The sequence below is a fragment of the Leopardus geoffroyi genome, chromosome C2 (assembly GCF_018350155.1).
Source record: "Leopardus geoffroyi isolate Oge1 chromosome C2, O.geoffroyi_Oge1_pat1.0, whole genome shotgun sequence".
NCBI lineage: Eukaryota > Metazoa > Chordata > Mammalia > Carnivora > Felidae > Leopardus > Leopardus geoffroyi.
The window spans coordinates 36,554,476-36,612,431 of record NC_059333.1 but is presented as its reverse complement, the minus strand read 5'-3'; the positions used below and the strand labels follow the sequence as shown (position 1 = coordinate 36,612,431).

The following is a 57,956-nucleotide window of genomic DNA, read 5'->3' as shown; positions in this document are numbered from 1 at the left end:
TGTGTTGGAACTTATTTAGAAATAATCATAGATGATAAGTATAAATGTTACTGATTCTAATATTCGTTTATTTTTCCTGGACACTTCTTATGCAAATATACACATGAAATATTCACTTTTAACATACACATTTCAAATGATAAGATAACAAAATTATGTAGCAAAAGTTGAAGTAATCCACAACTATCTAAACACATGTGCCACAAGTATTGTACCATAGATGTTATTCTGTGCTCCCTTTCCAATGAATTGTTATTTAATATTTTAGATTTTAAACAAAACTAAAATTGTGGAACAATAAGCAATTTTATTTAATGCCAGTACAGTTTTCCACAGAGATTGATTCACATCTCTGTTATAAATCTAAAGCAAAGTTGATCTTCACATTTTATTTTAATTTAAAAAAATCAATATTTTTGCCACCTTTATTTATTACAAAAGAATACTTATACATGAGTTAAAAAATTAAAATTTACAGCTTTCTAAAACAATAAAAATGAAACACAGTAAGAACAAGACATGATCTTGAGTCAGGTCATGATTCCAAGGGTGTGGGGTCGAGCTCTGCATTAGGCTCCGTGCGGAACATGGAGTCTGCTCGGGATTTTCTCTTTATCTCCCTTTGCCCCTCTCCCCCACTCATGCGTGTTCTCTCTCTTTCTAGAATAAAATAAAACAAAACAAAATAAACCATGAAGTCTTGCCCACAAGAGACTCATTTCGAGCCTAAAGACATCTGCAGATTAAAAGTGAGGGAGTGCAGCAACATTTATCATACAATGTCAAAAGAAATCCAGAGGAGTGATACTTATATAGGATGAACTAGACTTTAAAACAAAGACTATACAAACAGACCAAAAAAATGGCATTATGTAATCATAAAGGGGACAATCCAACAAGAAGATAGAACAATTGTTGGGGCGCCTGGGTGGCTCAGTCAGTTGAGTCACTGACTTCAGCTCAGGTCATGATCTCGCAGTCCGTGAGTTCGAGCCCCACATCAGGTTCTGTGCTGACAGGTCAGAGCCTGGAGCGTGTTTCAGATTCTGTGTCTCCTTCTCTCTGACCCTCCCCCATTGAAGCTCTGTCTCTCTCTATCTCAAAAATAAAAATAAACGTGAAAAAAATTTAAAAAAAGAACAGTTGTAAGTATTTACGCACCCAATATGAAACACCCAAAAATATGAAACAATTAATAGCAAACATAGACGAACTAATGTATAAATAACAAATAGTAGGGTACTTTAACACCCCACTTACATCAATAGACAGATCATCTAAATAGAAAATAAACAAGGAAACAAGCTTTGAATGACACATGGAATCAGATAGATCTAGCAGATATATTCAGAAAATTCTATCTTTAAGAAACAGAATATACATTCAAGTGCACATGGAATATTTTCCAGAATAGATTACATATTAGGTCACAAAACAGACTTCAACAAATTATAAAAATATTGAAATTATATCGTGCATCTTTTCTGACCACAGTGCCATGAAAATAGATGTCAATCAAAAGAAAAAATTTGGAAAGACCACAAAAACATAGAGCTTAAACAACATGCTACTAAAGAATGAATGGGTCAACCTGAAAATCAAAGAGGAAATAAGAAAACACATGGAAACAAATGAAAATGAAAACACAATGGTCCAAAACCTGTGGGATGCAGCAAAAGCACTCCTAAGAAGGAAGTTCATAGCAATACAGGCCTACTCAAGAAGCAAGAAAAATCTCAAATAAACATCTTACCCTTACATCTAAGGAAGTCAGAAAAAGAAAAACATATGAAGCCTACAGCCAGTAGAAGGAAGGAAATAATAAAGATTAAAGGAAAGATAAATAATATAGAAGCTAAAAAAACAAACAGTGAAATAGATCAATGATTCCAGGAGCTGGTTCTTCAAAAAAATATTAAAACTAATGAACTTCTTGCTGGACTTATCAAATAGACAAGAAAAAGGACCAAAAGAAATAAAATCACAAATGAGAAAGGAAAAATAACAACCAACACCACAGAAATACAAACAATTATAAGAGAAGATTATGAAAAAAATATTTGCCAACAAATTGGACAACCTGGAAGAAATGGACAAATTTCTAGAAACATGTAAACTATCAAAATGGAAACAGGAAGAAATACAAAACTTGAACGGATGGATAACCAGCAAAGAAAATGAATCAGTAATCAAAACACTCCTAACAAAATAGAGTCCAGGGCCATATGGCTTCACAAACAAATTCTACCAACAATTAAAAAATTTTTTAAGGTTTATTCACTTTTCAGAGACAGAGAGACAGAGCATGAGCAGGGCAGGGGCATAGAGAGAGGGAGACACAGAATCCGAAAACAGGCTCCAGGTTCTGAGTTGTCAGCACAGAGCCCAACAAGGGGCCAAACTCACTGATGGTGAGATCATGACCTGAGCTGAAGTCAGACGCTCAACTGACTGAGCCACCCAGGCACCCCAAATTCTACCAACAATTTAAAGAAGAGTTAATACTTATTTTTCCTAAATTATTCCAGAAAATAGATAAGGAAGAAAAACTTACAGATACATTCTATGGGGCCAAATTACCCTGATATCAAAACCAAATTAAGACTCCACTGAAAAAGAGGACTATAAGGGCACCTGGTTGGCTTAGTCAGTTAAGCAGCCAACTCTTGATTTCAGCTCAGATCATGATCTTATGGTCTGTGTGAGTGAATCCTGCACTATCAGTGCAGAGCCTGCTTGGGATTCTCTCTCTCCCTCTTTCTCTGTCCCTCCCCTGCTTGTTCTCTCTCTCTCTGTCTCAAAAATAAATAAACTTAAAAAAAGAGAACTGCAGGCCAAGATCTCTGATGAACATGGATGCAAAAGTTCTCAATAAAATACTAGCAAACCAGATCCAACAATACATTAAAAAATCATTCACCACAATCAAGTGGAATTTATTCTGGGTTGCAAGCATGATTCAATATTCACAAATCAATTAATGTGATACACCACATTAACAAACAAACAAACAAAAAAGATAAGAACCATATTATCCTCTCAATAGATGCAGAAAAGGCATTTGACAAAGTACAAAATCCATTCATGATTAAACCTTCCACACAGTAGGCTTAGAGAAAACATACCTCAACATCATAAAGGCCATAAATGGAACACTCACAGCTAATATCATCTTTAATGGGAAAAAACTGATAACTTTCCTCTACAGTTAGAAACAAGAAAGGGATATCCACTCTCACCACTGTTATTTAACATGGTACTGCAAGTCCTAAGGACAGTAATCAGACAACAAAAATAAATAAAAAGCATCCAGATAGGCAAGGAAGAAGTCAAACTTTCACTATTTGTTGATGACACGATAATCTAAATAGAAAACCTGAAAAATTTCACCAAAAACAGAACTGATACATGAATTCACTAAAATCACAGGACACAAAATAAAAAGTTCAGAAATCTGTTGCATTTCTATACACCAATATTGAAACAGCAGAAAGAAATTAAGGAAAGAATCCTATTTACAATTGCACTAAAAATAAACAAACAAACAAACAAACACCTAAGATACTTAGGAATAAACCCAATCAAAAAGGTGAAAACCTCGTCCTCTGCAAACTATAAAACACTGATGAAAGAAATTGAAGAGGGCACAAAGAAATGGAAAGACATTTCATGATCATGAGTTGGAAGAACAAATATTGTTGAAATCTCTATACTACTCAAAGTAGTCTACACAATTAATGCAATCCCTATCAAAATACCAACAGCATTTTTTTCACAGAGCTAGAATAAACAATCCTAAAGTTTGTATGGAACCACAAAAGACCCCCAATGGTCAAAACAATCTTGAAAAAGGAAAACAAAGCTGGAGGTATTACAGTTCCTGACTTCAAATTATATATACACAATAATTATGTGGTGATCAAAACAGTATGGTACTGGCACTAAAAAAGACACTTAGTCAATACAACAGAATAGGAAACCCATAAGTTTCCTCAAGCATTCTTCAACAAAACAGGAAAAAAATATCCAATGAGAAAAGATAGTCTCTTCCACAAATGGTGTTGGGAAAACTGGACAGCAACCTGGAAAAGAATGAAACAAGAACACGTTTCTTATACCAAACACACATACACAAAAAAATACAAAATGGATAAGAGACCTCAATGTGAAAACTGAAACCATAAAAATACTACAGGAGAACACAGGCAGTAACTTCTTTGACATTGGCTGTAGCAACTTCTTACTAGGCATGTCTCCTGAGGTAAGGGAAACAAAAGCAAAAATAAACTATTGGGACTTCGCCAAAAACAGAACAAAACAAAACAAAAACAAACAAAGAAACAAAAAAAAAAAAAAAACTAAAAAAAAAAAAAAAAAAAGAACTAAAAACAAAATCTTCTGCATAGGGAAGAAACAATCAAAACTTAAAGACACCTTCCAAATGGGAGAAGATACTTGCAAATGACATATCTGGTAAAGGTTAATATCCAAAATATATAAAGAAGTTATAGAGGTGCCTGGGTAGCTCAATAAATTGAGCATCTGACTCTTGATTTTGGCTCAGGTCATGATCTCAAGGTCTCTGAGAATGAGCCCCACATCCAGCTCGGGTCTGACAATGGGGAGCCTGCTTAGGATTCTCTCTACCTCTCTCTCTGCTCCTCCCCTGGGCTCTCTCTCTCTCTCTCTCTCTCTCAAAAGTAAATAAACTTCTTTCAAAAAAGCATTAAAAAAGGTTATAAAACTTAACACCCCAAACCCAAATAATACAATTACAAAGTGTAAAAGACATGAATAGACATTTTTCCAAAGAAGACATACAGATGTCCAAAAGACACATGAAAAGATGCTCAACATCACTCATCATCAAGGAAATACAAATCAAAACTACAATGAAATATCACCTCACACTTGTTAGAATGGCTAAAATCAACAACAGAAGAAACAACCGGTGTTCGTGAAGATGTGTAGAAAGGGGAACACTTTTACACTGTTGGTGGGAATGAAAATTGATACAGCCACTCTGGAAAACAGTATAGAGGTTCCTCAGAAACTTAAAAATAGAACTTCCCTATGATTCAGCAATTGCACTACTAGGTATTTATCAAAAGAATACAAAATTACTAATTCAAAGGGATATGTTTATAGCAGCATTACCTCCAAAAGCCAAACTAGGAAAACAGCCGAAGTGTCTGTTGACTGCTGAAGGGATAAAGAAGAGGTGGTATGTATATTATTCCTCAGTCATAAAACAGAATGAAATATTGCCATTTGCAAGGATGTGGATGGAGCTAGATACAATTATCCTAAGCAAATCAGTCAGTCAGAGAAAAGCAAATATCATATGATTTTACTCATATGTGGAATTTAAGAAAACAAAACAAATGAGCAAAGGGGAAAAAGAGAAAGAGAGAGAGAGAGAGGCAAACCAAGAAAGATTCTTAACTATAGAGAACAAACTGAAGGTTACCAGAGGGGAGTTGGGTGGGGGGAATGGGTTAATAGTAGTAATAATAATAATAATAGGTAATGCAGATTAAGGAGTGCACTTGTGATGAACACCAGGCATTGTATGGAAGTGTTGAATCACTATATTATACATCTGAAATGAATATTATATTATACGTTAACTGGAATTTAAATTAAAAGTTTAAGAAAAACAGAAAGACAAATAAAGGCGAGAGAAAGAAAGAAAGAAAGAAGAAAGAAAAAGAAAAAGGGAGCGAGGGAGGGCAGGGGAGGAGAGGAAAGGAAAGAAATCCTGAGACTGAACAAGAGATCCACATTTATCTTCATTCCATGGTTTCCAAGAATTTATATTCTGATCCCAAGACTAAGACCATCCTCTTTGCATGCAATCCTGTTTTTTTTTTCTTTTTTTTTCAGCCAATCAAAACACAACTTCTTTTATATTTTACATAAACGTGCCCTTTGTCCCAGATCTAAAAACCCTGTCTTCCTTTGGTGAAAGACGACACTTCATGTTTTTCCCTTGCCAGAGCAATAATTAAATGGAGCTTTTGTTTTTAAGAATGGGTTGATTCATGATTTGACAATTTGGAGAGACTTTATAGATATTAATTTGAAAATCTTTCCCCAATAGGACCTTGTAATTTCCTATTTGAACAATATAAATTCTAGGTGTTTTTTTTTTTTTTGAGATTTTTTCATTCAATGTTTAACTTCCTTTTGTCCTTTCATGTCAAATAATTAATTTTAAAGGAATTTCAATACTAATCAATATTTATATCTCCATATACTAAATTTAGCAGAATTAATTTTGTTCACTGAGAGTGAATTGATAAATGGATACAGATGATGTGTACACACACACACACACACACAAGAATATTACTCAGCCATAGAGAAGAATGAAATCTTGCCATTTGCAATGATGTGGATGGAGCTAGACACTATTATGCTAAGTGAAATAAGCCAATTAAAGAAAGACAAATACCGTATGATTTCACTCATATGTGGAATTTAAAGAACAAAACAAAAGGAGAAAAGGAGTAAAAAAGGATTAAAAAAAAGGAGAAAAAAAGAAAGGAAGAAAGAAAGAAAGAAAAAGAAAGAAAGAAAGAAAGAAAGAAAGAAAGAAAGAAAGAAAGAAAGAGGCAAAGCAAGAAACAGATTCTTACCTATAGAGAACAAACTGATGGTTACCAGAGGGGAGGTGGGTGGGGAGATGGGTTAAATAGATGATGGGAACTAAGGTCGGCACTTGTGATGAGCACCCAGTTGTATGGAAGTGTTGTGTGACTACAGTGTACACCTGAAACTATTACACTGTATGTTAAGTGTCAGGAATTTAAATAAAAACTTAAAAGAAATAATAAAATAAAATTGTAGGATTAAAAAAAATAAAAAATACAATGTATGACCATAATGATAAATAAAATGAATAAAAACAATGAAAACTTAAAAACAAAGTATGTATTTACGGGGCACCTGGGCGGCTCAGTCAGCTAAGCATCTGACTTTAGCTCAGGTCATGATCTCAAGGTTCATGAGTTTGAGCCCACGTCAAGCTTTGTGCTGAAAGCTCAGAACCTGAAGCCTGCTTCAGATTCTGTGTCTCTCTGTTTCTGCCCCTCCCCCACTTATGCTCTGTTTCTGTCTCTCTCTCAAAAACAAAATTAAGAATTTAAAAAATGTATGTATTTAATATTCAGCTGAAATTTTTCAAGAGTTCCTAGAATAATTTGATTAGTATATTTCTGCTATATAGAATAACTTTTTAAATCATATATTCTTACAGGCTCCCTATGTTTCTTATAATTCTAAAGAAAAATTTCAACCTCTTGAGATTTTAGTGTTAAAAAAACATAAAATTTTGGGTTCTGTTAAAAAGCAGATCTTTGAAATGGGAAGTATAACAGTTTCTGAAAGTAATAGCTGAAGAGATTTTTAACAAACTCTGATGTTCTGGTTTGCCTTCTAATATTTTCATATCTATATTAATATCTTAAACTTTGTTATGCATCTGACTTTCAAATATTTGGTTAAGTTTTTATCTTTTCACAATTGTTCGCAACTCTGGTTCTGTGAGATTTCTATTACTTATACAATATATTGTTAAAATAATAAAAGTATGATTTTAAGGACACGTAAGGATGATTCTTAATTTCTACACCAATTCTTTTATTAAAAGCTCACTGTATCCTGTATTGAATTGAAAGCCAGAGAACTCAGAAAGAAAATTCCTAATAATGATTTTTTTAAGGGAATTGCAACATTTGGGCACTTTATTTGTTAACTGAAAGTTCACTGGTTAATAATAATGAATGCACAATAATAATGAATAATAATGAATAATAATAATGAATAATAATAATGAATAATAACGAATGCACAATAATAAATGCACATGCATATTAATGTGAAAAATGTTAGTCTTACTCTATTTAAAATTACAAAAAATTCACTCAGATTTTTATTTTCCTTCAAGCCAGTTTTTGACACAATCTTAATTTAGAGAGTTAAAAAAGATACTGGAAAATCTAAATATGACATAGAATTTATAGTTGTTATTAGTTTTAGATGTAATATTTATAGATAATTAAGATACTTAATTTATTAATGTTAATATTTTCTGAATGTAGAAAAAGTTGTTTTCTGTGTTATAAGGGGCACTTTTTAAATCCCTCATATTTTATAAGTACTTAACTAAAAGATAAGCTTATTTTATTTTGAAAGAAATACCCATTAATAATTATCTAAGAGATTATGATTATACTTGAAAATATTCAGCAAGATAGCTGGATGTAATGTAAAGCATAAATGAAGAATGCCCATGGTTAATTAAATTGCATTTCTCCAGCAAAACAGAAAGTATGCCAATCAGATATGAGGTTCCTACTCTATCTCAATGCTAAGCATTTAAGACTTCGAAAAAAATAAAGGAATAAGTTGGGTTTAGCATTATTAAAGATGTGAACCACATCACTAGGAGATAATACCATATTATTTTTCTGGAATGACAATGAGGACATTCACCTTAAGAGCCTCCCTTTGATGCAGTCTTTAAAGTCGCAAGTGAGGATGTGTCAGGAATAAAAGAGAACCACAGGTGGTGTTTTGGTTCTCAAGTCCCTAACGCTTCAAATAGAAAGAGTGAATTAACAGATGAAACACATAATCTGTATGAAGTCTGGAAGAAACTATTCAAATATTTAATTTGCCTATTTAGATCTTATTAACAACAACAAAACACTTTATCTCAAAAGTGAGCAGGGTTCAAGTAATTGCCATTTAGTATCATTATCATTTGTGTGCTATTAGTTTAATTTTGAGTTTTGTTTTTTTAGGATGAGTAAACTATTTTTTAATTTTTTTTTAATTTTTTTGAGAACTCACCAGGGAACACTGGTTTATAATCTTTTAATCACATTTTCTTTAGGCTGTTTTTTTTTTTTTTTTTCCCTCTAGAGTAAAATTTAACTGAGGGGATATTTTTGTTTCTCTTTCCTCACTATTAAGCTAATGTAGTTCTAGTAGCTAAGAAGTGTAGTAGGTTCACAAGGCTTCCAGAAAAGTGCCTCCCAGTCAATAACCTGTTTATTGTAGTGGCTGGTGAGGATTATCGGTTTGATAATCAGCACAAATGCTAAGTAGCTGAAGTCATGTTACAACAGTGCTGCTGCTTAGAAATTAATAAAGTGTGTATAATTGTAAGCTGATTGTTTTCATGAATAATGGGAACACTGCTTGGTTTTCTGGGAGACAATAATATATAATGCAAAGGATAAATAAAATAAAGGAAAACTTTGGAGAACCCCCCCCCCAGTAAATGAATGCCATTTCTAAATTTTTTTTAATGTTTATTTATTTTTGAGACAGAGAGACAGAGCATGAAAGGGGGAGGTTCAGAGAGAGAGGGAGACACAGAATCCAAAGCAGGCTCCAGGCTCTGAGCTGTCAGCACAGAGCCCGACACGGGGCTTGAACTCATGGACCGTGAGATCATGACCTAAGCTGAAATCAGACGCTTAACCAACTGAGCCACCCAGGCGCCCCATAATGAATGCCATTTCAAAAGTAACTAAAATTCATATAAACTTGAGAAAAATGAACATACAAATTGTAATGAATTTGCAGATAACTGCTCAAAAGATTGCAAAGCCATCACTAAAAAAGCATAGACTTGAGAGCTGTTTTTTATGAATGTGTAACAGTACTTTTTGTGATAAAAATTATTATTAAAATCAGGAACATTATGGTTTATTAAGACTTTTGTTTTGTAAACACACACAGGTGTCTTCTGGGACAAAGACAAAAATTTCAAAGATTACTTTCCACTGCTTCTTCAGTAAAATAATATGTACAAACTTATCAATGCTATGTCTTTATTAAAGCATCTAAGTAATTGGCAACATCGCTTGATTCTTGTCTAGCATATGGCTCTTTCTTCAGTTCTTTGGAGGTATGTTAAATATAACCTTTTGAATATTTAAAGAATTTAATATGTGTACTTTTTAAACGCTAACTATGTGATTTAAATAAGAAGAGACATTGTAAAATATATCACTGCTAATTTTTGAATAGTTGTGTTTTGGTCCTTCTGTAAACAAATACCATAGCAGAGATGGGGGTCCAAGACTGTAGGGTAAATTAGAGAAATTAGCTAATAGGTCAACAGTTGACCCTTGTTCTGTAAAAGAGGGGTAGCCTGAACGCAGGTCTAACATATTGTCCTGTGAAATGTGGGTCAGTGTTGCCAAATCTTATGATTTTTTTGAGAAAGAATTTGGAATTTAGTTTCTATGTCCAGTTTCTTGAGAGAAAATACAAGCAACAAATTCAAATGTTTTTGAACATTTTGTGCAAACCAAGAAATCACAGGTGAGATATGTGTTGGCCATGCATGCTTCTAATTCTTCTACTCAAGTTATTAAGACGAGATATAAAATGTTTATTTTCAGTGTGTCATTCTCCTCACTGAGATTATTTGTTCTTGAATATAATTCATTCAACATTTAAAAACATTTTGTTACATTCAGAAGACTCTATTGTTCAATGTCCTAAGAGTTGCAAACATAAATCACTTTTTGATGCTTATCTAGTCTTTAATGGTATACTGCCTGAGTGTATATAAATGCCATAATTTATAGATAAGTAGATTAAGAGTTTGGAAGAGATTGCACCTGTTTAGTGACACTGAAGAAGTTAACTTACATGAGGTACAACTTAAATTTGAACTTGAATATTCAACTTGATTGTAGCATTTAAACTTGAAAATTCTCTTCCATTTTAGTTAAACAATTTAGTTTTAACTAATACTATAGCACATCACTGAAATAAATAGGATAATGTTAATATTTGGAACAAGATTTCTAATTTTATCAATCAGTTAGTTTTAAGACTATGAATATTTATAAATTGTTATTTTGAAGTAAACTAGTTTGAGCACTGATTATTCTATTAAGCCCCTATACTCATTCAAATTTCTCACATGCTGCTTCTATTTACTAAATGTTATCCTGGTCTCACAAGTTCTAATGAATTTTTAATTGTGAAGTGATGATATGGCTTTCTGCTAACACTCGAAAGCCATCCATCATTAAATATATTTTACAAACCGATTCCCTTCAGCTCCTGATCACCTGAAGCTTACTACTCCTTTGACAACTTATCATTTGACTTTTTGAAATAAAACAAGAAATACATGATTTTGCTTTTGGATTTCTTCCTTATTATGGTAACTTAAATTGCTCATTTACATACAGTAACACCTTAATTGGATTGTTATCTTCCTTTCTCCTGAGAAATCCTCTCTGCACATGAAACTCTGCATTTTAGGCTCACTTTTGTTGATCCTGTTTATTTGTAAATATATATCTATTTATTATTCATTGAAAAACTGCCTGTTCATATTTTTGCATATTCTCATTTTTTGAGCTAAGAGAATCTTTGCAAATCATTTAAATATGTTTAAAATTCTGTCAATTTGCCAATTAAAAAAGAGCTGTTAGGTTACCTAAAAGATGCCATAAATTAGTTATGAATATAATTTTCTCACTTCTACATTTGAATAGTCTGCTTTATAAATGAACATAGCTAGCAGTGAAAACTACTTTGACAATCAGGGAATATATGCACTGTATAACTGAGATCAAATTCTTTTTATTATTGTGATGTTATGGATCACAAGATTTTCAGATTTTAATTAAGAACATTACTATAGGAAAAGGAAAAAGGTTGATTTAAGAAAAGGTAAAAAGTGAGAGAAATATTAAAATAAGAAGAGTTGCAGGGCATTGAAAGAGTCATGAGTAGAGAATCCTAAATTCAATAAATTGCTGTGCATCTTAGAGTTAGGTGACTTAGCCTTTTAATGTAAATTTCAGTGTCAGTGAATACTACTCCTTAGAAACAATTTCAATTAAAATTAACAATTTTTTTCGTAATCTTTAACCCTAAAAATGTATTGAATTTTAAATATGTAGGGGTGCCTGGGTGGCTCAGTCGGTTAAGCGTCTGACTTCAGCTCAGGTCATGATCTCGCAGTTTGTGAGTTCGAGCCCCGCGTCGGGCTCTGTGCTGACAGCTCAGAGCCTGGAGCCTGCTTCAGATTCTGTGTCTCCCCCTCTCTCTGCCCCATCCCTGCTCATGCTCTGTGTCTCTCTGTCTCTCAATAGTAAATAAATGTTAATAAATAAATAAATAAATAGGTAACTAGAGTGGAAAACAGAATTTTTTCCATGTTTATATGGATATTTATTAATCTCTTACTAGGGTTAGATATGACCCTCATTCAAATACTGCACTAGACACAGGAAATACTCTATAGAGCCATAACTCTGAAAGTAGGTGCACACAACACTATATAAGAAACAGTCTCACCCTTTTATTTTATCTATGTTTCCAATTCTTGTTTCAAAATCTACACTATGAACATATGAACCACTGCATTATTCCTAAATCATTTTTAAAGTTTATTTTTAGTTTATTTTTTAAGTTATTATTTTATTTATTTATTTATTTATTTAGAGAGCACAAATGGGGAATGGGCAGAGAGGGAGAAAAAGAGAGAGAGAGAGAGAGAGAGAATACCAAGCAGGCTCCGTTCTATCAGCACAGAACCCAATATGGGGCTCTATTTCATGAACCTCAAGATCATGACCTGAACTGAAATCAAGAGTTGAATACTAACCAGCTAAGCCACCCAGGCTCCTGGAACCACTGTTTTCTAATTAGAGCTTCTTCATGAATTGAGACCATGGTCCACTGTGTATAATCACAATCTCCAGAGCAAAGCTAGACTTCTGGTTGAAAGACTGAGCATCATGATTTCTCCCTGATATGCCTGCCAAATCCAATATGAATTTCTCTGGGTTAAGGTGTTGCCTATGGTTAGAAAACAAATTAAGGCACATTAGCTATTAGCCTCAGATCTGAGTTCTGGTTCCTCCCCTTGAGTTATGATTCCCTAAACATGTATCTGATTCACCTTGTTTCAAATAATGTTGAAAACATTAAACCAGTAGAAAATCATATAATCTAGTATTTTAGAAAAACAAGGTTTTGGAAGAGAAAGAAATTTTTAATTTTAACTGTTAGCTTTTCTATGTTTTTAATTTTTTTTATTAGTTTTCTTTATTTTTGAGAGGCAGAGAGAGACAGAGCATGTGTGGGGGAGGGACAGAGAGAGAGGGAGACACAAAATCTGAAGCAGGCTCCAGGCTCTGAGCTATCGGCACAGAGCCAGATACAGGGCTCGAACTCATGGACCATGAGATCATGACCTGAGCCGAAGTCAGACGCTCAAACCACTGAGCCACGCAGGCAACCCTAGGCCTTCTATTTATGTGTAATTTACTTACCTATCTAGCCATCATTGACCCATCTATAAAGCTAAGAATGTTATCTCACTTTGCAGGAGGATTGTGGAACTGAAGTCAAACAATATTTCCACCATGGGATCTGTCCTAAATCAATGGTGTTTGATTATTGATGTTGAAGAAAAAGGTCAGGCCATGCGGAGTTGAGTAGGAGACATATGTGGAGGTAGAGGGAGGTGTGAAAATAGGGGAAGAAAGAGCCAAACCTAACAAAATGAACAGGCAGCATATAAGATAAGCATGTAGAGATAAGATAATTTCTATGTTTTTTCCCTCTTTCATATTCCATTGCAGTAAGAATGAAAATCTATTGGGGCACCTGGGTAACTCAGTGGGTAAAGCATCTGACTTCAGCCTAGGTGATGATCTCACGGTTCATGAGTTCGAGCCCTGCGTCAGGCTGTATGCTGACAACTCAGAGCCTGGAGCCTACTTTGGATTCTGTCTCCCTCTTTCTTTGCCCCTCCCCCATTCACACTCTTTCTCTCTCTCAAAAATAAATAAACATTTAAAAAAAAGAATGAAAATTTTTTTTTCATTCTCTGATATCCTCCACCAATGTGTCTCTTCTTCTCTTATAAAGGTAATCCTGACAAATTTTGAATCTTTCCTAAATATTTTTAAAAGGAAAGAATGAAGATGGGACATTTGGTTGGCTCAGTCAGTTGAGCGTCCGGCTTCAGCTTAGGTCATCTCATGGTTTGTGGATTCAAGCCCCGCATCAGACTTTGTGCTGACAGCGCAGAGCCTGGATGAAGCCTATTTTGGATTCTGTTTCTCCCTTTCTTTCTGCCCTTCCCCTGCTTGTGCTCTGTCTCTCCTTTTCAAAAATAAACATTAAAACAATTTTTAAATAAAAGAATGAGAAAAGAAGATACGTTACTAATTTCCCAATTACTGGTTTCAGGGAGAAGGAGGGCTAAATGCCACAAGAACAAATTAATTTGGAAAATATTTGTGTTTTTAATACTCTTGCCCACAAATATCCCCAAAGTTCCTTTGCATTAATAAAACCAGCAATTGGCCCCAAGGAAAAAAGAGAAAAACTGCTTTGGCTTCTAGGCTACAAAATTTGTAGGTAATTCAAGGTAAGAAGCTTTTTAAAATATGTACTGTTCTTTTTCTGTCCTAGGCTCATCAGCAAATTATTTAGTCTCTAAACTTCACTAAACTCAGTAGCTAAAGGAGTGGTTTAAAAGAAATGATGTTACAATATTGTTATTATAGAGTTGGATATATCATAAGCACTTAATAAGGTAGATAATAATAACTGTTTCCTCCAAATAAATCATGTTTTAGGTGCTTACATGGATTAGTTTATTCTATCTGGTGCCAATTTGGTTAAACTATTTATAGTTAAATACCCAGAATATTCTTTGTTGCTTTGTTGTTAGGATCTGAGGATCAAACTATGAACAAATAGATTTTTCTGAATCTAATAAATGAATAGACTCTTTGAATTTCCCATTGAATTAATAGGTTGTCCACTCATGGATCAGTTGTTTACAAGGTAGGTCTTCACTGTTTTCCACTAAAACAATGCTGCATGGCTTCTGGTCATCATTCTAGTATAAGTAACTTTTATGTGTTTCAATTTCAATAGAGATATTTTTAGTCATTATTTTATTTAACCATTAGGGACACAAAAATGTGCTGTGCTTTTTCTTTGCTAAACTTCTCCTCATTTGGAGTTACTCCATAAATTTCCATAGCCATTCTCTGTGTCTGCAACCAGCTCATTCTCTTTGATCCACCTTGATATATTTTATTTCATAAAAGTCAAGTGCTTAGCTATTTTTTTCTGTGCAGTGTCTCTATCTCTCTCTAGGAAGGATTTGATTCATGCCTAGTTTCAGGAGATATGGAATGGTCTGTGTAACATTTCCATTTGGATGTCTTAAAAATACTGAAAAATCATGGCAAAAACTAGTCTACCTATCTTAACTGGGTTATTCCAAAAAACAGAAGTCAAGACAGGGATTTAGGAGCAGGTAGCCTATTGGGAAGAGTCTTCAGAAAATAAAGTGAAAAACTAGAGAGTGAGATGGTGAACAAAGACTGAAATGTGTGCCATCAAGCTGGTCCTGCAAGTGGGTTCCTCTTGTGACCTTTTAAGGACTATGTAGAATACATCAGTATAGGCCCTGTGCAGGATAAGACATTGAAAAAGCGAAAGAAAACTATTTCTGAATTGAAATTCTGCATTCTAAAAACACAGACTATAAAAGTTAAAGGATAGAAAAAATATTAAGGACTACATGTTGCCTGTTTTTTTATTAGGTTGGCCTATGAAGGATTACACTACTTTTTCTTAGGCAAAATTCTTCACAGGACCCCATGGGGGCTAAGGCTCTTTACAATCTTAAAAATGTATATATTAGGGGCACCCAGATGGCTCAGTTGATTAAGCATCCAACCCTTGATTTCAGCTTAGGTAATGGTCTCATAGTTTGTGAGATCAAGCCCCATGTCAGGCTGAGCCTTCTTGGGATTCTCTCTCTCCCTCTCTCTGCACCCCCCTCTTTCTCTCTCCCTCTCAAAATAAATAAATAAACTTTTAAAAAATATATACCTTGAAGCTATTTACTTTTAGACACTGGGTGATAATGTGCTTGCCACAAATGGATGTAACAAGTGGCCGTGGCCTTTCCTTGTGTACAAACAAAATATTCATAGTAGATTGGTCAGTGAAAAATGATCCTTTGTTGAACATTAGATTATAATCCTTTGCATGATATTAATAATTTGTTCATGGTTTCATCATGAGTAGATAACTATTTTTCCATTTCTCTCTTTTGTAAATCCATTAATAAATTAAAATTTTTAAAGGGTTATATTTTTATATAAAAGTGTTTTTTAAACTACTTTTTAATTCATTTCTGTAGAAAAATGCACAAAAACATAAATAAGCATAGCCTTTTTTCATGGTTAATTCTTATTGATGCACAATTTGAATGCCAAAATAAACATAATGTAAAAAAATGGTCAAACATTTTATCATTATAGCTGAAACACAGAAAAAATCTGATGTGACTAGATTTAAACTTTACTAAAATGAAATAGTGCAAATTTCATAGTTTTTCTTCCTGTCTTTTTTAACATGCCACTCGTTTAAAATAAAAGAGCAGATAAACCCCTTTAATTTACAGGAAAAAATTCAGGACCTTTGTTTGGCACCAAAAAACTACAGAAATGGGTTTTTAAGCTACATATTCATAATTTCTTTTAACCACTATACACATTACTGGATGCCATACATAGTCATGATGAAATTAAAACAAACAAAAATAGTCTATATAAATTTTTCTTCTTTGCCATTATGTATAATAATAATACAAGATACAAGTCTCAGATTTTTAATAAGGAAATACAGCAAGTATGTATTCAAGCAAAACAGAAAGGACAGTAAGTCTATATAACAACATATCACTATATTAAATGCTGCTTTCTACAACCATATACAATTAAATACTTCCCATACTCATATACGTTATTATACTACACAATTTTTAACAGTAGCAATTATAAAAAATATATTTAATTAAACAAATTTTCATAATACATTTTATTTATTTCAAAATATTTACTATCATAAATAATACTTTAAAGAATTACTTTTTGTATTTATTTTTGCAGACATTCTTTTATAATTTATTTACTAGTCTCTCTAAGCTTTGGAATTACAAACCTAATGAGCAAATGTACTTTTAGAAATGTTGATAAATAGACCATATTGCCCTCCAGAAAATTTTACCAATATTTATTTTGCAAGCTATACATTGAATATATATTTACCAAAAATTCTGCTAAGACAGAATATTTTGCTTTTTAATTATTGTCAGTTTAATAACCAAAAGACTGTATCTTTCCAATGTCTAAGTTTAAAGTTTTTGTATTAATAATTTGCAACGTTATCATGTTTTGATTAGCCATTCATAATTCTTTAGAGTTGAATTTCCAGGCCATTTTATTAACACGTGTACTTTAGTTTTCTAAATCTCATTTTCTAATTTATTTAGAGACTCCTCCTTTTATATATTAGTGGAGATCTGTTCTTTGATGTTAACTGTCAATTCCAAACATTTTGAAGGTTTGGAGCAACCAGATCCTATACATTATAGTGGGAGCCTAAGATAGCATAACAGCTTTGGAAATTTTTTTACCCGCTTCTTATTAAAATTAAGCACTTACCTAACATATGACTTATAAATTCCACTCCTAATCTCATCCCAGATAAATGAAAACACATGTCCACACAGCACATATTTATAATAACTTAATTCATAATACCTAAAAACTGGAAACAACACAGGTATCCATCAAAGGTGAATTCATAAATGAATTGAAGCATATTTCTTTTTTTCAAATGCTTATTTACTTATTTTTGAGAGAGAGTGAGAGTGAGCAGGGGAGGGGCAGAGAGAGAGGGAGACAGAAAAATCCAAGCAGGCTCCGTGCTGTCAGCACAAAGCTGGACATGGGGCTTGATCTCACAAACTGTGAGATCATGACCTGTACCAAAATCAGAAGCTGGACGCTTAACCTATTCAGCCACCCAGGTGCTCCCGAAGCATATTTCTATAACACAATACTATTCACCAATTTTTAAAAACTATTGAAACAGAAAAAAAAATAAATGAATCCCAAAAGCAGTATATTGGGTAAAAGAAGCTTCATACAAGTGATTATACACTATACACTGCTATATTTATGAAGTTACAGAAAGGAAAAAAACAATAATCCACTACAGAAAAATATATACAAATATATAATAGGGGTGAGGGAAGACTGGTAGAAAGAAAGAGGGAACTTTGGATGCAAAGGAACTATTCTATATCTCTGTATAATTTGTGTGCACACAGATGTATACATTTGTAACAACTCAGTAACTGTATATTAAATATTTTGCATTTTATGTGAACTTTGCCTCAAATCTATAACTGTAAACAAACATTGAAATATTGTTAATGATATTCATGATGAAAAATTTAGAAGAAAATATGCTTATTCCTGAAATTTATTGAAATTCTTCATAAAATAAGATATATTAATGGATAAATAGAGGAATGGCTAGATTAGTAGATATAAAGGAAACGTGATATGTTAACGGTCAAATTTATTTATTGATCACTATAAAATTCTGTATTTTATATATGTTGGTGTGCTGTTTGCTTTTATATGTGAACCTGATTAAACCACAGTACCCAGAGATTTGGTCAAGTAAGTCTGGATGTTGAGGTGAAGGTATTTCTTAAATGAGATTAATATTTAAATTACTAGACTTTGAGTAAAGCAGATTATCCTCCTTAATATGGATGGGCCTTATCCAATCACTTGAAGGTATTAAGAAGAAGATTGAATTCCCTTGAGGAAGAGGGAATTCTGTCAGTCCAGATTTGAACTGCAATGTAATTTCTTTCCTAGGTCTTCAAACTGCCCACCTATTCTGCAGATTTTAGACTTGCCAACCTTCCCATCCAATCATGTGAGCTAATTCCAAAATATAAATAAACAAAAAATAACCTATAAGAAAGTTTTAGCAAGGTTGCAAGTTGTGATTAATGTAAAATGTCAATTGGATATTAAGCTACTAGCAAAAGAAGTTTCCAAACATGAAATTAAGAAAGCAATCTTATTCACAATAGCATCAAAAATGATAAAATATTTAGGAACAATTTCAACAAAAGAAGTGCAAGACATATGCACTGAAAATTACAAGATATTGCTGAGGGAAATTATCTCTAAATTGAGAGGTATATCATGCTCATTGATTATAAGAATAAATATTGATAATATGACAATTTTTTCCAAACTGATCTACAGATTCAATGAAATTCCTGTCAAAATTCTTGTTTTGTAAATCAGCAAGCTGATCATAACATTTATGTAGAAAAGCAAAGGAGAGCTATAACAATATTGAAAAACAAGTACAAAACTGAAGGATGATCTGAATTCAAAACTTAGTATAAAATATATCTTATTAATAAAGTATATAAATTGTCATAAGGATAAACAAATAAATCAATGCAAAAGAATAGGAAGTCCAGAAAAACACCAGTATATTTATGGTCAACAGATTTTGGGTAAAATGTGCTGAAGAATTCAATGAAAAAGGGTCAGCTTCTCAATGCACAATGCTAGAAGAACTGGCTGTCCAAAAATATACACACATTCCATAGATGTAAAATGAACTTAAATCCTTACCTCACATCATGCAAAACAAAACAAAACAAAACAAAAACAAAAACAAAAACAAACAGAAACCCTCAAAATGAATGACAGACATATATAAAAACTAAAATTATAAATCTAATAGAGAAAACACAGGTAACATTTCGTGTGATCTTTACTTAGGCACAGATTTCGTATAGACGACACCAGATGTATAATTCATAAAAGACAACATTAAAAAATGCAACTTTCCTTGTGGAAAGTTTAATTTAATTTCCTTGTGACTAAGAGCTTCAATTTTTTGCTGAAAAAAAAAAAAAATGGAGCCTGCCCTCTTTCTTAGAGGCCACCTGTAGTTCCTAGCAATCACCTGCAGTTTGTAATTGCTGCCCTCATTTCCTTGCCATGAGGGCTTCTCCAGGATTTGCACTTAACTTCTTCAAGCCAACAATGAGAATCTCTGGAGCAAGCCTGTTAGCAATAGTCATGATGTGACACAATCATGCAAGTGTCATTCTATTAGCTTTGTGGTGTTCTATTGTTTAGAAGCAAGTAATAGGAATTGAAAGCCATTGGGGGCCACCCTAGAATCTGTCCATCACATATGGAGACCTATTAACTAAGTGAAATGACTGGCTACTTGAATTATTAATATGTATGGCTGAATGAGAAAAATAAATTTTGGTGTTGCATTGACTTTATACCTTAAACTAACATTCTTAACCTATTGTTCATATCATGATTACCTGTGGAGCTTTAAAATACAGAAATGCTTGAATTTAACCCCGAGGTTTCCATTATACAGTATTTATGTAAGGTAGATTTGGGGCCCCACATATGGATTTTAGAAAAAGTGTCACAATTCATTGTGACATATGCATCTCCACTTGCAAGCCACTACTAGACTATTTCCACAAATTGCTTCTGTATTGATGATTTCAAGGGAATAGTTTTAAATTTTAAATTGCCCTGATAATATGTTTTTCCTTTACGACATGTCTTTTTTTGTATTTCATTCTGTGTGTGTTTCTGTGTGTGTTCTTTTGGTTGATGCTTGTCTCCTCCCCTCTTCTCCCAATTCCCGCAGGAAACACCCTAGGAAATTTTAATGGTATTTAATGATTAGCTGCCCAAAACCATATATTTTAGAATATAGCTGCTGTGGTTCTAGATTATTTTTTCTTTGATCCATAGGTTGACTCAGAAGCCATGAATTTCTAATTTGTTTGCATATTGCAATGTTAACAAAGAAATGTACCTGGATATTTGTTAAATTTCCTGGAATTAGAGTTTGGCCCATAACTTTCTTCAAACTCTCAACAAGATCTACAACCAGGTAAGTATGACTCAACGGGCAGAGTAATCTAACCCTGAAGCACATTTTATTGAAGTATTATGAAAAAAGAAGGAAGGGAGGGATGGAGGAAGGAAGAAAGGAGAAGGTACAAGTAAAAATAGAATATAAATGCTTTCCAGGTCAAGACACTCAGCATCATTAGCAAACCAGAATCCTCATTGGTGACCACTCGTAGTTACTACTCCTTCCCTTCTCACCAAAGTAACCACTACCTGGCATTTAACATTAATGTTAATAAATTAATAAATTTAGTTATTAATAAATAAATAGTTTAACAAGTTGTCTGCTTTATATATATGAAATATACAATCAATATTACTTACATCTGATTTATTTCATCAGTTTAATGTACTATGAGATTCATCCATGTTATTTAGGTATATTAATTTGTTATTTTACATCACTGTAAGGTATTCATTACATGTATATAACACTTAGGAATACATCTGTGTTGATAAGGATTTGGGTTCCAGGATTATAGTTATAAATAATGTTGTTATGTTATTATGTAACTCCTTTTTGTAGGCAGTATATACTCATTTATGACAGTCCTGGCCAAGGAGTAGAGTTGCTGCATCAAAAGTTAGCATAAATTCAGTTCTTCTGGATACTGCAAAAGAGTTTACCAAAATCTGTATAACCAGTTTACATTCCACCAGCATGAATGAAGGCTTCTCATTATAGTATTAATTAGCGTTTGTCTGAAGACTAAAAAAGTAAACATCTTTCCATATGCTTCTTGTCCATTGGTTTTTTTTTTTAAATAAAGTGCCTCCCTACTTTGTCACTGATTGGAACAAGCAGTTCAAGGACTCTCAGCTGATTCATGAGCTGATAAGTAGAAGTGTTCTAGGGAATAAGTCTCTCTTCTCTCTTTACTCTTAGATATTGACTCTATCAGTCATTATTCACTATCACTTCTCTAATGCTATCAAAAAGGTTATTTTTTAGTAGTTTTCCAAGTTTTTCCTAATTCTTCTCAGTAGGAATCTGTTAGTCTGACTTACCTTGACCTCCTTTAATAGAAACAGAGAATACAATTCACTTTTCAGCAATGTCAAGTATTTTTGTTATTTCTAGAATCAATTATCTAGTCTAAAATTTTCACTTACCAACTTGCATGATTTGACAAGGAAGAGAATTGTGTTGAATTTTTTTTTAATTTCCAAATGTTATAATTTTGGATCCAGTGTAAGCCCTATTTTATTCATAAAATGGAATAAAATACTATTTTTCATCATTTTAAAGTTTATAGTTTTTGTTAATCCCTTACAGAAAGATAGAACTAAGTGAAATTTTAATTTATTAAGATGCCATTTCATTTAATATTAACTTTGTAATTTTGATGCTTTTAGAACAACTTCAACACATGGAAAAGTTAATAAGCTTAGTAGTTAAATAAGAACAGATTCTAAATGAAATATTGGTTGATTGATTGGGCAGAAGTTTACCTAGTAAATTAGATGCCACAACATACCATATTCTGTGCTATGCAGAAACCATCAGTCTAAGCAAATATTGATATTAATTTTTATACCAGAGTAGCATACTTTGGTCTTACTACATTATAATCCTATTATTGCACAAACACTGGATTGATTATCCAGAGTGATCATACACATTGTTCACAAGAAAGACCTCTAACTAACTTCCAGCTATCTTTAATATCAAAAAGGCCAAATGCAATTTCTTAATTGATGTATAGTTGACCAAAAGCCATTTTTAATGAAAGTGAACAAGAAAAAGGCAATTTTACAGACTACTGGATTAATTAATTTTAATAACATTTATATTTATATGAATTTTTAAAAATCACATAAATGACTAAAACAATAGCCTAATTGATATAATTATTACAAGCAACGGCTTGTAATTAGCAGCGATTAACTGCTACTTTTGTTACAGCAGGTCTGATTTGATTATGCATGGTTTAAAAGTTACTTGATTTAATTATTTGTTTTTGTCCTTGTTTATAATTTATGTCATAGGACCATTCTCTATACATTCAACACCATGTTAAAAATTCATTTTCTAGATGGGAGATAATCTTTCCATCAATTGAAAGTTCAGTTTGAGCTCTTATTTTATCTATGGCTGCATAATTTAAAAGGTTATAAGAGCTAGTCCACAGAACATATTATTTAGCATATTATTTTCACCTATTTTCTCTTTAGCACAGACTATTTTGTAAATTTTACCACTAATTTTATAAGTATAATGCTTTGTTATAGTACTTCATACAAGTGTCATTTACAAATTAGTAACATATATAATCTATTGTGAAAACAATTTGCACTATAATAAACATATTTTTTAAACATAATTGATATAATTTTTATCTTTGGCAACAATTCATAAAATATTTATTTGTTTTAAAAACACTTAAATATACTGGCATTTGTCAAGCCTCTCGTTTCTTTTGCTTTGAACTGTCCAATTTATGTGACCTTCTGTTAGCTTTTGAAAATATGCTCTCAACACTCAGTTCACCACTGAGTTCCAATTTGTGATACACAGAGGGAACTCTAGGAGTCCATTTAGATGACAGATAGAAACATGTTCTTTTTCTTTCACTGACTATCACTTTAAGAACATAATAGGGGGAATGTAGCTTTCACAATATCCCTGGATTCTCAAGAATTCTGTGTTCAGCTAAATCCATTGAAAATTATAAGACTGTAGATAGCTGATTTCCCCCACTTTAATCAAATGTATTGAGTCAATTTTGTATATTACATGTATTCAGTATCCATTGCCAGCTTTCAAAAGTGTGTAATTATTGAATAATTTTGATTTTAGATCAACTGGAATTAACCTCCTTTTAGATCCCTATTTTAAAATTTTTAATTCTATAATATTCTATTGAAGTCAGTAGCTAGAGACAGTCCATTAATACACCCAAAATAATTAAGAAACATTTATATATGCCACATTCCTCAAGAATCAACTGTATTGAGAAATAACTTTTGCCAAGAAAATATTCTTAAGAATCCTCATTCCCTCTATAATTAATGAAGTTAGTTAAGCCCCCCTTCTTTAGCTTGGGCCTGTATGCAATCACATTGGATTTAAAAGAGCCTTTTTCTATAATCAAGCACTTTATAATTTCAGACCTAAGGCATCTTTGTGAATAAAATGCCTATGAACAACAATGTTGGGAATTACATCTGGTCAATATGCGCTCTTTGTAGAACTATGAGAAAGGTTCTTCCTCAGCAGTGAACTGGTAAGGTGAATAATTCACGTAAGAATTGACATTGCTGGAGGCCAAATTGCTGAAATATTTCTTGATTAGAATTATAAGAACATGAGAGATTTTTGGAGAGAGAATAAAGGTCATTTGGTCCATCAAGGCATATCCTTTTTAGTACTCCATTTCCCCAAGGATGGCATCTAATTGTTTCTTGAATGACATTCCTGCTTTTTGCCTCAACAACTTTGCCTGCAGGCTCGTCTAAGCATTTATTATTCTCAACATGAAAAGGTACTTTCTGAAATATGTGGTGAATTTATTTTTTAATTTCCATTTATGTCTTTCTGTCCTATAATCTGTGTTGAAATGGAAATAATAATTTGGGTTGACATTATCTGTGGCAGTTAAGACTTTATATGCTTCAAATCAGACAGCTCCAACCCTGTCCTTAATATTATATGCCCAGATTTATAGTCCTAACAACCAGCACTGCATAGCAAACAGTGGTAGGGGTCCCAGTGAGAACATTTAATACTTTGAAAATTCACAATCCCTCAAGTATATAACTTTCTTTGCAAAATAAAGACTAACACTTACTGAAAATAACTGAAAAGTAAATGAATTAATTGGTGTGTAATTCCCTGTCACTTGCATATGTGCATTAATATATATATGTATACACATGTTTGTATATACATATATACACATACATATGTGTAATATATATGTGTGTGTACAGGTGTATGTACACACCCAATTTAGTTTGGGTGTGTGTATCCTGATTTTTTCCTTGAAGGAGAGTAATGAGAAAAACAGCTAGAAGTTTAGTGCTCCCTAATAGATATTTTATTCTGTATTTTTTTTACCCAATATCAAATAATGATTTTATCATTTTTGGCTAAGTATTTACAAAATACAAAACATAATGATCAAAACTTCCACAAATTTAGAAATATGCATGTAAAATACATCATATTTTCAAGTTAACTAAACGTAAAAATTTACTTTACACTATTTTATAGACACAAAGAAGTTAAGTCTGAAAACTCATACTTAGTGAGATCCTAAACTGCAACTGGACACCCTTTTTGTTTTTGTTTTTGGAAATGTTAGGAAGGGGAAATCGTTACTTACCCAATATACAATTCTCTTTTTAACATTAACCAAATATTAGAAGATCAACCATTCTGTTGCAATGACACTGTTTGTAGTTAGCCAAATGTTATAAATGAATTTTATATGTTATCAAGAAGTTTCCATTACAAAGAAGGTTAGATCTGGAATGAGCAGTAATCCAGGTTAACCAATTAGTTAAATCAATCATTGCCTAATATTATACCAGCCACAGTGAGTAGTTCCAGTAGATCCAGTTAGATGGAGGTTCAGAAGTTTGTTCCCACTTGTGAAAAACAGTCATGTGTTTTCCCTTATTTATGCATGAAAAAACATGTATCTATTACTGGCGATAGCAAATTGCCAATCAGAAAAGAATTTAAGACACATGAAAATGTGAAATAGAGTCCTCTTAAAATGGGAACTGAAGCCCTGAAGAGCAATCTAAATTTCCATTTTTCAGTTACACCACCAGTGAAACTTTACATTGTTTGAACCAATTTAGTTTGGGTGTTGTTAATTGCAAATGAAAGCATTCAAGCGGGTAATCTAAATTTTATTTTTAAATTAAACTATACCGCTTTAGTTTTTAAATAATATTTATGTGCTTCATGTCTGTGTGAGCCTGGATATTCCTAGTTATCATGTTACTCCATAAACTATATTTTCAAGATCATGATAAAATCATAAATAAAGATATTTCAATAGCAGCAGTGTAAAGGTAGGCAACACACATGTGCAGAGATAAACACTAAAAAAGAGGTAGATGGACTAGGGAGCCCATGAACATGGTCTACTGGCTGGTCCTGGCAGCATGTTGACTTCAACAATAGCTAATTGAAACATCACATCTCATGTTAGCTGATTCTTTTTTTCAATCATATAGTATGGTCTGTATTAGCACAGTTACCCCACATAAATTTATCCATGGGATTGACCGTTCTTTTACAATACCCTGAATTACAGTGTCAGTTTAGACTTCTCACTTGTGAATTACATCTAAAAAAGGACATAGGTGAAGAAAAATATTTTCTTTCTTTTTTTTTTTTTTTTAAATCAGGGTCCTTGTCATTAGATTTTATTGTCATAAGAGTAGGAGAAATTTTCCTATGATCATGAGAGATAGTTTAATCACAAAGGAAGTGGAAAGTTATGACAAGAGAATTCTTTTTCTTTTATCACAAGAGCAGCAGGACTCTCCTTTATCCTAAATAAAGTGAATCTCTTTTCCCATCTTTCCTTTTGAAACACTTTTGGAATAGAGGATCATAAATTTTAGAAAGGAAGAATATGATTCTGAAACAGTTTAGAATTTCTAGGCATATTTTCTAATTTGAAAAATTGTTTAATTTCTAAGATCACTTTTCCAACTATAAAAACCACCCTAATGTTTTAATCCCTAATGGCTGAGGCATTAGAAAACTTAAAATAGAAAAATAAAGTATTTCATAAATTTATTTATCCACTCCTGTGATTCCTTGAGTTCAGCATACCGAAGATAGGACAATATAAAATCTTAATGTATGCAATATGTGCAACGTAAAATAATGTAAGACTTTAGAGTAAAAAGAACTCTTAAGATTTAGTCAACAGTCATTAGTTTAAAATCACAAGTGAAAATTGACTTCTTAATGGATGAACTATACTTTACAATTTTTATCACGCTATGCACACTACGCAAGCTATCCAACTTCTGATTAATTTTATGTTGCCCCTTGATGTGGAACATCAATGACTTTATTTCAAGTTAACAAAAACTGGTAGCAGTAACATGACTTGTTTGTGTATATTCCCAAACTTATATATTTCTTTTTATGAAAATTATACCATTTTCTAAATATTTCTAATAATAGAAAAACTGTGAACTCAATAAATTTGCGTCAGGTCAATTATTCTAATACATAAATGGACTGACCTTCCACCTTCAAAATATTTTAAATAAATTTTTGTCATAGCAATAAAGCTTAGAATATGAATAAACATGCACACTTTTAAAGATTTAAATATTACATATATTATTCAGCCATTTTTCAATGGTTAACAATTTCATATAGTTAATAGAGTACCACCTAACATAGTTAATAGAAAGGTACTTTATTTGCTAATATGTTTGGAAAGGCCAAAAATCATGAGTATGATTAGAGAATTGTATAAACCCCTGTCTTTAATAATTCAGTCTAAATAGTTTGTGTTATTTGAAGTAAATGAAGACATATTTGCTCTTTATGTGTAAATTATTTCAGCACAATTACAAGTTCGTCATTTAGAATGAAGTGTAAAGATTACTGCTATAACATGAGGTTCATGCTTACCACATACCACAGTTATTCTAATAAATGACACCAGATTTCTAAAACAAATAATTATCTGTGAGTAAATTGCACTTTGGCTTGACATTGCCTCCCACAGAAGCTGGCATATCCCTTGCCAATCTCTTTCTTCTCCCTGATCTATCCCTTTTCAACAAACACATTTAACAGCTGTGGATACAAACAAGGCACATTTGGCAAAAGTAGGAACCAGATGCCAAAGTCTGAATGTATGTTCTATTCAAAGCATCAGGGCCTGTTGCTAACTCCTTGGTGTCACCTCTGTTGGCTCCTTTTCTTAATTGTATACTGGCAGGCAACAGAGGCGCATCTGGAGATTTTGACGAGGTCATGTAGCTGTGGTCTGGTCTTGGCTACCTTGTAAGATTGCAACCATTTTGAGGTAGTTTCCTATTTCTAAGAATGTGTTAGTAGAAAACTATATGAAAACACTACACACAAACACACACACACATGCACACACACACACACACACACACACACACACACACACTGTTATGAAACATTAAAAGTGCTCGTTGAAATAAAATTCCCAAATTTAAGAATTTCAAATTTTTGCCTGAGAGCAAAACACTGCTATCTGAAACAGTTAAAACACATCCTTGCAAAGTATATTTGAACATATATAAGGTACGAATTAATATTAAAATCTGCATGATAAATTATTTTCGCTACCTGGGCAGAGGATTAGCAGCCTGTCATAGCTCAGATTCTCTTCTGCCTGAAGCCAACTTGTATGCATGGAGTTATTTGGAATTTGAGCCCAGGGAGGAACAGAATGGTGGGGTGGGGGGGGGGGACAGGTACTAAAATAGGAAGGGTAGGAAATCCAGCAAAAAGGAGGCAACTCCTGATTAGTACTAGATCCCACAGTGCTTTTTGGGGACCCTTCTGAAATATTTTTTCCAGAGATGCACATTTGAGGGAGGAAAGAGGGAAACATTGGTTTTCATTCCCCAGTGGCTAAGAATTATTTCCTGCTCTCCCATGCCACCTGGAAATTTTGGGTTGTGCATGTGTGAATGTTGACCAGATTACTGTCGTCTTCCTATTGTATGTAAGAGAAGAAAACAGTATTTTACATGTCATGGGCTTATGTCAAGGCATTGTCAAATTACAACCAAAAGTTGATGGGTTCTGGCATCAAAGGTGGGATTTATGAGATTTGAAATGGTAAATAAACAGTCCCAAACACCGAGCTACCAATAAGGAAAAAAAAAAAAAAAGCTTCTATTTAATTTGGAAAGCCGTAGGCACTAGAAATCACACGGAAGTAATTGTTGTAAAAATGTTTATTTAAGATGTTATTATCAAAACACATTTAAAGCACCTTAATTTATTGAAGACAATGTATTAAGAATTCTTAGCTCTTTATATATATTGTCACATCAATGCTCACAATAACTCTAAAAGTAGATATTCTTATCATTATGGTTTCATTTTATAGTTGAGGAAACTAAGAATACAGAAAAAAAGTAAGGCGGTTTTCCCAAGATCATTCAGATAGAGAAGCCCCAAACTGGAATTTGATTTTTTCTGAATAATGCACAAAATTCAGTCTCTGTTAGCAGAGACCCTTCTTCACCAGTGACTTAAAGATCTGTTCCTCAGCACAGATGAAATGTCTTGTTCATTCCAGTGAATAGATGGTCTTCTGAAGTTGCTCCACTCACAAATGCCTAATGCTGGACATACATGATGCTCATGCTTCTCCTTCCTTTCTTCTTTCCCCAGCTCAGGTGACCTTCCAGTAGTGTCTCCTAGCTTCTCCCCTAAGCGTCATCCCCCCGCCAGCAGGCACCCATTCATGCGGTTAGTTTTTTATGGTTTTCACAAAAAGAATTGGCAAATAAACCATCTCAAACCCAAACAAAAAAGATGAAATATTCATTTCTCTTAGCGTTATTGAAATAACAATCTATTCTTCAAAGTAATGATGGGTGCTGTTGACTTACTGGAAAAGGAAAAATGAAGGAAAAACAGACAAAAATAAAGGAACTAAATAATCAATATTATTATCTACCATCACTTTATATGTGGAATAATCGATTTCTACAAACTGTTTTTTAGAGTTTTGTTAAATTTAGGTTTAGAAACAAGAAAAGAACAAGGGTGAGTTAAATGTGCATTGGATAGCATAGATAATTTGATTTATCTAGTGTGGTAGCACATAGTATAAATTAAAATGAGGATATACACAGAGGTATATGGAAGAAAGCTAACAGTTATCTTCAATCTCACCTAGAGGAAGAATTTGCATTTTATAGACAGAAGCAAAATCAGTCTAAGTCCTCAAAGAGGAGTGTGGGAGCATATAACATTTGAAAAAGAAAATCCTAACAGCAATGTTAGAGTTTGGTGTGAATTGAAAAATCAAAAATCAAATGACTGAAATAAGAGAAACAACATAGCTGATTTCTGTAAAGTGAAATATGAGTTTGTAGGGATACAGATTTATTAAAGACAAAATTGCCAAGATTCATTAATGGGAAGAGTTGTGGAATATATGGATATATGTGATTTTAAGTCACATATGAGAGAAACAAGACTTACTTAGAGTGATAGAGATATTAGATAGGACTGAGAATTTCAAAGAAAATATGTGGTGCACACTAATTTATTATTTTATTTATTTAAATTTGTTTTGCTATATAATTCAATCCATTTTGGATTTGTGAATGAATCAGCAAAAATGTATTGATGAGTAATATAAATGAATGACTCTCAGAAGACAGGAGAGAATATTGTACATTATCAAACCCAGAAAAAGAAGGAAAGAAAGAGTAAGGGAAAGAAGGAAAGAAAGAAAGAAAGAAAGAAAGAAAGAAAGAAAGAAAGAAAGAAAAGAAAAGAATATAAATGGCTGATCCCAGTAGAAAAATAAATATAAAAAGAGTTTAAGACAGAATTGAGCATACTACAAGCCTTCAGATGTTTTTCAAGTTAATGATTAAAGAAAAAAAAAAGAGTAACAGCGAAAGAGACGTAAGGTAGCCAAAAATAGAATAGGAGAATCAGAGATATTATCAATATAGAAAAAATAGTGGCATTGGCATCCAATCCTGCAAAAAATCCAAAAATATATATATGAAAAAAAGAAACCTTAGTGTGAAGTAACTTGACATCATAGAATGATTCCAGTGGCACAGAAAGAAAGAACACTAGAATGCAAGAGATCAGCAGGTATACAGAAAAATACAATAGAAAGCTATATCAAGTTAATTTTACACTAACATAGGAAATGTGTTTTACCTGATTCATCTTTTAATCTCTCAAAATTCATTGTGGAGATACTTGAATAAAGCAAATTCTTACGTGACACAAAATGTTGTTACTGAAACTTTATAAAGTGAGCAAAATAAATGAAACATGTAGTTGTACTTCTGAGAGCTAGCCATAAAATATTAACACACTATGAGGCAAAGAAAATACCTCAATAAGATTGATATATTAAAATATATAACTGTTTAACAGATTAAGGAATTGTAGAAGTTTTCCAGATAAACATGTAAAGCCCTTTAATTGTAGACTTCAAAATTTTAACTTGGCCAATGAATATAAGATACATAATTACATATGCAGTCCATTTTGCTAAGTAACAGGACTCCAAGCATTTGAATAGATTTTTGTCTAGTGAAAGGATTAACAAACTGACAGCTATTCTCCTGCCTCCTATGAGTTGGAAAAATGGTACTGATGTTTTAAGACATACATTTTTGTTGTTGTTGTTCAGTCAGAACTTAAAATATACTAAGAATTCCAGGCCTCTGAGAAGGTTATTGAGAAAGCAGAAGATACTATTTTGACATATGAAGCAACTAATAGAAATCTCTTTTCTATACTGACATTCGGGTTTATTACCATACTAATAAGGGAAGCAATATATTGCCATTTCTACTTTATAGTCATGAAGGAACTATTTTAAATATGAAGCTACATATTATTGATTGGGAAACTTAAAATATTGAAAATTAAAGATGTTGTTTCATGTAAAAAACTACATGTTCGTCAGTTCAAACCAATGATACTTTAATATGGTTTAAGTTTCATTTTATTAAACACGTAGGTATTATGCTTGAGAAGGGTGGTTCTCAGAAAAATTATGTTAAAAACTTTGCTTAAGATTTGAATTTTAATTATGAAGTGCCCTTGTTCCTTTAAAATGTGCATTTATTTTAACACACACAACAGATCAATGTCCACTGGTTGAATCATTTTTTTTTTGTATTTTAATGATAAAGCTGTAGGTGGTTTCAAGCAATATTTTTGCAATTTTAAAGTCGAAAACTTTTACATTATGAATACTAAATGGTCAAGAACTAAACACGAAGGGATGAAAAAAGGAGTAGCAGATGGGAAGGATGTGAAGCCAACCATACTTAAGGAGCTGAAGCCAATTAGAAAGGTATCACCGAAAGCTATTCCTCAGCCAACCTAAAATGGAGAGCAAGTATAATAATAAAATGCCATGGTTGATAGTTCCTAAGGCCTGTGGAATGTCAAGAAGCAGTAAGAGTGCAATGTTAGCACCTTAATAAGCAATTTATGAGTAATTCAATGCAAGACTGTTTCTGTTTTTGGATTCTAGATCGAGCACTGGATGAAATGGAAAACAGTTGGGCAATGCTATTAATCTGTGCACTAACCACATGTTCAGATAGCTTCTGTGGGGCTGATAATTGGCAACAGGTTAAAAATGGAAGATCATTACATGTTAAGGATTTAGAAAATGTAATGGTGTGTTCCTCCAGAGAAAGGAAAAAAATGAACCTGTGGAAAAACTAAGGATTGCTGAACAAGCAGCAAATCATTTCATTATTAGTTTGCTGTGGTAGATTTCAGATTTGTATGAAAAATTAAAGAATCAAATATATAATTATGAACTTTACAAGCTACTTGGAAGGAAAGCAAATATTTTGCATCTAAGAAAAACCTGTAAAACACATTTCAAATAATTTCTCAGTAATTGTGATGTAAATGAGTTCATACATTGTTTGGGTTTGAAATATGCGTAATGAGATTTGCTTTCAGTTTGTGTTCTAAAGCATTTTTGAGATGATATGATAGCTTATATGATAATTTTAGTCATGCAGTATGGCTGATCTCATTGTTTAAGAAACTCAGTCTTTGTAAAGAAGTGGAGTTATAAAATATTTCTCTCTATTAATTATTTGAAATAATTTTAGCATATTTAATATAAAAGTATTCACTTTAAGTTCTTCTAAGGAAAATCACTGTAAAACTATACATTATTCAAACTGGTTGCTCATCAGATGCTTTGAAGTATATTTTTTCAAACTAAAATAACATTATACATTCATATTCATCTACATAGATTGAACATTCATATGTGGAGATAAAACAATGTAATTGAAATTTAAACATTATGACTGAAAAACTTTGGGGAGAGTAAATTAGGAAAACATGTTCTGCCTTCTTTGACTTAATATATACTAAACTTACAATATATTAACTAAAGATTCTTTTCCAGTGGAAAGCTTACTTGTATATGAAGATTTTAAAAACTCTGTGTTTACCTGGACTGGGCACTCATTTCACATAGAGAGCAAAAGTAAGTTAATCACAAATAAATGTTAATTTTAAGACTAGAACCTAGTCGATACTTTTAGGTTAATAAAGAACTGTATATATAAAGATTCTGTATTAGAATGAGAATAAAGTAATTGCTGTTCCCTAAATGAATATTGATATGTGCGAACATCTGTATTTCTGACACCTGTTTTGTTTTTTTTTTTCAATATATGAAGTTTATTGTCAAACTGGTTTCCATACAACACCCAGTGCTCATCCCAAAAGGTGCCCTCCTCAATACCCATCACCCACCCTCCCCTCCCTCCCACCCCCCATCAACCCTCAGTTTGTTCTCAGCTTTTAAGAGTCTCTTATGCTTTGGCTCTCTTCCACTCTAACCTCTTTTTTTTTCCTTTTTTCTTTTTTCCTTTTTTTCCCCCTTTTTTCCTTCCCCTCCCCCATGGGTTTCTGTTTCTGACACCTGTTTTTAATATTGTCTATGAACTACTAAATTTTTCTTACTTTCTGTAAAGTTGTTTAAAATATAAAAATGCAGTTACACATTGGAAAATATGTTATCACCTGGAAGGTTATAAATGGTATTATCTTTACCTTATTAATGCAATCATCACTATTGCTTTCAACTGGAGAAGCAAAAAGATGCAAATAGCATTAGAGTTTTACGTACTGTCTTTCTATTAACCTATATTATTTTCCTCACAGAGGAAAAATACATTGAGACAAGAAAGTGCATTATTCATCTTGGTTCTGTTAATAATTATGCTTTTATCTACCTATGAGAATTGAGATAGCCTCTTTGGTCATTACTTCTGCCTTTAGATTATCAAGATTTTCCAAAAACTTGTGAAACACAGACAAAGTGATTAACCAGCTATACTGGAGACAAGTGTACCACTCTTGAAGGGCACTATAGCACCACAGGAATTTAAATGAGATACAAATAAGTCAGTCAGAGAAAGAGAAAGACAAATATTATATGATTTCACACATATGTGGAATTTAAGAACAAAACACTTGAGCCTAGGGAAAAAAAAAAAAAAGAGACAAACCAAGAAACAGACTCTTAAACTAAAAAGAACAAACTGCTGGTACCAGAGAGGAGGTGGGGGTGAGTTAAATAGGTAATGGGGTTTGGGGTGTATGGGTGGTTCAGTCGGTTAAGGTCCGACTTTGGCTCAGGTCATGATCTCAAGGTTTGTGAGTTTGAGCCCTGCGTTAGGTTCTGTGCTGACAGCTAGGAACCTGGAACCTGCTTCTGATTCTGTGTCTCCTTCACTCTCTGCCCCTCCCCCACTTGTGCTCTGTCTCTCTCTCTCTATCAAAAACAAATAAATGTAAAAAAAAAAATTTAATAGGTTATGGGGATTAAGGAGGGCACTTGTGATGAGTACCGGGTGTTGTATAGAAGTGTTGAATTACTATACTGTATGCCTGAAAGTAATTTTACACTGTATGTTAACTGACTGGAACTTAAATTAAAAATAAATAAATAAATAAATAAATGAGTTAGAGAAAGTCTTTGTCAGTCAAATGCCTGTCCAGAAAAAAGGAACATGTAGCTAGAAGTAGAACTTTGAAAAGTCACTTAGGGTAAAGGCCCATATGATCCCCTCAATGCGTGTATAGCCAGATGATACCACTTGTTTGCTCAGCTACTTCTAAGAAGGCTGGACTTTCACACCTATGAGACATTTGTTTGGGTAAGTATAGTATGCAGGTTTGGGTCAACAATTCATTTACTTAGGACAATGCACTAGAAGCTGAGTACTTCTAGTAGAGAAGTACTGGGATCTCTCTCTCTCTCTCTCTCTCTCTCTCTCTCTCTCTCTCTCTTTCTTTTTCTTTTCCCCCTTCCTCTCATCCTCATGGTGCTTAGATGCTTTTCTCCATAACAGAAATATTTAATAAATGCCACTTAAACAGACACGACCCGTTATTAATTAGCTTACTTGGCTGTGTAGTAGTTTGAATGGGTTCTGAATCATCTCTAAAATGCTATGGGTTGAAGATTAATAAATGTGCTAACTACCTGTCTCCTCTTCATTTGTGAAGCATTCACAATTGCCACAAAAGCATTAGATACCTACAAGACCCGGCTCTGTACTGATTTATTTACCAAATGATCAGATCAAAGAAGCCTCTCTCTGAGACGCAGGAACAGCATACCATGTTCTTCAGATTTTCCTCTCCCACTTTAACCTGGGGTTAAGGGATAAAATGAAAGCTTCCTGTGGTCTTTAGTAGTTTCATACTCTGATTTCCAGAGGCGATCCTATCATGTGCTATTATCTTTTTGGCTATTTAATGTAAACGTGTTAAAAATAATCCCTCATTTATAAGTGCTAATTCCCACACTACTCTGCATATTCCCTTGAATTACTAGCACTAAATATGTAATTTTCTCTTACTATGAAACAGTGGTTTTGTATGTGCAATTATTGTGAAGAGGAGGACTACTGTTATTTAATAGTCTGCTTAGAAATAATAGGTATAATTTGATTTTCAAGCCATCTGTGCTGTTTAGTATATTCATAAACTGGACCCTAATTATCTTTTACATATGAATATAAGGAACTTGGTATGTCTTCAGTGTTCTGTGATTTTCCCCCCAGATTTTAACCATGCCAATCAAGGGAAGACTGCATGTTTTAAAAAAAAATGGAACTTCACTAAAATTGTTCACCATATTGGAAAATTGACTCACCAATAGACTCTGTTGGTGTTAGAGTTGTGGTACAGCATACCACAAGCAATTTGAATTTTTACCTCCCTCAGGGTGATCCTAAGTAGAAATGCAGGCTTCTAACTATGTTATTATATCTTATAGTAGAATCATGTCTGAACATTTATATACTGATGCACATTATTTAATATAAACGATTTCCTTCTGTTTACCCATAGGAATCCTAGGATATTGCATTGATTTTTAAAGTATCTTTTAAGTTGTTTATATTTTCTATGAATTTCACTTCACAATTTTAAAGTGGTATCACATAATGTTTATTATAAAATGGGACTTTGAAACCGATATGTGTCCTGAGAAATATTGCTCTGAATTAATCTCATTCCCATTTCTCCCCCAAACAGTTTCACTGTGTCATTTCTAAGTAATCTGCCCTGACACTCCATAACGTTCTTGCTTTAAGTATTGCTATTCCTGAATGTACTACTTCATCTACATCCCTCTTAAGTAGATTTATTAATTTCTTTCTCTTATATTCTATGTACCAATGCCATAAAGGAGATATAGGTAAAACTTTGTTTCACGTTGCTGCTTGCCAGTGGTCTCCCATCCTTCCTTCTTCATGTATAGTCCAGTGCATGGAAAGGTCATCAGAGTTCACTGCATTTCATCCCTTCATGTTATTGTCATTTATTGAAGTTCACTTATGAGTTCAGTACCTAACTCACCTTGTCTTTCTCCTCCACTACTCTTCTCATTATCATTGATGACTTAAACCATCACATCAGTGATCCATCTAAAATTTTATTGTTTCAGTTTCTTTACCTCTTTCTCCAGGGCAGTAATCTTTCTTGACAAAATCATAGGCCCCCAAAACACTTGTTTATATTTTTGTCTTTTCATTATTGACTTCAAATATTACTTCTTTTATCCATCATAGTCAAAAAGTGAAAACAGCCCAAATATCCATCAACTGGTAAATGGCTAAACAAATTTTGGTGTATTCATAGAATGGAATATTATTTGGCGTATTAGTTATATTAATTAAAAGAAGTACCAATACATACTACAACACAGGTAAACTTTGAAAGAATTATGTTAAGTTAAAGAAACCAGACCCAAAGACCATGGATTTCATTTATATGAAAAGTTCAGAGAAAGTAAATATTTAGGAAAAATATCAGAATAGTGGTTACCTGGGATGGAGGTGGGGATAGGGATTAACTGCAAAAGGGCAGGTGGAATCTTATTAGACCTCTAGGAATGTTCTAAAACTGGGTTGTAGTGATTGCTGCACAAATTGGTAAATTTACTGAAAACTATTGAATTGTACACTTAAAGTAGGGGAATTTGTTACATAAATTATACTTCACCAGCCTTATGTGCCCCTTCCTTCTTAACCCAACCTAGAGCTAATTGTCATTCTCTATAACTAACTGAAAAATGTGGCTAACTCCATTACACTTCTCCTCTCTGATGCATTAATCCAACTTTTTAAAGCTGCTGACTGTTCTTAGCGAACCACACGAAGTGCTAAGTATTTCAAAATTATGATGAAAAATGTCAAGTTCTTATCACCACTGCTAAACAATCATACCAGACTTCTTTAGTAAAGTTATTTTCTGAATTTCTGTTTTACAACATCCCCTGTTTCGTCAGTCTCCTCTAAGCCAACTCGTCCATCACTCCTTTAAGCCAACTTGCCCATCACCCTGCTACTACCCTTGTCATTTCACTCAGCTTCCTGTACCTGAAACCACACACTATGCTTTCATTCCTATTAGCATGGAATAATAAGTGATTGTCCCAATCTAAAGAAAACTTCTCTATTTACACCTCTATTACCCATATTACCAACCCATGTTCTATTACCCATCCTATATTACTAGCAAAAACAAAACAAAACAAAAGTAATCAAACAGACATCCCTCAATCCTGTACTTGTATCAGTTTTCTCCTTTAACATAATTTTATTCCTTTCCACGGAACCATTGACATTGTTATGGTCATACAATTACCATTGTCATATACCATTCTTTAGTGGTCACCACCTACCTAAAGAAAATTTTGTAAACCCCGTATCATTCAGTTTTTGTCCTCTCTCTCTATTCCCCTTTCCAGGGCTCAAAAAGTTGTGCCAGCCTATTGTTTCTGTTTCATCCTAATTGTTCTTCAGTACACTATAATTAGGCTACCAGTATATTGTAATTCCTCTACCATTAAAATTAACAGCTCTTATTAAGGCCAACATTAACATATTTTATTTTGTCAAAATCAATGCCTGGTTTTCTGTCTCTTCTTACTTCTTAACAGTATTGTATGTTACTGGAAATTCCCTACTTCATGAAAGTCTGCATTTGGTTTTCAGAATACCACGTGCACATAATTTTACTCCTATGTCCCCAGTACATGATTTGAAATTTCACTGCCAGTCCCTCTTATTCTTCCTCAATTGTCTCCAAATTTATTGATTTCATAATTCTAAAAGTTGCAAAATAAATACATTTTAAATATTTACCTTAAAATAACTATGCTACAGTACTTTTAAAAATATATCCTTTGGAATCTAAATGTCATAGGTATTCAATATTTATCATCATCCCTTGGGAAAAAATACTAAGCTCTTCTTTACAAGTAAAAAGTAATTAAATGTTTTTTTTCTTCTTGAGCTTGAATTTATTCCACTTCCTCAACAAAATTTTATCCTAATATATTATTTACTCTAGAAAGACTTTTATTGATAATCCTATTATAGTTTTCAGCCCCAAAATTATGTAGATAAAGTAAAAATAATTTTTGAAAGTTTAGGTTATCATAAATTCCTATACATTAAAAATATATCTTCCAGGAAAATTATTAGATTAGAGTTACTCAAAACAACATAAATATATTGCACACTTTGATATGTAACTTTGAAGCAAAAAGAATAGTGTTGTATTTAAAATACACTTCTTTTTTTTTTAAGTTTGTTTATTTTGAGAAAGAGAGAAACTGTTAACAAGGGAGGGGCTACAAAAGAGGGAGAGAGAGAATCCCAAGCAGCCTCCGTACTGTCAGTGAAGATCTCACAAACTGTGAGATCATGACCTGAACTGAAATGAAGAATTGAACCCTTAACTGAGCCATCCAGGAGCCCCTAAAATTCACTTCTTAATGAGATGAATGGATCTCGATAATATATTGGATCATCTACCCATTGTTCATTTCTATAGATTTAAACACTGGAAAAAAATTATTTCTTTAAAAAAATAGGAATTTGAGGAGTTTTTAATAGGAAGTTTTCAGAATTATATGACAAAAGGCGTATCATGACTAGTAAAAAATAACATTCTTTTGGCTAATGATAGTTAAGGTTTTATTTTAACTTTGTTGAAATTAAAGAATTAGAAACCAAATAAATCACAAAAATATTTGAAAGCCCAATCATTTAAATTATTCACTTTCACAGTTTCTGGGAAGGAAGTATACAAAAAAAGTTTTTTTACTTAGAGTTACCAAGTGACTTAATTTTATCTGTTATCCTTTCATTTATAGGTACATTTTTAAAGCTGCCATAATCAAAAAGGATTGTGAAAATTGAAATATCATTAATTTAAAAAATATCTTCAATAATATCATGTTTGATGAAAGTATTTTTATCTATTCATGTGCTTTCCTTATATTTTTGGCAAAATTCAAAAATGCAGATTTATCTCTTTCAGGTTAGGGAAAATGTTTGCTATATAACCTAAATTGCAGAAATAATCAACCAAAGCAGATTTAGTTTTGCAACTTTACCCTTTAAAATATTACCTGACAGGGTCTAGTTAGAGAAGATGACCAGTTCTCACAATTTATTAAAACTATAACTTCATTTCTAGAAAGTCTTCAGATTCCTTCCATTATACCAGATACTGTTTTCTTTTTTATCCTGTGTCATTAGGAGCCAAAAGGACAGGTGAGAATCTTGCTTTCCAATTTAATAGAAATTTCTTATATCCCATGGTGGAAGGATTACTCCCTTGGTTACCAATAAGACCTCTTAAACCAGCAGAGCTCAGATTCAGGGTCAGACTTCTTAAACCAGCAGAGCCTCTTAAATCAGCAGAAGTCCAGATTTTGGGGTCAGAGAATAAGCATTTTACAAGTGGTTTTCAGTTGTAATAGTGATATATACTACCCCCAATTCCATTCCGTAGTTCCTGGACTCATGTATTGTGGCTCTGCAAGAGACAACATAGTATATCTTCCACTGTTTCAGTGCAGATAGGACTGAAAACCCACTTCTTAAAATTATGCTCACAGTAAGTGCAGTAGGTGAATATTGAATAGGCTGCTGAATAGCCCCCTGACAGAGTAGTTGTTATGGAAAGGGTCTAATCAAATCATTATGCCACTAGATGTAACACTGGAGTAACAAGTTATGATATTATGTCTCACGTACAAACAACATTGGTCATTGCTGCTGTAAGAAAAGACACCCAACCATCAATCACTATAGATTTGATGAAAGGAGGCCATGTCTTTGAGTTCCTGCTTAACCTATACTCCTACTGCCACGGCTATTTTGTCCATGAATTCATGGCTGCATGTTATAGGCTAATTTGTGTTTTCCCCGAAACTTAAATATTGAAGTCCTCACCCCCAGTACTGTCAGAATGTGGTTTTATTTGGTGATAAAATCTAAAAAGAGGTAATTAAAGTAAAATGAGGCCCTATTGACCTTTGTCCTTATTTTAAAAAAAAAGAAGAGAGAGAGAGATAAAAAAGAGAGAGGAAGTGAAAGAGAAAGATTTTAATACAAACAAGGTCAGAGAGAGGGCCAGTGAAGGCAAGGGAGAAAGCAGCCATCTACAAGTCAAGGAGAAGCTCTAAGAAAAACAAACCCTGCTGAGCCTCCAGAATTGTGAGAAAATAAATTTCTATTGTTTAATACACCCAGTGTGTGGTCCTTTTTTATGGCAGCTCTAACAGACTAATACATTGGGGTAAAAGGTAACTCATACCCACAGGCCAAGTCATTATTGAACATTTGATTTTAAAATCCTTCTCATCAGGTAGGTTCTTTTGTATGTGATCACACTCTCAAACCCTAGGCCCATTTTCAGAGGTCTATTATTTTATCAAAATCTCTGATTTCATTAACAGGTGATTGTTTCCTCTGATAGAGCACAGTTGCAAGTCAAGGTTTATTTGACATAAAAAGAAGGACCTTATTCCATATTTCTCAGGAACATTACTGTAGTTTTCTAATTCGGGTTTTCCACGGAACTGTTTGGGTTATACAGATCAATTACACATCCAATTCATTTCTAGGGAATAGATGATCAATACAGCACTGGATCAGATCATTCTGAATGCCATTTTGCCCTGCTGTCTATCATAGTAACTCTGCCCTTCTTGCTCTTGTTAAATACCTCCTAATTAGATTATGCCACCATGAGGTCCCATTTCAATGGCATCATCTTTGACTTTTATCACTAATATATGGGAAAGGTCCACTACGGTAATTTTTTAGAAATACTGGTGCAATATTCAATGATCTATTTGTCCAGTGTATTTCTCCTAATGAAGTACTTACTTTACTCTGTATTTGAATTCCATAGTAGGTTATACGTCATATGTGATAAAACATGACAATGTTTCTATTTTCCTAAGTATTTAAACTTCTTTTTATACATCATACAAAGACAGAATCAGCTTCCTGTAGTCACACAGTGACATGCACTCAGAAGCCCCGCACAATTGGCTTAATGTTCAGCTGCCCAAGAGACAATGCAGCATACATGTTAGCAAAGGAAATAAGTACAATATCTGTCCTCCCTAATCCTTGCCTTCCTGTTTTCATATAGCATTTGTGAGGCCCCATGAGCACAGTATTTCAGGTGACCCACAATTCATGGAATTCAACAAGAAAGAAAACAAGTACAAGGTAAGTTGTTACATCTATGATTGGAAAGCAAGGGTGCTGACAGCCCTGAGGGATCATACTTTCTGTTCAAGCTAAGACTTAATTCAAATTTTGAAGATGGCAATAGCATTCTAAAAAACCTGAATGACCAAGGAACCCTATCCCGTCCTATCTTGCTTGTGTTACTTCCCTGTGTTTGTTGATAACCACACTGAAAATGATGTCATCAAAAAATAGGGAAATATGGCATCATCCAGATTTTCCCTACTCATCAGCAAACCCGAAGGAAGAGAGTGTTGAAAGAATATGCAAAGTATGAAGAAATAGGATAAAAGCAGTCGAGCTAATCTGGAGCAGTATTCTGAGAAAATGAAATACATGTGCATCAAGAGCTATGGAATACAAATTTCAGTGATTCTATATGGGTTAAATGCTCCTATATATGTATGGAAAACTGAATTTCACAATATAAAAATGAACCTTAAAATCCATGCTAATAATTTAAAATTTCAAATAGCAAATAAGTTAATACTACAGGTCAAGAGAGAGCCCAAAAAGGGAAAGGTCTTATAATATTTTTAGTGACTTTAACAGAACAGTTTTTCTACTTTTTGAATGAGGATATGTCACATTTTTATTTTGCACTGTGTCCCACAAATCATGTAGCGGGTCTTGTATCAAAGTATTGCTGGGATCTTAGCCATAATAGGCCACTATTGAATCTGGGTTTCAGGCAATCAACAAGCATATGATTAGAAACATAACTAGGTAATTGCAAAAGGCATGTAAAGGGGTTCAGAGCATGAGACCCCAAACTTGTCACTTTGACATAAGAAATTATTTTGAACTGAAGGCAACTGAAAAGAAGCAGTCACAGGATAAGCTCTGTGTCCTTCCCTTATCTTCCTGAAAGGTGAACATAAATTTCCCTTGTGAAGGTGTACCTCACCTGTTTCCTCTACCAGGATGGAGATAACATCTTTATCACTAGAGTTGAGATGGCACCGAGAAAGGGTCTCTATAAACAAATTTTATTAACTTGCCCTTGTCTTCCATAGTTTCCCCATATATTTGTATTTCCCCATATATTTATTTCCCATGGTTTGCTGTCCCTAAAAAATCTAAAAGCTTTTTCTTTTGTGTGTCACTTCTTTACAAATTTATTATCCTTTGCTAAGATGCTATTACAAGCCCAAGTTCTAACTACCCTTTTGAGTTAGTCATCACTGGGGTTTCTCTGCTGACGATCATTGCATGTGTAAGAAAGTATTTTTATTTTGTTAATCTGTCTTTTGACAGTCTAATTTGGAGGGCCTTATCTGGAGAATCAAGAAAAATAGAGGGAGAAGTGTTCACTCCCCTATATATGTGATCAAGACTTTTTTTTTAATGTTTATTTATTTATTTTGAAAGAGACAGAGACAGCACAAGTTGGGGAGGGACTGATAGAGAGTGACAGAGAATCCCAAGCAGCCTCTGCACTGCCAGGTTCGAGCTTGACATGGGGTTTGAAACCACAAAACTGTGAAATCATGACCTGAGCTGAAACCAAGAGTCGGACATGCAAGTGACTGAGCCACCTAGGCGCCCATGGGCAAGACTGTTAAATATATCACAATGGCATGTTCAAACTCGTTATATCTTATCTTGATATATCAAGACATAGGATTAGTATTTGTTCCCACATGTATGTACAAATATAGATATCTGTATACCATGTAGATCTATGTATCTATCAAGTCTTTTGTAATTTTCCTGAATTTGATTTTGTGATCAACTATTCAAGTAGTGATAAAATCTGGCTGTAATCATAAATCTAGAAATTTTGTGAAGTCATTACAGTGTGTTCCCCACCTCACACCATCCTCTCCCAAAAAGAAAAAAACTTTATCAAATAAAAAAAAAAAAGCTACAAATGACGTTTGGGATACTAGAGTCATTTGAATCTTCTATATATCACCATTGCAACTCTACATATCCAGATGTTTCCCAGTCAGTACCCTTCTACTTACTACCTTCACATCTTGGTCTCCACATTCAGTTGATTGGTAGTGAGTTACATGGGTTATTTACCCTGATTATCATGAGGATGTAGGGCTACAATTATATAATGGATATAGGAAAGAATGTTTCACATACAGGTGATCCAGCACAACTTCTCTTGGCTGGCTGTAACTGTAAATGGTCCATACAACAGCTATAGCCTGCTAAGAGTAGGAATCAGTATATGGTAGGTATGGAGAAGTGGCACTCAGTTCTCTTTAAGGAAGGTTTCAGAAAGTGTCATTAGCAGATAGCCTCTAGCTGTCAACTTCTTCAGTGTTGGCTTCAGCTGCACAGATTCACTTCTCCCATGTTTCCACTCTTCTAGAAGAAGCTTCATCTGATGGCACAGGTATAGAAGCCTGGCCATTTTGTACTGGCAAAGGGTAACTCCAAAAGGCAACCTTTGCCCCAGAACTCACTGCTGGGTTGGTCAAGACTTTATCATGCCTATATTGTGCTCTCTCTTTGCCTGATCTTGCTTCCTGTTTCTTCTTTCACAAGGGTCATCCTTAATATAAATCCTGGACCCCAGACTTCTTACTTTCTCTTCTGAGGAACGCAACCTTTATTGATGAGACTCTGGGTCACTCCAGCAGGTAAGCTACTTAAACCAGTAGAATTACTAGCTAGGGATCTAGAATGAGCTTAGGAAGGCAATGATGAATGTCAATTATCACCCTGGGACCAACTGCAGCATTAAGAAGGCTGTAGATCATCTCAGTAACACTCTTCCTATGCTGTTTGATTTTTTTCTACTGCTGTAAAGAAGGTGACAGTAACATTCTTTTTGTACATATTTCTTCATGTGATTATAGATGACAAAGAAAATCCAAGAAAGAAAAATTATTGGATCAGCTTGAAAAGTATTCATATGGTTTCATATTGTGAGAGGAGAAATCAATGGGCTAGTAACTATACTTAACCATGAAACTTTCTGTGGTTTATATTTAGTTTTATTTTGTAGTACATTTATTAAATAAATTTTATTATTTACAAATTAATGCAACTTGAATGGCTCTAAGAACTAGATTCCTCATTTGGTGCCCAAAGTAATTTATAACACTGGAGAAAAGTAAGAGAAGTATGTAAAAACACTTGGCAAATTAACAGAAATCTTGATAGCAAAGTTGTTGTGGACTGTTCTGAAATTAGGTAAGGTATTCCCAACTTTATGATAAGAAATAATTTCTAATTTCTTTAAGTGTTGTTTGGAAAAACAAAAGAGATGTAACATGTGCATTTGTTTCTGAAAAGAAAACACATTCAGTAATTTCTTAGTGCAGCACATCTCTGGAGAAAACATTGATTATCTTTCAGGGTTGTTACACTTCAAATGGCATGACCTTTAGCCTTGGAACCTGAAATGATCACTCTTTTGAGTAGCATAGGCATTGACATCATGCTTTCCAATTTGGAGGCATATTAACCAGAATGATTCAACCATTTAATCTGTTATTCTTTATGCAAACATGTATTCAAACATTAGTCAATTTTTGCTTACCATTCACCTTGACCTGGGCAATGTTGGTGTGGAAATATTTTGGTGAACAAAACAAAACAAAACAAAATATAATCATCTTGTTTCTGCTTTTTACGTAAAGGTTTTTTTTCTTGGTTTTGTTTTATTATTTTGTTAATAAATAACTATTTAAATATATGATTTACAAAAAGAAAGTTGATCTAACATCTTAATGGGAGAATTCTGTACAAGATCCTTTTCTGCTTCAACTCCTACTTACTCAAACATTAAGTTCTAACCTTACCGTTATAAATTATGAAATTATTTCATGCTATACACACCCAGGAGAAAGAAACCAGAAAATAACAGGTGGCAATAAAAATGTATTTGTACATCTAATATGCAGCCAGGGCAGTAAATCAAGACACAAATGTTGCCTTGTGGGAGGAAAGAGCATCCAAAGACAAAGACAGAAAGCAGCAGTGTGGCAAACAGACTTTAAGATGGCCCCATGATTTCTGCCTCTTGTAAAATGCTCTTGTGTAATCACCACCTTTTCCACACTATCCTGACCTTGACTTTAGGCAGGATACTTCCAACCAATAGTATAGCAAAGGTGATGGGATGTCGCTTTCATAATTAAGTTGCTTTGTATAAGATTCTGTCTTGCTAGCAGACTCTTTCTAGTCTCCCTCTCTTCCCTTGTTGGCAAGAAACAAGCTGCCATGAATCTTATAATCACAATGAACTGAATGCTGCCAATAGCCACAGAAGTGGCAAAGCAGAAGCTTTCCTAGTCAATTCTCCAAATGAGAAATCAGACCTTGCCAACACCTAGATTGCAGACATGGGAAATCCTCTGCAGAGAGCATAGCTAAATGATGCCTAAAATTTTAACCCACAAAAACTCTAAGATAATGCATGTGTTACTTAAGCTGCAAATTTTATGGTAGTTGGTTACACAGTATAGAAAACTGGGGTGCCTGGGCGTCTCAGCTTGTTAAGCATCCAACTTCGGCTCAGGTCATGATCTCACAGTTTGTGAGTTCGTGCCTTGCATTGAGCTCTGTGCTGACAGCTCAGAGCTTGGTGCCCGCTTCAGATTCTGTGTCTCCCTCTCTCTCTATCCTTTCCCCACTCTCACTCCGTCTGTGTCTGAAAAATAAATTAACATTAAAAACATTAAAAAAAAAGAAAACTAATACAACATGTACGACAATCTCTGAGCTTTCATCACACTAGCCACAAACAAAGAGAGGCAGGAGAAAATAAATGAGGCCTGTTCTGTGCACTGAGATTTGAAATATAAAAAATGGCTGGTTACAAGAAATAAAAAAGGCCCTACTCTCCAGGTCAATGGTCTACTCAAGTGGGCAATATCTCACCATTATAAACCTAATGATGTTCCTCCTGTTGCTTCAAATTCTTAAATGGTTTCCATTTTTTTTATATAACAAAATCATTGGAAAATTTCATAAAAGTCCATATGGAGCTCTCACCCTATTTTATCAAGTACCCTTTGTGCTTCAGCCACACTTCTCTTTTTTCAAGTCTGAGAAAAAAGTCATATTCATCTTTGACAAGATCTCATGCTTCTATCATCTTGAATTAGGTTCTCTTTATTTTGCCTAATAAAATTTTACTCATTTTTTATACCTTTATAACCAACCATTGCTTCCTCATGGATACTTTTTTATGATCCTTAAGACTAGGACAAATGCTCTATTTTAATTCTTATTATATCATATTTCTCTATGATATCTCTTCATGATACCTTGCTCTATAAAATCTATATCTCATTACCACATCACAGAGGGTAAGAGAGTGAGTAGAGAGGCAAGAAAAAAAAGCAAGTGCTTGAAGATTGTTTATTGAAAGTAAGTATCCAAGTATGATTATTGTAATATTGGTTAAATATTAATTCATTCTGAAGTACTAAATAATGGTAAGGAGAATGCTTTTCACAGCGACAACACATCTGAAGTCATTGGGAGATTTAGAAGATGTAAACTTCCAGAAACTTCTGGTAGCAACTTAAATGTATGGATATTTCATAAAGCATTTACTGTGGCAACGAGTATAAGCATGTATCCAGAACAACTTCTTATGTTAGTATTCAGAATATTTAACATTGTTTTAACATATGTCAAGAATATTAAATTCAAGGAAATATAAAACACACATTATGATAGTCCAGTTTGCTTCCCACACAGCAAATTGTATGTGTAAAGAAGTAATACAGCATTTAGTGTGATTCAGTGAAGTATGTTTTCTGAGACTTGAATCTTTCTTTTTTTCTTAAATGTATATAATAAAAAACTGATCTGTCTTTAATTTCACAAATATTTTTCAATCAGGTACTATGTTCTAAGAATTATGTTTTAAATTTAATTTGGGACAAATTTTTTTCACAAAAAATTGTAGTGAACGACAAACGTTAAGAGAACTCATTAATAATTGTAATCTGAGAATACAACCACTGACAAGTTCTATTTCTCTGGACGGTGTATTCATTTTCTAAAACCCATTGACTAGCTACTCTTTGCTCTTTTTATACTGGAAAGAGTAGCTATTCCAACAGCTGTGACTTAAGTAATTTCTTTCCTTTTATACTCAGTTTAGTCTGAAGTATATGGTTCTTCCTGACTTCTTGAAATATGCTGAAACAGCAGAAGTCAACATTTATTGAACATTTGCAGATCTCACTATGCAATAAAAGCATTCTTTTTAAAAGGACCACTGTATATATTATTTTTTTTATTTTTATACTACCTTCCCAGCAAAAACCACAAACATTTGTACATAAAATTTTAAACATGTAAAATATAAAAACAGAAAATGAAAAACCAAGATGAGTATGAAAGGGTATATACACATTGAAGGAAAAAAATGAAGACGAAATAAAAAGAAGGAAGTAGTCTTGGTAAAATGAGTAAATGTTGCTTACATTTTGTTCAAAAATTTATTATTTGGCATTTTAACAAGAGAAAGTAGGTAACTATTCTTAGAAAATTGAAATTCCAAAAGAGTCAGCATTTTTATATGATGTTCAACAATCCCGTCAGAGCTTTGTAATCCTGACTCTGTTTAGATTCATATTTTCCATATTTGAAAAATATGTGTACCATATTCCAAAGCCCATAATCAATGTGGTCAGAGGTACCTGAAATCTCTGAAGTTTAAACTTCATGATAAGAAAACAGAGATTAAGAATGTTATCTCTATTTTTATTTCATATATTTTATTTTGTATAAAATAAAATATTTTATATAAAAATATTTGGATCTAAATCTAAAAGGTGTTTTCACAAATTATCACAAATTTCGTGGTTTAAACAACACTCATTTAGTATCTCACTTTTCTAGAAGTCCAGCGGGCTCAGCTAAGATTCGGCTTAGTGTCCCAAGATTGAAATCAAGGAGTCCACAGGGCTCTGTTGCTCTCTGGAGGCTCTCAGGAAGAATATGCTTCCAGGTTAATGCAGATTGTTGACAGAATTCAGGTCTAAGTAGTTGTAGAACTGACATCCTGTTTTCTTGCCGGTCTTTGCCTGGGGGTCCTCCTCAGTTACTACAGGCAGCCTGCAGTCCCCGGGTGAGAGCCCTGTCGCCTCAGAACTGCAAAACTGCATCAGATCCTTTTATGCTTCACATCTCCCTGACCTCCCTTTCTGCTTCCTTTCTGCAGTGCTTTTCTGTGTGACTCTTCTGCCTCTCTTCTGTCTTTTAAGGACCCTTGTGGTTACATAGAGGCTATAGATAATTCAAGATGATCTCCATTTAATCATCAGCTAATTTGCAAATTTAATTCCATATGTAAAATCCCTTTTGTCATGTAACTAACATGTTCCAGTGATTTGGCTGTGGAAATCTTTAGGATGGGACATTGTTTGGCCTACACTCATAAACAAATATACCCTTATGTATATCCTATGTATGTAGAGATATATATACACTTAACGTATACACTTGACATTATTAGCTTCTTCTAAACAATGAGCTAGTGTCACTGCTTTAAATGAAAATGTTTTAAAATTAAAATAATTGTAATTTTAAAAATTACATAGTAATTAATAATTCTGTTTCTGATCTTAAATCTAAGTAGAGTGCTTTCCTTTGCAACCATGCAGAATCTTAATTATTGTGCCAAATTTCTAGACTATTTGTATCAGCAGTATGAATTTCCCCCAGAAAATTTTACACCTGCCCTCCAATAACTAATTCCTTTACCTATAAATGAGTTCACATTGAGTTTCTTCAAGACATTAATGTAGGTAGGTATGAAATTTTAATTAATTTTAATAAACATTTTAACATTCAATCATTTATTTGATAGTTAAATGTGAACAAAATACACATTTGTGTTCTGAGGTATTACAGAAAGCGATGAAAAAAAAAACCTTGTCTCTTAACAAGCTTACTTACGTTTTAGAATATCCACCAAAATTATAAAGTACCAATAAAGGTTAATGGCCAGCAGTTTTAGAAACATTGATGAATATGATGTTATCAGAGATAGGCCACAAATAATCGATACAAGAAAAATTATACAGATGATCCAAATGAACATTCTTAGGAAGGAAATGCCATAATCTAAAATGTGAGAGTGAAAAAAATAAAATTAAAAAAAGAACATGTGAGAATGAGATGTCTAAATTTGCTAAAGCTTAAAAAGTAGATTAGATCAAAATTAAAAGAAAACACCATTAAAAGAAACTTCAGATCAGAGCATATAAACATTCTCTGTATATTGTTACTTTCACTCCCCCCTATAAAGTGTACCTACTATTTAAAAATGACTCCTGCCTCAGAAACTTATCTCTATGTTCTTCATTCTACCCTTCTACCCTTCATTCTACCCTACATTCAAGACCCTGCTTTTAAAATATACCTTCCTGTTTTCAGTGTCAATTACTCTCTCGCCTTTACTTTTCAGAAATCTGGGCATCTAGTATCTACTTCTACCACCACAATAATCTGCACATAAGTTGATTTATTTGCTGAAATCAAGATTATTTGATATAAACTATTTTTTTAATGTTTATTTTTGAAAGAGAGAGAGAGGGAGAGAGACAGAGTGCGAGCAGGGGAGGGGCAGAGAGTGACTCAGACACAGATACTGAAGCAGGCTCCAGGCTCTGAGCTGTCAGCACAGAGCCTGATGCGGGCCTCGAACTCATGAACCGCGAGATCATGACTTGAGCCGAAGTTGGAAGCTTAACCTACTGAGCCACCCAGGAGCCCCAACTCTTTTTTCTTAGTCTCTATCACAATGCAAATTGGTCACTCTTTAATCCTTCTATCCCATATCACAGTCATTTTGCAGATCTATAGCTGTGCTTGACTTCTTTGCACCCTACTTTTGAACCAATAAGGTATGGCCCAAAGGACAGAAACATCTTACAGAAAATATCTTTCTTTAAACTACCCAACACAATGGGGTTTGCAGGTGTGGAGTTGCCCATAAAGAGGGCTGTGCAAAGTAAAGGCAGATCATTGAAATTTATAGTGCAAAAATTGGACATTTCACCAGCTTGGCAATATACAGTGTACTTGATAAATGTTAAATAATGATGAAAGATACGGGGACTCATAATTTTTCTGTCTGTTCAACAGTATTCTGAATTGTTATTTGAGAGCAGAGCAAAGATATTTTCATGAATAGGAAGAAAGAAAGAGAAAATAATAACGCTTCTTTTTCAAAGAAGTCTTTTCTTACTAACAAGACTACATTTATAGATTATTTTATAATTAGGTGGCTTTTGTGCACAAGAACTTATATTCATAATTATTGTTAACTTTGTTTCTTAGTGAATGTATGAATCTTATGAATTAATACCATACTAAGCTACCAGTCATTTAGATCATTTTTAAAATATAATTTCACTTTTACATGATGAGATTATGATATCGGAGACTTTGCTTATGAATTTTAATTTCTGAAACATAGGTCTTCTCCAGAATGAAGAAGATGTAAATGCATCTATTTGCATTTACAGTAGTATCTGACCCATTGTTCTATACTCATTATTTGACCAAGTCTGTTCTTTTGTAATGCTTTTTTTTTTTTTTTTTTTTTTTTTTTTTTAATAAACAGAAGTGTCAGCTACACTCTTGTAGGGAATTGGGGCTTATCTGTGGAGTTAGCTTTCTTCTAGGCATTAAGTTATTTCATTATTTTTGAACTAATTATTGGACTATTTTCTGCTCCTTTGTATGTGGATAATAAGTGGACACCAAAGCCAATGAATGCTGTGAGTCTTAGCACATTACCTTTTATTTAATTTAAGAGACTACTAGGTTTACTCATTAAACAATATTTTTTTCTGCTTGCAAAGACTAAAATACATAAGTATAATTTACCTAAGCCTTTTGGTAACTTAGAACTCTCTCTTGATTTTCTTGCAAGCATACTTTCTTTCTGGCAACAAGATATCCCAGATATATATAATTTCTGCTCCATGTCTTGAAACTACTCTTCAAAGATTGGCTTTAGCAGTTTAGAAATTGACATTTAAAAAAAAATATTCCCATTTAATAGTAAGAGCAAAAATAATGCTTCCAACTTACATAATAAAAATTATAGTAATAGACAAAAAATATAAATATTCCTTTTAGAGATCTTATTGTATATTAGGCATAATCTAAGTATTTTTAAGACATATTCACATTTAAATAGCAAACCAAGCAATGACACAGATTAGAAAAGAAGCTCCTTTGAGTCCTTGCCTGAAAAAAATTATTCAGGTTAAATAATAAGGAAGCATCACAATTTATCTATCTATGTAGCAGAATTTCAGAGATTCCTAAACAGTGTAGGAAGAGCTTAAGTTAGTAATTACATACACCTTTTCAGCACAATTTATTCAAATAAATTTAAAATTCTACACTACTTGTATTAATACAGGATTGGAGAGGCTGATTCATTTGAGGCCTAAAATTCCTTAAAGGTTGATATTTGAAAAATAAATGACTCGCACCACATCTCTGCATGTGTTCTTGCCTTTGCAAGTCTACAAAGTACCCCTTCACTTATCATTACCTCACTAGCTAAATTATTAATTTTACCAAAGTATCTTTCATACTTTTGCAAATATGAGCTAATATTGGCAATTTTAGACAACGTGCACACGCACACACACATCCACAAACACATCTACACACACAGGTTTCCAAATTTCATTCCTTATTCATATTGAGATAAAAAAAAAATACTTAGATTCAGAAGGAAAGAAGTGGGAGGAGGGAGAGAGAAAGAGAAGAGAAAGAAGAAGGAGAAGGAGAGGAAGAAAAAGAAGACTAAATTGTTGCAATAGCAAGAGGAAGACTGTAGATAAAGAACAAGATAAGAAGAAAAATTAAAAGGTAGCTGTGGTGCTGTCAGCATCCAAGGTTGTGAGAACAGAATAAGCAGCAAACAAGACAACAGAGTAGAAGATAGTTGAGAATAACGAGACAATATTCAAACAGTCCTTTAGCCTGAGGAAAGGACACAATGCTGTCTTCTCAGGTGCATCCAGAACCCATCCTGTCAATCAGAGTAGAGTGGAGAATGGGACAGCAGCTGCTTGAGCTTAAACATTCACCAAGGGCCCAACCTTCTATAGCCACTAGACCATATCTAGTGATGCTCAGAGTCATTTTCCATTGAATTACTACAATGGCCAGCTGATTATTCAATCCTATATTATATATTGTCTTCATTTACTTTAATATTATATTGACAAATATGACACAAGACTAAATGAAGGAAATACAATATGGTCTGGTTTCCTAGTTTAGTATGAAATAATAAAGTATTTAAAAAAATTTTTAAAATAACATGCTAACCCCCAAACTTACCAACTTCTAACATTTTGTAATAGCCAAAAGCTTTTCCTATTTTGAAAATACTTTTAATTGAAACATTTATTCATACAGAAAAATACACCAGACAGGGGAATGCAGCTGTATGAAATTTTACAAACTTGTCTGGCAAATCTATATCTCCCAGCCACTATGCCTCCAAAGGTAACAGCTATCCTGACTTCGAAAAATATAGAGGAGTTGAATTGCTTATGAACACTAAATAAAAGCAATCACATAATATAGATAATTTTTTGTCTTGCTTATTTTGCTCAAACTCGTGTTTGAAGAATTGAACCTTGCTGTTAAATGTATAAATAATTTACTCATTTTCATTGTTGTACTGAAATTTGGTAGTCTTGTTTAAATTTCTACATATGTGGTGATCATAATTGAATTTGGCATCCCAAATGTGGTTCAATGATGTAAAAGTATAGTTAACTGTTACAATGGCATATTTTTATAGTTCATTTTTTAAATAAGTACAGAATTTTGGACAAACCCCTTTGTACTCCACGTATTTGAAAATAATCCTTGGGTCCTATATTATTGACTGATTTATTTGATATACCTTTTACTTAAAATAGTGTAAAATTTTTCAAATAGAAACAGGTAAACAATAATTTACATACGTTATATGAGTGTGGTACTTAGATGTGAAATAGATCCAATGAACCTGTGTTTTGTGAGACTTCTTTGGAAAGGTTGCTGTCAAAACATGGAGATGATAGATGAGGGATTATGGAGTTTGGACTATAAAACAGATTGGCCTGATGGGGATGGAGGGGCCAGCAGATTTAACAATTTATGATTGGTACAAAGGGTAGAATTTAATTTATTGTGGTGACTGGTTGATGAATCTGGAATTATGAGGGAACTAGGAAGCATAAAGCAGAGGTTAAAGTTGTAATAGAGAAGAAATGACAAAGTTAAGAATGCACGTAGTAAGCTCATTGAAGTTAGAGATGGAAAACCAAGAAAAAACAGTTCCTAAATTTTGAAATTGCTCATAGTATCTGAAATTGTCTCAGAGGAAGAATACACACATACATACATGTGAGCATACATGAATACATGCACACTATGTGTACACTCATACATGCACACAAGGTGGCTGTGCGTGCAGTGATTCATGCAGTGAGACCTGGAGTTAAAATGAGGTTGATCAACCACAGCCACTTTAGCAACGCTAACTCCAGACTCAGCCAGCTTAATCTTCTTAGAACATAATAAACAGTCAATAAGTGGTTAGCAATTGCTACTTTTATTGTTAACTGTTTTATTGTTAGCATAATTATAAATAATTAGAAGAATTTCAATTCTAGGCTTTTCTTAAAAAATGAAAATCTTGATACTAATGTCATTAATGATGACAGCCTGGATGAGGGTAACGATTAAAGTTCATCTAATAACCCTGAAGAAGTTAAAACCCTTTGCTACACAGGCGCGCCTGGGTGGCTCAGTCGGTTAAGAGTCCGACTTCAGCTTAGGTCATGATCTCATAGCTTGTGAGTTCAAGCCCCGCATCGGGTTCTGTGCTGACAGCTCAGAGCCTGGAGCCTGCTTCGGAGCCTGTGTCTCCTTCTCTCTCTGCCCCTGCCCCACTTGTGCTCTATCAAAAGTAAATAAATGTATTAAAAAAAAAAAAAAAAAAAACCTTTGCTACACAAATAGAGTCCAGAGCCAGCAGCATGGGTATCACCTGGCAGCTTGTTAAAGTTGCAAGATCTCAGGACCACACCAGATTTAGTGACTTACAGTCTGCATTATGATAAGAATTTCAAGTAGTTCTTACACACATCAGATTGAGAAGCACTGAAATAGGTTACTGAGCATATTTAACTTAATAACATGTAAAAAGCCCTAAAAATATTACAAATTACAGAATTTATAATTAGAAAGATCCATAGAGATCATTTACTTCAAAGACTACATTATACTTTATGAGGAATTGAGACCCAGAAGGGTTAAGCTATTGCTTCAAGCCACATGGCTAGCTAGTTATAACTGCTTTAATAATGATGGATTCTCCCAAGGTAGTTTCAGATTTTTAGCTTTTAACATTTGAAAAGTATTGTCATATTCAGTATGAAACTTAGTCTTAAACTGACAATATTATATTTCATCTAGCTAATATATAGAAAAGAGAAGCAATTTTACAATTTGTAATATAGAGGAAATCCAAAAAAAATATTTTTCATTGACTAATGTTTTTTAAGACTACCATATAAATGTGTTAAATATATATTTCCAGGCGAATTCGTTTCTGGGGCTGCCATAACAAAGTGCCACAAACTGGGTAGAATAAACACACCTCGGTTCCGAAGGCTAGTAGTCTGGGATTAAGATCTAAACAGGGTTGTTTCCTTGTGAGGACTGTGAGGACGAACCTGTTCCTTGACACTCATCTAGCTTCTGGTGTTTTGCTGGCAATCTTTTGTGTTCTTTGACTTGTAGAAGTATCAGCCCAATTTCTGCCTTTTTCCTCATGTGGTATTCTCCCTGTGTGTGTCTCCATCTCCAAATTTCCCCTTTTCATAAGGACACTAGTCCTATAGCATTGCAGCACAACTTCATGACCTCATCTTAACTAGTTACAGTTGCAACAATCTTATTTCCAAATAAGATCACATTCTGCAGTACCAGGGGTTAGGATTTCAACAAATGAATTTTGAAGGGACATAGTTCAGGCCCTAACACTAGGTTTTAAATAAATTTCCTTGAGAAAAGGAGAAGAAGATTTCTTATGAAACTTAAAATTTGAAATTGTTATCAGTGACTGCTAAAATAAATTGGAATCATGAAAGTTTTTTTTAATGAACATCTTTTATTCCTATTTAAAAATAAATACATTAAATAAGAAAAAGACTATTATAAACTCTTTTGAAAATATATCTTAATTTATCCCTAAAATATCTATATTTATGTATGTAAAAGAACAATATACAATCAAGCAAGTGAAAGCAATTGTTACATAATTATTTAAAATTCAAGTTTTTATAACATTTTTAGCATATTTTATAATCGGAAGCTTCAAAATTGATTACTCTAAAATTTCTTCTTTCTATAATAATTATGATAATAAGGACATGTATTCCTCTAGCTAATACTTTACTAAATCGAAATTCACATATTTCAGGAAGAAGAGAGAAAACATCTAACATAATCAATGAATTCTGTTTTTAAAACCTATGAATTACATTTTGAATTCCATGTAAAATAGGTATATAATTTAATTATTAATAAATACCCATTTTCTATGTTTCTTTGTAAATAACATGTCTGGTGGGTATATAATCTCTTTCTTGACTGATTCAGGACATCTAAGACCTGACTATCCTTGCCAACTAACATCATTTATTGCTTTTTCCTACAAAGCAAGAAAAGATCTATAAACCAATGAACTGAGAATAACATTCAAACTATTTGCATGACTTCTGAAATCATCTATGTTTGGTCCCTTGCTTACATGTTCACGCTCTTTTCTTATAGCTGTTTCTCAGCATGTCCCCACAGGATCTCTTTTTAATTCTTTGATGGTGATGCTTTCTCTAGCCTCTGAAAGTTTGAATGGTTTGCTAATGTTGCAAACCTCTCCTGCACCTTCTTTGAGTGGCTAACTTCTTTTTTATCTTAAGAATTGTGTATGTGTTATTTGTTTTGTGAATCCTTTAGGTCTCTGCCAGATGGCTCCCTCCCTGCTACATAAGTCAACAGGACCACAGTCCATGACTATTCTGTGTTATTTTGACTTCCCAAGCATTTATCAGAGTAATTGCCTACTAACTTGTTTTACCTGCTTTGTATATGTCATGCTTCTCTGGGAAGTAACTAGGTCATGTGTCCCCCTGAAATAACTATAATTCATGTATTAACTAGTGATCAACAAATGTTTACATGGCTTATGGCTTACTCTGTTTATCTGTCATGCAGAAACATGTGACCAATGATCCCTATATTTATTGTTTGTAACAATAATACAGGATGATGATAATCAATGGAAAAAAGGTATTCAAGTAAAATTTACTGTTAAAATACAATATTAATTTAAGCTAAAATATCACTATAAAAGTGAATTTGACACATTCAAGTCATGCTAACATAAACCATTGTGATTGCCGCTATTTTCATTTAGCTAAAGAAAAGGGAGAAGATTGTTGACCAAACAAATGCTTTAAAGATTCCTGGTTTATTTTGTCTCTCACACATCCCCCCAACCTAAAACTGCCAGTTTCTTTGGCCTACACTTAAGGCAATCCAAAAAGGGGTACTGACGAAAGGAAATAAGAAACACATTATTCTAAATCCAAGAAAAATTAGGAAAGAGAGAAGAGATTTGGAAACAGCAGCAAATAGCTCATGAGTCTGCCTCTTGTGATTTCTGTGCTTTTAATGCAGTTTTAATTTTAATCAAAATGTGAACACTCAGAGAATTGGGAGTGGATAGAAAGAAAAAAGTAAGGCTTTTCCTGTTGAACAAAACTAATTCATATTAAACAATGACAAATCAACCGTGAGTAATGTGTGTTTGAGAAATAAAATATAATCTTCTGCTCCATAATTTTATATTGCTTGGAAAATATTTATTAGATGATTAGTATGAAAACCATTGTGCAATAATATTATCTCATTAACAACTCATAATAACTGTTCTAGTTATGTGTTAATATCAACATTAAAAATGTTTTTTTAAGTATGTTATTTTTGAATTAATTTATTTGAGAGAGAGAGAGTGAGTAGGGGAGAGGCAGAAAAAGAGGGAGAGAGAGAGAGAATCCCAAGCAGGCTCTGTACTGACAGCACAGAACCTGCTATGGGGTTCAGTTCCTTGAACTGTGGGATCATGACATGAGCCAAAATCAAGAGTTGGGTGCTCAACTGACTGAGCCACCCAGGTGCTCCCAAAATGGTTTTTAATGTTAAATGAAAATAGCTACTAATCTCAATCATAAAAAGGAGCATAATATTTAGTGT

General features: G+C 33.3%; 1 long non-coding RNA gene across 1 annotated transcript; it reads left to right on the top strand.

Annotated features, from left to right (window-relative positions):
* The first annotated feature begins 20,712 nt into the window (after positions 1 to 20,712).
* On the top strand, positions 20,713 to 44,244 carry LOC123576073. Its single transcript, XR_006701151.1, has 5 exons — positions 20,713 to 20,850; positions 31,749 to 31,912; positions 32,999 to 33,079; positions 41,575 to 41,654; positions 44,181 to 44,244. It is a non-coding gene; the product is annotated as an uncharacterized LOC123576073 (long non-coding RNA).
* The last annotated feature ends 13,712 nt before the right edge of the window (positions 44,245 to 57,956 follow it).